General features: G+C 44.8%; 3 protein-coding genes across 4 annotated transcripts; 1 reads left to right on the forward strand and 2 right to left on the reverse strand.

The window, feature by feature from the left end:
- Positions 1-17,734: 17,734 nt before the first annotated feature.
- On the reverse strand, positions 17,735-20,584 carry LOC120896365 (angiogenic factor with G patch and FHA domains 1). Of its 2 annotated transcripts, none has more exons than XM_040300417.1 (6): positions 20,299-20,584; positions 20,001-20,234; positions 19,802-19,933; positions 18,887-19,292; positions 18,261-18,767; positions 17,735-18,184 (listed from the first exon to the last, which is right to left on the reverse strand). In XM_040300417.1, exons 1-6 carry the CDS (start codon positions 20,455-20,457, stop codon positions 17,778-17,780), a joined length of 1,845 nt encoding a protein of 614 aa, XP_040156351.1. In that variant the 5' UTR covers positions 20,458-20,584; the 3' UTR covers positions 17,735-17,777. The 2 variants fall into 2 exon arrangements, with proteins under 2 accessions (XP_040156351.1, XP_040156352.1); XM_040300418.1 differs by lacking the exon at positions 18,887-19,292 and adding an exon at positions 19,387-19,486.
- A 431-nt stretch (positions 20,585-21,015) lies between these two features.
- LOC120908649 (nuclear pore membrane glycoprotein 210) lies at positions 21,016-39,788 on the forward strand. Its single transcript, XM_040319871.1, has 8 exons — positions 21,016-21,433; positions 21,692-22,814; positions 24,061-26,215; positions 26,292-28,225; positions 28,307-28,445; positions 29,466-29,516; positions 29,800-29,958; positions 38,868-39,788. The coding sequence occupies exons 1-8, from the start codon at positions 21,258-21,260 to the stop codon at positions 38,975-38,977; spliced, it is 5,847 nt and encodes a 1,948-aa protein (XP_040175805.1). The 5' UTR covers positions 21,016-21,257; the 3' UTR covers positions 38,978-39,788.
- LOC120908650 (ras-like GTP-binding protein RhoL) lies at positions 39,769-42,618 on the reverse strand. Its single transcript, XM_040319872.1, has 4 exons — positions 42,081-42,618; positions 41,782-41,896; positions 40,292-40,406; positions 39,769-40,187 (listed from the first exon to the last, which is right to left on the reverse strand). Exons 1-4 carry the CDS (start codon positions 42,191-42,193, stop codon positions 39,958-39,960), a joined length of 573 nt encoding a protein of 190 aa, XP_040175806.1. The 5' UTR covers positions 42,194-42,618; the 3' UTR covers positions 39,769-39,957.
- Positions 42,619-71,456: the final 28,838 nt, after the last annotated feature.

The following is a 71,456-nucleotide window of genomic DNA, read 5'->3' on the forward strand; positions in this document are numbered from 1 at the left end:
CCATATTGTACACATAACTTTGCAGAATACTCATGAAATAAATTAAAGCAACCGTTGTATCTAGGCAACTGTAACAATCGTTCTTCTTCGATCGAGTTTGCGAAGGTGGCTGCTTGATAATATTATACAAATGATATTTCATACAGGTAAACCTACAGTTGTCTTGTGTCTTCTTAACCACCCTGTGGGATGCCCCGTTTTTCGCTCCATTGCATACTCCGCATCCTTGCATTATTTTCAAGTGCAAGTGCTGCAGCTTGCAACCGAAAACACTGCACACTGGACCGTTTTTTGTCTTCTTCCTTCAGCCCGTTCCGTTCCCCCATTTCGAACATCGGTGTCCAAATGTTTTGAAAATGGTCGAAAAAATGCCAGCACCGAGAGCGTGCAAGCACCCTCCCCGTACCAGCCCGGGCCTAATTACACGTTCCCGAAAGGAAAGTGTTTCGGTGCGGCCGGTGTGTGCCCGGTTGACGTTTTCGCACAAAAATAAGAACCTTTCAGTACCTTTGGCTACCTTCAGAGTGTCTATATGTGTGTGTGTGTGTGCGCGTTTGTTTTTTTTGTAGTGGCAAGATGTTTCCTCCCCCCCCTCCCCCTTTCCCCTCGCTCCCCTTAGCCAATGCCATGCATGACAGACCCATCCTAAGAAGCTTCTGCCGAAATGGATAATTACGCAAATGCGTGTGTACATGTGCATTGCGCACTTGGGATCTTGAGAAACAAGGAGAGGTGGGGGGGGGGAGTACTAGCGATTACGGAAAAGGGTTTGCTGATGGGTGAAAGAGGTTGAAACTTTTCTTCCGGGGTAACTTGTTTCTCTCTCGCTCAATTCCCTTCCGTTTCGTTCACCGTCGCTGGTGCTGTGTTTCGAAGTGCAGGGTCAAAATGTATGTGCCCTCTATCCTGTCTGCCCCCTTGCCCTGCATCCCCATGCACACCCACCTTCCGCAGCTCAGTGCACCGGGCACGCAATCTGTTGGGTAAAAGTGGATCGGGGGCTGTTGTTGTTTTTGTGCGCAGCCCGTTCGCCTGCACCTATCCATTACTGGCCAAGATGCCCGCCGTCGTGAGCACGCGGATAAGAGAGGATGCCCAAAATTGCATTCGGCAGGGGCAAACGCAACAAACGTTGCCTAACGTGATCCACCGAGACGGGATGCAATACCCTCTCTCCTCCTCCTCATTCTGCTTCCTTGCCGACCTGCTTTTTCGCCACACAGTTTGCGATGCAATTGCGCAAAAAGGTAATTTGAATTTTTAATACAATTACCCTGTCCACCACAGCCCTCCCGATTGCATCCTGTTGCTGCTACGACAGTGCCCACAGCCGCTTTCCCCACGCTCCCCGCCCGTGAACGGAAAAAAAAGTTACGCTAAAGCCGGAGCGCCGGACGGCCACGTCAGCTACGGTCCAGTGCCTGCCAGCCAGCTCAACAAACTTAACCCGTGTTCGCGTTGAGCTGCCCCCGGTTCTCGTTCGTTCTGGTGAACCAGCGTTAACCGACGAAAAAAAAGCAGGACAACGATCGACGGCGACGGCGGCGGCGACGAGATAATATCCGAAAAATTTGCCTGCAGCTGACAGTTTGCTGTGGTCGCACCGTGGCCATGGACCGAGGTCGTTTCCGCTGCCGCACGCTTTTGCAGGCGACGATCGCCATCCGCCGTGCCCGGGATGCGCTGGCAAGGGCGGACGTGTGTGTGTGTGTGTGTGAGTGAACATTGCTGCAGGGGCTTCTGCAAGTACGGCAACGGCACTGACTGTCTGCGAACTGTAAACTGTAGCAGACACACGGGGTTCGGGGAGAAGGCATGTAAGATGCCGACGCGCCGGGACATGGGGCGACATGGGCCATACACGGGTATCTTATGTCCGATGGAACGGTGCAGATAAAGTCTTGCCATGGTGGTGGACCGTGCCGTTCCCCGCATACCGCCGCGTCCCCTGCAACGGCTCAACAGATGGTTGCACATTTTTGTGATAATAATTTTACGATGCACTTGGACTTTCAAGGTCTTCGCCAGGCGGGGTTCGCCGTTTGGTGCGTTGTTTTACGATTTAGCTTGGTAATAAGTTTGGCTTTAATGGGGAGAACAAAAAAAAAACTATCTTTTGCTGCTTTATAACACACTTTCAAACATTCGACCTTTTAGGTTGAAATAGTTTTTTTTTGCGCACAAACAATATAATATTTAATTATTGCATAATTTTGCGTCTGTTGCGTCTTAATGCATTAATAATGTCACTCGCGTGAGCCAGTCTTATTGGTGGCGCACTAAGCGCTTAATCGAATGTATCACACGGGGTAACTAACAGCGTATCTGGTTCGATTATCTCCGAGTCGGATTAGCGGATTAATATGTAGCGGCAGAACAGGTTTTCCAACGTCTGCGTGGATTAAATTGCACGAGTCTTGTTGAAACACATAGGACCCAACGATGAGGTCCTAAAAAAGGCTCGATTTGTAGCACCACTTATAGATTGTGGATTCCGCAAGATTTAGGAGTTTACAAATGAAAATTACAAATTAGAAAAATGAGCTAACTCCATCTGAATCTTGATTGGATACAATCTCTAATGATTCATGAATCTCAAAAGATTCATTTATTTCGAAAGATTCACTAATCTCAAGATGTATAGAGCACCAAAGATACATAGAGCTTGAGCTACTTATGTTGTCTTCTTATTGGCATAAAAACCTACGTGGTCATGGCAGCCTATACAGGCCTATCGAGCCTTCTTCACAAATACCACGCAGGCGGATAGTTTATTTTCCTACGGGGAGACAACCCATGTGAGGCTTGAACTCATGAGTCGTGCGAGTTATCCACTGTACCATGGGATCGCGCAAATTCAATATTTTGAAAATCTTACATTTCAAAAGATCCTTGGAGATTTACGATTCTTAATGGATTCATATATCTTTGAACATTCATGAGTCCTTGAAAATGTATGTATCTCTAAAGATTCATAAATATTTGGAGAATCGATTTGAGATTTTAATCACTCATCGCAGAAGATTCATATGTATGTATCTCACCAAAAAGTTCATAAAACCCAACACTAGTTTTGATTCTAGGATGCTTTTTTCAGGATATTGTCATCCTTTTCTATCAATCTGTAACTTAACTACATGTAATGACTTGTTTTGAATGCTTGTTGTTATAACTGAATTTTGCTGCAATCTTTTGTTTTTTTTAGAACCATCTCTCCATAGCAAGAACATAACTATCCGGCTACGTCGTACAAATGAGTTCAAGAGATGTACCTAGGCTCACTAGATCACGCCAAAGAATAAGAAGAAAAAGAAGAAGATTGGCGTTGTGCTGGGCAAACTCTTAACATAAGAATCAAATGAATTCTTTCGGATCAAAATTCCGGTGTTTTTGTAATTGACAATTTTTGCCGAATTAGCAGCTGAAATTAATTTCAGCGAATATTATATCGCATTGTCACTAAGTGCAGTTGTTAGAAGCACACTGCTACCGCACTGAACAATGTCTACTTTTGCTTGTCATTTATCATTTACTTCTTTTTAAATATTACATTGCAAAACTGGTTGCACACCGGAAGCCTGCCTGACTTTATCCGAAATGCAGTTTGTGTCCAACACAAATGGTAAACGACGTTTGCTTTTCCAGTCGACAACAACGCTAGCCGATGTGTCTGGTCAGTGTATGTTTGTATTCTTTTCAGCCCCTTCCCGTGTTACCTTCAGCTTCCGTTGTGCTTAATTTTGTGACCACCGCAGCGATGCAAGTTAAGCTGAGATGTCATCGTGATTCCGGTGCCATTTGTAAGTCTCCGCAAGTGTGTGCGACTTTGCCCGAAACCGTCATGAGTCAACCTGCAAACCGATGAGTGTGGGGACCTGGTGCTTATTCGCTCGCAGTTTCATTGCTTGGGTGGTTTTATGACTGTTTTTTTCTTTCTTGCGTTTCCTTTTTTTGTTTGTTATTTTGTGTGACTTTTCCTTCGTTTGCATCGCCACCGGTGACCATGCCCTTTGCGTTCCATTTTTTTTAATGTAGCTCACTTTCGAATGGTGTGGTTTTTAAAAAGTTTCACTCATTTCTGTGTGTGTGTTTTTTGTTGTTGTTGTTGCTTTCTTTACCATTCATACATTAACGTCAACGCCGTCGGCTGTTCTTTTCTCGGTTTCATAAATGATCTTTTGCTTCACTTTGCAGTCGTCTTAATTTTTGTCCGCTGCAGTAGCAGCACACATTACAAGCAATTGCACACACACATACACACAGTCGTCACCGACGTCAGTTACGGACAGTTGGGCTCGTCTGTTATAATGTTTATTATTTTTCGGTGATATTTGATGGTCACCGTTTGGTTCGCCACGGGCAATAACTTGCGGTGCAATTGTGCACACAGTGCTGGCAAGGGTGGTGCAGTGCACACACCTTTGCAGCGCTTGTTCTTTTTTTTTTTGTATATGCTTTTCTTAACCCTCCCTTTCATTTGCCAAATTCTACCTTTTCGGTGGTGCAGACATCATGCAAGTACTTGCAAACTTGCTTCGGGGGTTGAGTCCGTGTTGTGCGTGCGGTTTTTTTTTTGTTTTGCGTATAGTTTTTGGTTTGCCCGTACTTTTGCTTGGTGCCTATTTTTATGAATATTGCATGACTGGCCTCATTCCAATGCACCAACCGATTTGGAGGGGGGACGCAAACGGTTAAGTGCAGTGCGGTGAACCGTGTCGCGATAGTGATCGCGAAGGGAAGGAAAAAAAGGCTTTCCCCAAAACTTTTTGGGAAGTATATTTGTGTCTGCCCCGTGAATGGGTTTTGCGTGAAATGATTGCAGCAGACGGAGGCAATTTGGCATATTGAAAATAACCTTCAAAATTGTATCCTTGAGACACTTTCGTTTTCGAAGCGTCCTTTGAGGGAAGGTTTATGTAATTTGCTTTGCTATTAGAGACGGAAGCAGTTTGCATTTAGTTCAAGAAGAAGAAAAAGGCGTAACTGTGGAAGGAACAACGTACTAGAGAAACATAAGTCTGAGTTTAGATGAAATAAATTATTAGTTTTGATTACCAGATCTAATTTATTCAAATATCCTTACTAATATAACCTTGTTTATGATGAATATTGTTTGCTACAGTTTGAATCATCAGTTTGAGTCAAACTTTCATTTTTTGTGACACGTTTTCAGCTATTTTAACGACCTGTTTTTGAATTTTTGCCTGCATATATAATAATAAAAGGCAAATTCATTGTTGTAAAGTGCTGGCGTCAACACTTACAACTTAACAACATGCCCGTCACGGGTTCAAGCCCCGAAATGGGCCATCCCTGTGCATAGGACTGACTATCCTGCTATGGGGGAAATCAATAAGACCCTGAAAACTAAGCCAAGGTGTACAAACAAGCCTTGACCGACCTCGGTTGAGATGTGCCACAAAATAAAATAAGAAGAAGAAGAAAAATGTGTTGATATGAAATGTAATTTAAAATTCTTGAATTCAGGTCTATTTTTATTACCTTGTTCGGATGATCTCGACTTGTAGCATTTGATATCATATATTTGTCAACTTCTGAGATTCAATCTGAGACCTGAGAGTATTGGCTCTTTATCGATATAGTTAAAAGGTCAAGAGCAAAACCAAAAAAGTAAACAGGCAATCCCTGAGATACACGGTACCTCTTATACGCGGATTCGAAGATACGAGGTTTTCTAAATTTGACAGTTCTTTGAGCAAATTGTACTGATTTGACACAGCCATTGTAAAATGCGAAATAATTTATTAATCCAATGTTAAAAATCATTTGAAAAGGTTTGAAACGGTTAAATTGAGTCAAAATTATATCAAATAATTAATTTGGTGGCTAAAACCGCTCCCTGCTTGCAAAATTACACAAATATTAGTGATATTTTGGTTGGAAATCACGAGATACGACTTACGCGGGAATTAGAGATATGTGGTATTTTGCGGCCGTTTTCAATCCCAATTAATCGTGTATCTCGGGGACCGCCAGTACAACAGATCAAAGTTTTTCAGATCGGTCGGCCCAATGTAACAGAAGTATACAATGACAAAAGGCTATGATCGCTACCAAATCAACTTTTTACATGATGTCATAGGATTGTTCGGAAGATATCAAATGAGGAAGAGACAGTATTTTTGAAATTAAGTCTCCAGTCCTGTCCTTAATTTAAAGTAAATGTAAAATTCTTTTAAATACGGCAAATAATGTTGCTAAATAACCTTTCTGCTGCTTTCTATAAATTGCCTACAAAGCTCACAACTTCCCTTCCAACATTGCAAAACCGAGTGATCGACACGTGAAACATTTCCTTTTGCTCTCATTGGACTGCATTTGCCATTTGCGCCTCTCGGGGAGGGGTAAAAGGCCATCGCAACGGTGTGTTAACCACCTCGCGTTCACTAGCCAAAGGGGATCCTCCTAAGCGCTCCGGCGCTCTGGTACAACGCCACACCACTACGCTCATAAATCTAGTTCTTCCAGCGGGCTCAAGGGATTTAAACGGTTCCACCTAAAACCTAACCCATCGGCCGTAACGATCAACCCAACACCGGAGCCATCATTACCGTAATCGTAACCGCTGCAGTTTGTGCAGCATGAAGAAGTGTACGAAACTACCACCATCACCATCATCATCAGCAGGTGGTTTCGTAGAACCAGCATCGGGGCCACTTTCGCGAGCTTTTGCGCCGCGCTAACTGTCTCGGTCTTATCTGCAGCGAACCATCCGCCGGCCGGGGGTTCGGGTCAGCGCAAACTGGCCCCCACACAGCTTATGTGCCTGCCGTAACACTTCAACGTTGCAGCTGACTAAGCGTGAGCAGCGGGAGGGATGTGTAACAGTATAAAACACCCAACACCTAGTTTACACCTAGTCACGGCCAGTGTGTGCTGGACAGTGGAAGACGGTGCAGGCTTAGGTGCAACTGAAGATGAGTTTTTATGATGCCAGAAAGAGTGTACAAAAGGAAAAACCACCACAGACCGACCGGTGTGCAGACTTAACCGGTGCTTGCGCTAATTTTAGTGCCGCGCAATGAATCTGCATTTGCATTTTCTTATCGGATAAGACCCAAACCAACCCGACTGTGTGTGTGTGTGTGTGTCTGTGCGCTCCGGTTCGGCTATCCGGTTTGCCCAGGGTTTTGTGTGCACGATGCCCTTGGCCATGAGACGCCACATTGCTTCGCCAAACTCGGCGCTGGTTCGTGCTGCCTGGACGAGAAAATGCCTTTCGCGGTATCAGCATGCGGCAACATGGCATGGAGGCAGACGCAGCAGCATATATTCACGAAACTCCTAATTGATGGGTCATGTATCGTACGCCACGACTTGTGCCTGTTGCGATTTGTGCCCGTTAAACAATGAGCACCACGACAACAAACAACCCAAACCGACCCCGACCCGTCCCGGTAACTCGGCTGGTTTGCTTACTCCCTCTCCAAAGCACCGAAGGGCTTTACCGTTCTGGAGCTGTATCCGCCAAACAGATGGGGCGCGTATATTTAGTAGCATCACTGGTTCAATGAACCCACGCCGTCTAGAACTTCTCCGAGATGACATTCGTGGAGGCGATGTGTTTTTTGTTTTGTTTTTGTCGTCGGTCGGCTCTCGGCGTAAGCTGCTGCCTTCTTGAAGTCAAGAAGGGCGAAAGCTCCCGGTGCAAGGTGGGACACGTGCCGGTTTGGGCTACCTTTTTACTTGTTGCGCTTGATTTGTTCTGGCCCTCGGGGCCCGCGCGACAGGACAACTTTGAAGAAATGTAATTTATTTTACTAGCACACACATGCACACACCGCATGAAAAGTTGCTTATGGAGCTATTTTTGGTACCATGCAGATCATATCATCCTGTCACAAACGTTTTTTTTTGCGCCGTGGAGCGTTTAGATGGACAGATGGGGCAAAGATGTTATAAATATCGTTTCAAAACTGTCAGTGCGATGCGAAGGCAAATTAGAATAAGACAAGCGATAAAAAGAAAAACGAAATAAATAAGCGAAAAAATGTCACTAGTTAAAAAAGGATGAGATGAGAGTAAAAAGAAAAACAAAAACAATGTAAAAGAACGTAAGAAGATAATAAAAGTGAATTAATTATTTTCTCATTTTGTTTTTGCTTTTTTTTGGTACTCCTATGATTTTGATGGTTTAGAAACCGTATCGCAAAATTTTGAGCGATTTTGTTTATTGTTTGTTTGTTTGTTTGTTTGATTGATTGTTTGTTTGTTTGTTTGTTTGTTTGTTTGTTTGTTTGTTTGTTTGTTTGTTTGTTTGTTTGTTTGTTTGTTTGTTTGTTTGTTTGTTTGTTTGATTGTTTTGTTGTTTCCTTACTTATCTCTCTTGTGACAATTTTTCATGTTATTTAATTGTTTCCGTTTTGCTATTATATTTTTCTATTTTATAATCAAATTTTTCTATTTTTCTTCTTTTTACATTTTTTCAGTTACAAAAGATAAAAAGATATTACATAGATTTTGCTTAATTTTTTTGTATAATAGTTTCAATTTGTTTTCCAGTGCAGTTAATATTTAATTTATTTATCAGTACTTATTTCAATAAAGCAAAAATTATAGTTAAACAAGCTCAAGTTTTGCACCTATGCATACAAATCTTACATTATCTTTGTCATCGTGTTTAGCTCTGGTCACACATTTGATGAAAAAACAAAAAAGAAACATCTCTCCTATTGCACCGTCTGGCTGATTTATGTTGAACAAGTGCCGTAATTGCGCCCAGTATTGAGACGACCACTTGTAGCGTGTGCCGTCTTGTAAGAAGGGAGGTTGAAGAAAGTTTCCGTGGAAAACCGTGGAGGAAGCACGAAACCGAGGGCAGCAGTTTTGGTTTTTGCACAGCACAACGGTGACCCTCGCCATTCGACGAGTGGTTTACCTTTACAGCAGGTATTTTAACAGATATTATATATCCCTCCAATGTCCCCGCCGTTCCCCTGGCGCGCCCCTTTTAAGTGCCGTCAGCAATGAGGGGAAGGGGGGGGGAGGATAATGTCAGCATCCTCTCCAAATTTACCACAGACAGTGTTGTCGGTGTGTGTATGTGTGTGAGTACCTACGTACGATTTTGGCAAGATAAGTCTGGGAGGATACGGGTAAGAACGGCGAAGAATCATCACTGCACTTTCAGCAATATCACGATCTTGAGATGTGTTTTTTTCGTTCTTTCCTTTGGTTGAAATCATTTTTTCAGTCTCTCTTTCTCTTTATCTCTCTATATCTCTCGCGCTCTCTCTCTCTCTCTCTTTCTCTCTCTCCTTTCCCACACGATTTGGGTGCACGTGCTTCAACCATCTGGTTCACCCTTGTCATCTTCAATGATGGCCACACGGTATGTTCATGATTAATTTGACGTAAAGCACGACCGCAGACTTACCATGTCGAAGGGAATAGGGAATAAGGTTGGGGAAAAATTATATGATATTATAATTAGTTTTCTATATAAATTTGGAATGGAATTTCAAAATAGAAGCGGGAAAGCTGATATTCTTTCCAAACTAAAGGAATTAAAGGAACTTACAAGGTTTCATTTAAAATAAAACAAAACAAAAAATACAATAGATATGCACATTAACCTTTCAATGCTTTCTAACCCCACTTTTCCCTATTTTTCTAAACGATCCAATCCTAATGGAAACTTATTAATGCCAAGAACTGTAAGTTAACCTGCAGTGGTTCCCTAAGTGCACCTCCCACAACCACACATACAGTTGTTTGATCGTGCAATATTGCAGATGATGGATTATCCCGTTCCACTACGCGCTGCCTTTCACGATGATGATGATGACGACGACGACGACAACGCGCTCATGACGCTGATGACGAGTCGGTCGTGACCCCTTGGAATTGAGCACGCTCAGACGGACAAACTCGACGGCAGCAACGCTGCGCCCGGTTCCCAGCCCCGCCTAAACCATGAGGTTGGCAGTACACGTCGTATAGCCTAAGGATTCAACAAGTCCCATCATTTAGGATGGCCGATTTGCTCGAGCAGGGATTTGCTCCCTCACTCAACGGCAGACAACACTTCATTACGTGTGGTAGCGCACAAAACAAAGCGACGCTGCTGTTTTGACTCCAGCCACCCCTGCTGCGCCAGATTGCACCCTGCCTTGCGAACGACAAGCCTCCAGGCCATCCTTTTCCACAGGGAGCTGGGTGTAAACGGCAACCTGAAACATCTATCTCTTTCCTATTAAATTTCTTTCCCTCAGCAGCGCAGTTTTCCCCACTGCAATGGGTGTAACATAGTTTAAAGTGGTGTAAAAAATGTACTAAACCGCACTTGCAAGAAGCACGAACAAATAAATCTTCCCGCTTCTCGTAGCAACCGCCGTGGCCGGATGCGAAACGGCCGATAAATCTTCCCATTCTTACCGACCCTTTGATCCTAATAAATATTTACATACGATTGGAGGTTTGCGCGCGACCGCCAGATTGCAGGGTCGCGGGATCGTTACTTCCCGGCTTGTGCTATCGAGAACCGATCGCAAACGAGCCGTTGTAGTGGCTTGAGCTTGAGCGAACGCATTTGAGAGGGTAAGAAAAGGGAAACGTTGAACGAGCAGATTGGGTACTATTACTATGATTACTATCACCCTTTGCTTATCGGTGACTTGCGCTATCTTGAGGTGAGTCTGATGAAGGTTTGAAGTGATAGGACGAGGTGAAATCCAATGTAACTGGTTCGTGCTTCGTCCAAGTGTTGATATAAATGAAACAAGTTTCTTTTTATTTTTTTTAATGAAAACTTTGTTTGAAAGGATCGTTACGAAATTAAATTAAAAAAAAAAAACAAAAGAAAAAAGAAGATAAAATCAATAAATCAAATAGATTTGGTCTAAAACAATAAACATTGGATGAATAAAAATCGCATGTTAAATTCAATTACTTCATCTGTGTGATTGGGTTATTTGTTAGAGCTTTTGGAGCAAAGTTTTAATACTTTTCCAGAAACTCCATTTATATATATCTTCTTGAGACATTTTACTTTTTTACATATTTTTTGTACAATTGTCTTTTTTCCGTTTTATTTTGTAGTAGTTTTTTCTAGAATTTTGGACTTGATTTGATTCTCTCCTTGTTATGATTTTTACCACGCTTCAACTTATTTGGTTTTCCAATGTTATTTTTAGTATTATCTTTTATCTGTTCTCTAATCTTTTGCCCATGGTAATGTGGTCTGTTTTTATCTTTTATATTATGTTTTTTATTTATTATTTTTCTATTTCAGTTATGTTATCTGTTTCGGTTGTACTACTTCGTGTTTTTTTTTGTTATTGAATTGTGTACACTCAATTTACGTAAAATATTATTTGGTGTCATCTCATTCCAAAACAAACTGAAACAGTAACATGCCTATCATTTTGTCTTTTTTGCCTCTTACACCCATTCCTCCCTTTAGATCTTTTCAATCGAACCCACAATCTTAAGAATCGAGCTACCAACAAACGGTGGCAGCGCGCTGGCGACTGATAAAGATTTATCTTCGGCAAGTGTGCCATTAGCTTTTATGCTTTCGATTAAAGGCGATCGGAGGTTGTGGCCCGACCCCATTGCCCGCCTAGATGCGCTTGTTACGCTGCTGCTGCACCAGAGAGCCATTCTACACACGATCCTCCATCCTCCCTCCTTTGAATAACGTCGCAATCGATAGAGCAGCAAGAAAAGGGTTTGAATAAATTCTCGAAATTTATTGATTCAACAAGCACCCGGACACAGCACCCGGTCGGCTACGGACGAGCAGACCGGGCAGGGAACCGAGGGCAAGTGAACGCAGCAATTGCATTCGAAATAGCAGGAGAATGCAGCGCAAAAAGCTGTACCACGGTAGTTCCGCGTCCCTCGGGCGCACGTCGTGATGAAAAAGGGCCGGGAATTGCTGAAAGGAAAACATTTTTAACCATAAATATTTATCGATAAGATTGTTCGGGGCCATTCCACCGGACGACGGTTCCCATTCATTTTGCCCTAGACAAAGCAGCCCTGGCGGGGCACGGGGCCGGCAGCCCTGGGCTTTCCGGTAGCCGGGCCGGTGTTGTAGGGTGGTTTCATCCCGTACCCGTAGCCGAGTTCCTGGTTCCTCCCGGATGCCCGGAGCGAAGGTGTAGTGGGGTTGTAAAGTTTAATTTTATTATTTACTGTAAGCCCATTACAACATACCATCGGATGGCACTGGAATTGTTCCGTGCCAGTGGACGGTATGTTGGAAAAAATGTGGTCATGTTTGCAGTGCTGGCCAAGTCTGTAAGGTTAATGTGTTTGCCATAGTGGAACTTTTTGCATTTCGAACCGAATGCAACGACAAAGGGACCAAGCGGTGGTAGTAGTATGTGGTAGTTATGTTGTGATTGGAAACATTCTTGCATTTATTAGTACTGCCAATCACTGGTTCGATTTATTCCCGCTGTTCCCGCTGGACAACATTCTCAAAAAATTTTTTTTTATTAAAAAAGCACAGTTTCACATATTTTTTCATAATATTAATGAAAACAAAAATAAATTGAAGCACAAATAATTCGTTCACTTGAGTTCTTAAATTAAGGAGTATTATTTAAAATGTAAAAAAAGAAAGAATTGGCAATATAAAGCTCTAACTTTATAGAATTGATTCTATCCTAAACCTAAGCAAATATTCACTCAAATAAATCTCCATGGGCAGCAAAAACAAAAATTACCCATGTTGCGTTTTTCATAGTTTAGGCACAGTGAATATAAGGCTTAAAAAGAAAAAAAGTATGGATAAGCTATTTGATGAAAAGTTTTCAATGATTAGTGAAACATGTGTTTTAATTTGGAAAAAAATAACAACTCAATAAGTGGGAAACAAGCGCATTAAATGATTTATCAATCGGGAAAATACGTGGGAAAGCCACAAAGAATCATAAAAAGCGACAAACAATACAAACAGTAAAACCAATAAAAAAAATTACAACTAACAAAGAGAGCTATTTAAAAAACTGTCTAAAAATTCCCACCAATAAAATAATTTTTATGTGATACGTTTACTCTCGAGACTTCAATATAATTCCATTTTTCCAACTGCGCACAAACGTAAAAAATCTTCGCACAAACGTCCATCTTTTTAAATGTGTGACCAGATCAATCGCACAAACGCCCATCTTTTTAAATGTGTGACCAGAAAAATGCTCTTTAGTCTCCTTTTCTCGTGCTCGTAGTACATTGATAAATGCATATTTTGCTATGGGTACGCAGATAAATCGTGTTGTAGTGTAATTCGTGTCCTTGGTGTACTGCTTAACGACAGGCGAATCTTTTCTGTCTAAACAAAGTCTAACGTCATTAGCAAAGCCAGCCGAATTCTCGGCCTAATAACTCGCTCAACAGTGGACGTCAATGATCCTCACTGCTTTAAAACTCTGTATGTTGCTCTGGTTCGTTCTCTATTAGAATATGCCAGCATAATATGGAATCCTACCAGTATAAGAGGCATTACTCGGCTTGAAAGAGTGCAGAAAACATAACGCATAACGCCCTTTTCTCCTTTGTCTCCATATGCAGTCCGTTGTCAACTTTTGGGAGAAGATTTTTAGAAAAGAGACAAAAGAGGCATATTGCTCTTGTTTCACTGCTGGTTTGATCCTTAGCACTATCGATGGTCGTGACCTTCTCTTTACCATTCATTTTTACGTTCCTTCTAGATTACTCTGTCCTCGTCCACTACCTGCCATCTCTACTCGTCGAAGCTTATACTGTCATAATGATCCCTTACTAACCTTACTAAAGACAATTTAATACTGATTCCGACCATATCGACCATATTCTCCCACTTTAACCACTTGCTAAATAGCGCAATTTTTTCTAGGAATTACTATTCACGAATTACATCTAGACAACGTTAGTTTCCAAGCATTACTCTTAACATTTGTAAACCCTTCATAACGTACAAATTAATTACAATAAATAAATAAATTAATGAATTAAAATATGTTACAAACATCCATTTATTACTGTAATATTCAGTATCTAAATGTGTTTTCATGCATTCAATTTGGCGGTTTACACAAATTATCATACTCCACACTAAAACTCAAAGCGAAGAGGTGAAACATATGATTTCACAATGCGAAAAAAAAAAGTCCCAGCTCCAACTTCCATTTGTCACGGGACGATAATAACAATAATAACAATATGCGCATCTTTGCTGCGTGTGCACTCGGTCACGCCAAACAGCTTATCATGCTCGTTATTGCCGGTTAATTTTAAAAACATGTTCCTCCCGAAACCGCATCCCATCAGTCAGTCATCCAGACGGGGACACGCACTCGCCCTTTGCGTTTGGGGCCAAAAGAGACGACGACGAGCCACGGCTTGTGTGCCACGTGGCTAAATTAATTGTCGTTCCCGAGTCGCGTCGTCTTCCAGCACTCCCAAAACTCCAATGGCCAACGGGTACAGGATACATTAAAGGGGAAGGAAGGCAAGAAAAGAAGCAGCTCGTGCAGAACGACTGTGGGACATTTTTGCTGGCGAACGAATTGAATTGATAGGATCAACAGCATGTGTGCGTGTGTGTGTCTGTTAGAAAATAAGAGGAAAGATGACACAAAACAAAAAACAGACCAGCAACAAACGGTCCCAGGATCACTTCAGCCTGCTTCAGAGAGGATAGCCTCCCAAAAAGACGAAACAGCAACAAAAGCCGACACACACACAAACACAGAGCGCCGTGTTGCGATGCGACGATGACTTGCCATCCATTAAATATCATTATTCAATTTATGCTCTCGGTTACAATCTTACGTCATTTATTTCCCGCCGTCAAGTTCAAGTTCACGCACAGGCAGCGTCTGCTGCTCGCCCATGGTCCGACCCCGACCTGGCCTTCCCCCTTCTTCGACGTGCAGCAGCAGACAGACCGTCCGACAGGTTCTGCCGGCAACGGCCAAAGTCTTAAAGTCGACGGGCAAAAAGCATCGGGCCGGAAAGGGGGCCGGGGGTGGAGAAAGAAGGACCGGCAAGCATCTGCAAAAAGCCGCAAAAAGGCGAGAGTGTTTGGAGGCGAAGGAAGTGTATGCAGCGAACAACAACAACAGCAGCAGCAGCAGGGGGAAACAAATGGAGGGTGAAACCAAAAGTAAAAAAAAAATGACGGCTGCTCTGCTTGCGGTTGAACATTAGGGGATCGCACAGGGATGGATGATGGGCGGTGGAGCTGGAGTTTGTGGTGGTGCATTTTGTCGTCGAAGGAAAGGACGAAAGAACAACGCGCCATGCTTGTGGGCTAGGGCATCCCTTTGGGCAGGATAATGCAGATCACGCTGGACACGACACGCGGTGGTGTTAAGTGTAAGTGAAAGGATGCGAAGCACCCTGCGCGGGCCCGGTAGGAAAGGACGCCAACAGGAAAGGAACACCACAGCAAGCAAGCCACGGTCAAACGAAAATGAAATGGGAGTCAAATATCGGTGGTGGTATGGGTTTGCTGAATTCTGCGTTTTTTTTTAAGTTTTTTTTTAGCAATGCAGTTTAATGCTCGTGTGGGTTTGTGTGTATGGCTGGACACTTTGAAACGACACTCGCTACTTCTCTCCTTCGGGGCCGTTGCTCAAGTGCAATTGAAGGTGGCAAGCCAAACATTTGGTTCAAACGTTTTTTTTATGAATTATTTTAGAACGAAATAAAATGAATGCAAAAATACGATCGTCTAATGTGCTTGAGATCTTTTATGACTAACACTTTTATAAAAAACTTGAAACACTCATACCGGATGTAAAACTGAAAAGAGCTAATCAATAAGGAAAAGGATAGTCGAACAAAACAAACGATATGTAAAGGTAAAAGAGCATTGAATAGAATGCTAGTTTTATCATAGAAATGAACACTTGTAACAAAACAAGATACAAATGAAAAGTACAAAAATCAAATAAAAAAAAACAATTTAATTAAAAAAAAATTAAAAAAAACGATCCAATGTTCAAAATAATATCTATAAAATTGCAAATAATCGTTTGTATCCGGCAGAGAATGAAAATAATGAAAAGATAAATGAAGCTGGAATTATTTAATGAAATTTAAATCTTACTGATTGTTTTGTAAAAAATAATGCAAAATAGCACTGTGTCTAATCATTATTGAGTGTTTTAAAAAATGTATGAACAATATATTTTTAACTAAGTATAATTCAAAATAACAATAATCAAAATAGGTTTTTAAATTTTAAAAGTTTTTTCTTAACTTTTATAAGAATTAGATGAATAAAAAATAAGCCATTACCACAAAATAAATCATACCTTTATGTTGATTTTCAGTTTTTAAAATAATTCATTAATTTGTGAGTTAATTATATTGCAGGAAACCGACTGCAACCTATTAATAACGGTGCAAATTTCGTTTAATTTAAAATTCAAGTGATTCAAATTAGCTGCCCGAAAAACCTTCATATTTTAGCGCACAATGTGATTAGTTTTTACGACAACTTGCGACTTGTTAAGACAAAACAACAGCAGCAAAAACGCTCAATTCTCCAAAACCAACTCGTCGCCCCAGCTTGGTGGCATCTTTGCCCCGCCCTGGCAGTGGCTTTGCCGCCGCTCTCTACAGGGCGAACAGGACGAAACTTTAACAGACAAAACATTCCTTCCATCAACCGCACCCACACCTTGCACGAGACACGACGAATCCGGCCGGCAAACCGCGTACCGAGGGTGAAGCACGCCTCGCTCAAGACACACGACCGTTAAAGCAAAACTCCCGAGAGCGAGAGAGAGAGAGATAGATGTAGCGAAACAGACATCCACAAAACCCAAAACCAAAAATTACACCACCACCCCGAAGGGCAACCGAAAGTGGCCAAAAGACGGACGGAACGGAAACAAAAAGTAAGCAACCGTCGCTCAACCACCACCCAACAGCTTTGTAACCGGTCATACGCCGGGGAGAAATGCCAAAAACTTGCCTCGCGAAACGAACCGGGGGAGAAAAAATGTAAAACGTCCATGACTGGATTTTAAGTTTTTGAAGACACAGCGACGTCGTCGTCGTCGTCGTCGCGGTTACCGTGGTCGTCGTCGCCGTCGTCGGGTCGTCCTTTTGCGGGTCTGGAGTTCAAGTTCAATTTCCATCATATTTCTGGCATGTTGTGTAGTTATTTAATAAACTTTTCCTCTGTCCGTTTCTCCAGCCTTTCTATCCGGCAACGTCTTTCGCCACGGATCGCTGTTTTCCCACGTTTTTTTGTGTGTTGTATGTGTGCTTCGTGAGAGACGGATCGTCTGGGTTGGCTTGAAAGGCTCGAGGAAGGCAACGTCAGCAGAGCAGGGCGGTATCGTTACGCGGTAATTCTGTTATCCTTTAGCGCTGGGCGAATGTGTTTTATTCGCCCGCCCAGCTCATTCACCAGTTAGGTGAAACGGGTCTCGTTGATGGCGGGGCAAAATCTCGGCCGAAAATCACCGTCATCACGGTGTTGGCACACGAGGCGACGTTACGGCATCGCGTACGGCTCTTGCCGAAAGCACGATGGATGCGGTGCGAAGGATAATTATAATCGATTGCTACCCGCCGTGCTATTAATAGGCAAACTTTAAGCTTAATGTCGATTAGGATGGATGGAAAGGAGCTCATTAGGGTGAATGTAAAGTTATTTTTAGCCCAAATATCGGTCATTTTCGGTTAAATAAATTTGAATCAAATGATGTATTGCTAATTTCTCAAAGAAAAACTCACCGTGTCATACAATTCTTCACACGCGTTTTACATCCATTAACACCGATTTATTCTCACATCAACCGTGCTCACTCGGTGTCCTCGCTGCTTGCCACCTCGAACACGGTGGACCGTTCGAAGCGTTCCTGAGTTTTGCGCCAAATGCTGTGCCGCCGGGGATCGATCGGTTTCGCGTTGTGCGGACCACCACCGATCGCCATCTGACCGTGGCTGCCCAGCCCGGACGTGCCCACGTTCGTGGTCAGTGCGATCGGTTCGGTCAGACCGGTATCGTTCTTGCCGAGCGGTTTGCCCTCATTCCAGCCGAGCTTGGACAGCATCTGGAAGCCCTTGTTGCTGCTGCTGATCGATTGATCGAGCGAGGCGACCTGCGTTTTTTCGTGCTCGTTCGAGCTTCCCTTCACCTTGCGCCGGACGGCGGCCCGGTCCTTGTACTCGACACTGTTGCCACCCGGTTCACCGGAACCGACGTACTCTGGAGGTGAGAAAAGATGACAATGAAATCAATGAAAATTTGCTCAAATATAAGACAACCACTGCACAACACTCACTCTCATTCTCCAGCCCGAAACGCTTCTGTATCAGCTTTAGCCCTTCTTTGTGCGAGACGGGTTTGGTGATCTTTGAAACCGTTTCCGGCACAACGACCGGCTCCACGCTTACCAGCAGTCCCGGCTCGCACTTGCCGCACGTCGAGTTGCCTTCGTGCACGTGGCACAGCAGCTTTGTTTGATTGAGCTGCAGAATGCTACCGTGCGAGAGGTTTTGCGGTTCGCTCTGCGCCTGCTGCTCGTCCCGCTTTACCCGCACACCGTTGTACAGGGTGCCGTTGCGCGAACCAAGATCCACAAACTGGTACGTGGCCTTGCGGTCGTTGTACATAAACTGTAGATGCTTTTTGGAAACGTTTATGTCCGGTATGATCACGTCATGGTTGCCCTCCCGGCCCAACGTTCCACCCTTGCAGGTGACGATGAAGAGCGAACCGATTTTAAGCTCTTTCACGTTCGTCTCCTGCACTATCATGCGCAGGGACGGCGGGTACCGTTTCGCTACATCTGGAGAGGGAAGAAAAGTGTGAATGATATAAGTGTGAGTTCCATTTCATTCGAAAAAGGAAATAGATTGTAAAAAAAACGTAGCATTCGGCCCCTGTTACTGCTTTTCTTGTATGTACCTTTGTAGCCCGTTTGAAACTGTTCGGTCTGCGAGTCGGCACTATCCTCCGGGCTCGATTTTACCTCTATCACCGAACCGACCGACTTGGAATCGCCGCTTTCGCTACTCTCCAGCTCGCCCTCCTCCTTGACCACCACCTCCCCATCCGAGGAGGACGCGCGATGGCGCCGTTTCGATTTCCGTTTCTTTTTCGAGCGCTTCGAGCGCACCGCCTCGCTACTGTCGCTCGAGTCCGACTCCGAGCTGGAGTGCGATCGACGGCGCTGGTGCTTCCGATGGGACCGTGATTTCTTCTGCTTTCGATTACGCTTTCGGCTCCGTCGCCTACTACTACTACGCTCGCTGTCATCACTATCGCCCGGTCGAGCTTTCTTTTCACGTGCCGCATCGGAGCGTTTCGATTTCTGTGCGGTTCAGTGGTTGTGGAATGGAATATAGAAAAAGAGAGAGAGAGAAAAACGGGGGCCGCTGTTAACAACGCCGCACTCGATCACCTACCTAGCGCGTTTTCACGCATGCGGTCGATCTCCAGCGAGGAAAATCGGGCTACAAAACTGTCGTCTAATGAGAGAGAAGGTGAAGTAGTAGTGGTAGGAACCTACAAGAAAGCCAGGTTCAGAATGTTGAGTTAGGTTAGGGGTGGGTTACAGGGTTTACCAACCAGGGGTTGTTATAGTTGTCGGCCTCTTCCTTGACTCTTTCCTATTGGAGGTGAACTTCATGTTATAAATTGGAAACTAATGCGTTTTTAACAGGCTTCTTGGGAATTCCAATTGGATTTATCCAACAAGTGTGCTATAGAGTCCAATTCCCAATAGATAAAGTTCTTATCACGTATGAAAGAGTCAATAAAAGGTCCCACGGCTATGAGAACTCCTGGAAAACCCTGCCAGCGCACTGAGAGGTGTTGTACCTTTTGTTTGGCATTCGGTTCGGCTTCTACCATTGTTTCGGGAATGACTTGCGAGTAGAAATCGTACTCCTTCGTTTCTTCGTTATACTTCAGGTAGCAGCCGCGGTGGCCATCGTAATGTAAGCCGTAAATCTGTAACGAGAGTGGCTTTTGTGTTATAAACAGCACTTCACATCAACCGGGTAGTACCGTTGCGTACCGAATTGTAGTAATAACCCGTCGCCGGATCGTAATACATGCCGGACGTGGGCTCGTAGATGTATCTATTCTGAATGTCCACATCCTGAGCTGTCTTCTTGATGTCGTCCACAAATGCTTTTATATCGAGCGGTTCCTCGGGAACATCCTCTTCCTGGGCAGGACATTCGCCTTCCTCTGCCGGTTGCTCCTTCTCCTTTGTACCATTCTGTCGTAGGAACTTGCGTTGCAATCGCTGTGACCGAAACAATTATTAGTTTTGGTGAAATTGCATGTAAAACCTGAATAGAATAAATTACCAGTGCGTGAATCTTCTTTTTGAGCCTTTGTATGTGGGTACTTTGCCGTCGGATGTGGCGATGTAAGCCCTGCACGTACAGGGACAGCTGGTGGGCCGTCACATCGTACAGGTTAGTGATGCGAAACAGCTTAAGCTTGTGGTTCGGTTTTTTCGCCATCGGTAAGTGGTTTCATTTGCTTTTAGCTGAAATTTTGCGGTTTTTTTCTGGGATTTACACATCCACAACAAAAGGGCAAATGTTTATTTGGCGGCTACGTACCACTGACAGCTGACATGGAGTGGGGGGAACCGTTGACAGACGATGAAACAAAATCGATGAAAATGGGGCCGACCCGGCAAGCAGTGAGAAATCGATGAAAGCCAAAGCTGATGTGATTTTCGACTTGGAGAGCTCACAGCCACTGTTGAGAATTTTTGCACTAAAATTGGCAAAACATTAGTTTAATGTGACAATTAGTTTAATTTTCTGAGGAAATTCTATATTTGATTTGAAAATTAGATTTTTTAACGACTTTTTTCTTGATTGTTGCTTGTTTAATATAAAAATATTTATTTTGCTTATGCATTGACAACATAAACTAAAACTCTCCAGAGTGTTTTTTTTGTTTTCAAAATGAAAAATTAAATTTAAATCTTACAACTGTCAACTATACCGATGACAGCCACCCGTTATGTCAACTTTGTTCAACGGGTAGCTCGCTCGATGACAGCTCACATCGCTGAAGCGCGGGCACCGGCATTTGGTCGTTGTTTACAACGAATTCCCGTAGCAAAAAGGAGCAGATGCGAAAAGCAAGAAGAAGCTTCCATTTTCTTACCAACCGCAGAGTCACGCTGCTTTCGCGTGTGTGTAGTTTCGTGTGGAAAAGTTACTAAAACCGGTGCCAACAAGAACGTTCGCGATTTGGGGCACCCGCTTTTTCCGGCCGCGTGTGTAGTGCTGAGCGTAGCGTAAAAATGAAACCACCATCCTGGCTGGGGCTGACGCTCGCCCTGGTGCTGGTGCTTTTGACGGTCACCACGCGCTCGGCATCCGGCACCAAGCTGAACTATCCGCGTGTTTTACTGCCGATTTTCGATCACATTTCCGTCAACTTCACGCTTGAGGTGGTCGAGAAGGGTTGCTTCAAGTGGTAAGTGGCGCGTCATCGTAATTCCTAACCTTGAAAGTGATACCTTCCCCCGCCAAGGGTAACCGGTTGGCTGTGGCGGTGGACAGCGGATCGGCAGTGACCTCACGGCGGGGTAAACAAACCAAAGTACCCTCGTGTGGGGAAGAGTACGCCGTCTGGCTATGATGTCAGCGGAGGTGAAATTAGCATATTACCGCACCAGCGACTCATTCTCCTCTTCTTCTTCGCTCCCTCTTTCGTGGTGGCATCTATTTTTAGGACTTCGTCACGGCTTGATCTAATCCAAATCACACCCTCCTACGATGACGTCGATGAGGATTGCTCGTACCGCGTGGTGGTGACGGTGATCAACAAGGAAAAGCGTCGCAACACTGCCATCGTGCTGGCGGAAGATCTAGTTACCGGGGAGGTGCTGCGCTGCGATGTCATACTGGACGTGATCGATCAGCTGGGCGTGCTGACGACGACCCGCGAACTCTACCTAGAGGAGGCACCGGAAACGTTCGAGCTTTGGGCGCAGGATGCGCAGGGCAACGCGTTTACCACGCTCGAGGGCATTGAGTTTCACTGGCAGATTGCTTCCCACCGGTCGCACGAATCGCGCCACGGCGGGGCAGGTGACAGCAGCTGGAGCCAGGTGTTACGGTTTCTTACCTTTTCCGAGAGCAAGTTCCACGTGGTGCCGCGTGCAATCGAACGACTGGAGGCGGCCGGTGTGCAAGGGTACATGGTGCTGCTGGAGGGCATCAATACTGGTTCGGCACGGGTTACCGCCCGACTGCCGCATGGCGAGTACTCGCACGTCCCGCCGGTGGACGTGAACATCATGGTGCTGGCCAACCTGATCCTCAACCCGAGCGATGTGTACATCCTGCCGGGCGATACGATCGAGTTCAAGGTGTTGCAGTTGAAGCAGGGCAAGCTGCACGAAATAGCCCTCAACAGTCAGTACTATCTGGAGATTGAGGACGAAACGTACGCCAGCATGAGCGGTAATGCGGCCAAGGGGCTGAAGGTGGGCCGTACCTTTGTGCTGCTGCGCGATCGTAACGTGCCGCACGATGCGCTGGCCGGGAATGATGAGGCAAACTCGAAAGCGACACTGCCGAAGGCATCGCTCACCGTGGTGGAGCCGATGAAGCTGACCATTAACCTGCTGCCGCACTACAACTGGGTGACGGTTGAGGGTGAAAGTCACGAGATTGCACTGAACCTGTTCACGCACGATGATCACCAGATAACGCTGGGGGCTAAGTACAAGATCCAGTCGACGTTCGACGAGTCGCTGTTCTATCCGATCCGAGTTACTGCCAACGGGAGCAGCATCTTTGGCGAAACGATCGCAACGGGTAGCAGTCCAGTGGCGGGCAAGTTTGAAAAGGTGAGTTACAACCTGGGTTTGTTTAGAATATAAAGGTAGTTTGGTTGGGATAAAGCCATTTTGGGAATTTCAGTAGTCTCTAGAATGTTCTATCAAAGGTTGCTTGGACTACATTGGAATTAACAAAATTGAGGAATTAACTATGTACATTAGTGATGGGTAAAGTTAAAAAAATCCGGAGTTGACTCCGATCCGAATTCGTAAACCGACTCCGGAATGTAGAATCGCCCATCATTATCCGGAGTCGTTTGCAATCGTCTGGAGTCGTCCGAAGTCAATTGGGGTTGTCCGGAGTTGTCCGCAATCGGAGTCCTCCAGAGTCGTCTGGAGTCATCTGGAGCCATCCGGGGTCGTCCGGATTCATCCAGAGTTGTTCGAAGTCATCAGGATTCCGCCGGAGTTGTCCAGAGTCGTCCGTAGTTGAAGTCATCCGGAGTTGTCCGAAGTCATCTAGAGGCATCAGGAGTTATCTGTATTCGTCCGGAGTCATCCGGAGTCGTCCGAAGTCATCAGGAGTCCTCCGAGGTTGTCCAGAGTCGTACGGAGTCATCCGGAGTCGTTCGAAGTCACCAGGAGTCCGCCGGGGTTGTCCAGAGTCGTACGTAGTCGGAGTCATCCGGAGATGTCCGAAGTCACCCGGAGAGTCTGCCGGGGTTATCCGTAGTCATCAGGAGTCCGCCGGAGTTGTTCAGAATTGTCCGTAGTCGGAGTCATCCGGAGTCGTCCGAAGACATCCGGAGTTGTCCCAAGTCATCCGGAATCGTCCGGAGTCGTTCGCAGTGATTCGGAGTCGGCCGGAGTAGGTCGGAGTCGGGTTGAGACGGGTGTTGTAATGTTTTTGTGGTCAGGCATTTGATCTCCGACTCCAACTTCTGCTGACTCCAGTTTACTCAAACCGCTATTCTTAGAAAGAATTCGGACTCCAGACCCCGGACGACTCCGTGCGAGAACCTACACTTTGAGCTGGAGTTTAGGAATCCAATCTTCATGACGGAGGCACAATCGGCTCAAGACAACTGCGACTACGGGCGGAACTAGTGGTTCAGATTTTTTGGATCGGAATTGTGGGTTTGCTCCAAAGAGCACACCACTAATATACATAAATTTCATACAAAATCCTCAGCAACCATTTATCCTCTGCAGTCAATTTCCATAGAAACTTCCAACCATCATGGCGACCAAAATCAATGCCATAAGCCATAACTTAACACTAACATTCGGTCTTCTCTTTTCACATTCTCCACAGCTTTCGGCAAAGGCGGAACTATTCGTGTACAAGCGGTTGGCGATCAACCCACCGGAAGTGATTCTCCCCTTCGATCCAAACCTGCGCCGCCAGAAGCTCCAATTCACTGCAACCGGTGGCGATGGTTCGTACAGCTGGTCGTCGCAGGACTCGAACGTTGTGGCCATTTCTCAAACCGGACTGGCCGAGGCAAGACTCGATCAGATCAAAGGCGTCACCGATTTGGTGAGCGATACGGAGCTCGCCAAAGTAACGCAGGTAAAGGTGGCCATGTCCAGGAACGTGCGCATCTACGTCACAGCGCAGGTAATGTTCCTGCCCCCGATAAAGCTCGAAGTCGTGCGGTACAACTTCGAAACGGTGCTGAAAGATTACGTCCGCCTGCACGTCGGCCTGTGGGCACGCTACAACGGAACGCTGAAACCGTTCACCTCGTGCGAGAACCTACACTTTGAGCTGGAGTTTAGCAATCCAATCTTCATGACGGAGGCACAATCGTCGAGCGAAGATGAGGAACCGCTGGCGGACGGTGCCTGTCGGATACTGTACCTCCGCTCGACGATGGTGGGACAGACGAGTCTGAAGATAACGTACCGGTACTTTGACAAGCTGCTTAGCGACCACGTGAGCTTGAACGTGTTCGAACCGCTGTCGATTGAGAATCCGATCGAGAACGAGGTCGTGCTGCCGATTGGCGCTTCGCGCAACCTTTTCTACTACAACGGGCCGGAGCGGCTGTTCAACTCGGAGGCGGAACTGCAGCGCCAGGTGCTGTACGACGAGAAGGCGCTGGAAGTGACGGAGGTTGGCAGTGGGTTCTCGAAGGACAAGCACATCCTGCGCGCGCTGTGCAGGAAGCTGGGTGATTATGAGCTTAAGCTGGAGGTGTTTAATACGCTCAACGCGCCGAATGTGGTCCCGTACGTGACGCAGTACGTGACGAAGGTGTACTGTGTGAAGCCGCGCTTTGTGAATCTAATCACCACGGACAAGGTGAAGACGGGCTGTCCGCTCGAGCGCCGCAACTCCATGATGCACGTCAAGACGGCGGACAATGCGGAGCAGATGATGATCGATATCGAGGTGCTGGATGTGCAGAACCGTAAGCTGGCGAACATTTCTTCCTTGCTGTTGGAGTGGAAGTTTGCGTCGGTTGATACACAGTCCGCTTCCGGGGCGACGGTTGGAGCTGGGGAAACGGCGCTAGCGCTGAGCTACGACCACAAGACGGAGGTGGAACGGTTGGAGGGCGTGGAGATTCCTGGACGCGATTATCTTGTGCTGAATTTGCCGCGCGATCTCGAGGCAAGCTTGAAGGTGAAAACCATCGTCACGGATTACCGCGCGGAAGTGCTGAAACGGTACGCAATCAAGCCCGAAAGTCCTCCGTTTGGGGTGCAGAAGAAGGCAGGAGCGCCGCTCGTGAAGCCCACCATCGAGAACGAGCTTAACTTTGTGTCAGTGAACCGTACGCTGCTGCCGTACGATCGACTGACGCTGTTCCTCACGCCCGATGCGGTCGAGCGCATCAAGGTGGCACAAGGCAGCGGATTTTACGACATTAAAGCGTCCGAGGCGGGCATCGTGTCGGCCCAGTTCGATGGCACCACGCGCCAGATCGTGATCAGCCCGCGCAAGATCGGCGAGGTGAAGCTGGAAATAACGGACCAGTGTCTCGCGACGGAGGCGAGCTTCCTGCACGTGTCGGTGGTGACGGTCGGGCGCGTGACGCTGCTGACGCCGGATCGGGTCGAAAAGACGAAAAAGATTGAAGCGATCGCACGGCTGTACGATAGTAACGATCGTTTGCTCGAGCTCAAGCGTGACCGGCTTGAAATGTACGAGCTGCGGACGGAGGTGTACAATCCGGCGGTGCTGAATCTGGCCCTGGGCAGCCAGTCGCAGCTGGGCGTAGGCGAGGTGCGCTACATCGTGACGGGCATGGAGCTGGGCGAGACCAAGTTTAGCGTTAGCGCGGGAAGTGGCAAGGAAATGGTTACGAGCGCACCGGCCCCGGTGCAGGTGTTCCCGCCGCTGATGCTGCTGCCACGCAATGCGACCATCCTGGTGGGAAGTACGCTGCAAATCTACTCCAAGGGAGGACCATCGCCGGACACGAACATAGTTTACAGCGTGCAGAACATGGATGTGATTGGTAAGATTTGAAATACCAACCGTAATAGCAATCTCTTCCTGAAATCTAATTGGAATTCCGATCAATTTATTTGCAGACGTTGAATCCAACATCGCCAGCGGGCTTAAGGTCGGCCGCTCGAAGGTTACGGGCCGCTGCGTGGGCGTCAATCCCACCACCGGTGCGCAATTCGTTTTCTCCGAGGACACCATCACGATACAGGTCATTCCACTGGACGCGATCGAGCTGCGCACGCCACTGAAACGCATCCAGGCCGGCGCGACGATGCCCGCGTACGTGTGGGCCGTACCGAACATCTCGCCGCTCGTGCTCGGCACCGTGCCGGGCGTGCAGATCCGCTGGTCAACCGACCACGCGGACATTCTCGATGTGCGCGGCGTGTTCCAGGACGTGGGCGTCGAGTATCTGGACCGCGATGCGATTGCAATGCGCGTGAAGGCGCTCGCCCCGGGTCGGACCACGCTGCACGTAACGCTCGTAACGCCGGGCGGACTGAAGCTAACCGCCAAAACGGACGTGACCGTGTTCCGCACACTGGAGCTGGTCGCACCGAAAGCGATCCGGTACGATTCGATACTACTGCCGCCGCGCGGCTCAATACAGCTGAAGGCAAACCTGGACGATGCGGTGTACCAGCTGGACGGTGAGGACGGTACTGCCAGCGGTGTGCTGCAGGTATCGCGCGACGGACTGGTAAGGACGGGTGACACACCGGGCCGGGTGCAGGTCGTTGCCTCGTCCCAGGACCAATCGCTGACGATCCCGCTCGAGGTGAAGCAGGTGCACTACATCATGGCCTCGCTGCAGCCGGGCATGGCGAAGCTGAAGCGCATCGAAAGCAGCATCCCGCAGGGGTTAAGCCTCTCGCTGAAGGTGTCGCTGCACGACAGCCTGGGCAACGAGTTTTCGCACGGGCTGGAGGACGTGTCCGTGCTGAAGCACAAGCTGTCGAAGCGGGGCAATGTGTTGATCAGCACCGGCAGCAACTACAGCGTGGCGGTTGAGCTGATTCGCGAAACTTCCGACATGATGGTGGTTGCGTTGCGCGACCAGACGGGTGTCCGATTCGGGGAGGATTTCCTCAAGCTGGTAGTGGGCGATGAGACGAGCGGATTGGCCTTCCCCGGCAGGGGTGTGTTTGCCGTTGGCGATGTGGTGTGCTTCAGCTCGCCGTTGCTCAGCTCGGATGCGCGCTGGAGCAGCTCCGATGAAGCGTTGGTGAAGATCGACGCGAAGACGGGCGTCGCTCAGGTGCTTGCCAGCTCGGCCGGTACCGGTGGGACGGGTTCCGACGGGACGGTAACGATTCGTCACGGCGATCGCCGGCACGGTGGGATTTCGTTCAGCGTGGACGTGCTGGAAGCGGATCGGATTGAGTTTTTCAAAAGCTACGACATCTTCAATGGGCAGTCGTACCGCGGGCATCTGGTGATCAAGAACCACCTGCAGCTGGACAAGCTGGTGAACGTGATTGCGATGAATGTGTCCACCTGTCGGGAGCAGGTGGAGCGTTCGTACGCGGGCCTGTTCGCGTGCAAGCTCGTCGTGCGCCAGGGAATGCCGGAGCTGTTGAAGCACTTCAAGGTGGCACCGGGGTACGATGCTACGATCGGGGCGTACAGTTGCAACATTGAGCTGCTGACCACGCTGGACGATGTGGCGAATCTGATCAAGGCGAACGAGTACACGCTGGAGCTGGAGGTGCGGCTGCTAGCGTCCGGCCTAACCGACACGTCCACGCTCAAGATGGTGCCGGCGGTACGGATCGAACCGGAAGCGATCGCGGTGGAGCAGATCAACAAGCAAAGCCTGATGATTGCTGGGCTCGATCGGGTGCTGCAAAAGGTGGAGGTAACCTCGACCGATCCGGCCGTACTTGCGATCCGGCCGCAGCAGAAGCAGCCCGGCCTGCTCGAGTATCGGATGGAGCTGCTGGACAACTACAAGGAGGAGTGGGCTGATAGTTTGGCAGTGCTGGTTAACTCACCGCTAACGCAGCAGAGTGTGAGGGTAAGTGTCGGCGGTGTTTGATGGAGAGGGCAAAAAGAGCTTCTAATTAATGGCTTTCGTTTTTTTTTCGTTTTCGTTTAGGTCCCAATCAATTCACCGATGGCACCGAGAAAGTGTGGCACCCAACCGTTCACCAGTGCGCCCGATTTGTTGGTAAACTATGTGAGCAACTTCGGGCTGCTAATTTCCGCTGTGACGGTGCTCGCTGCGACAGTCTGGGGTAAGGTGTTGGGCGTGTAGGCAACCGCCTGCCGTCTTCTTTGGACAGTTAAATTATGTATCATATGCTAAGTCATCTAATAAGACCGTGGATGAACGGTTCAGGGCTGGTGGAGAAACGGTGGTTGTTCACCTTCCCATTCGACTAGTGATGGGAAAAATGAAGTTTTTGTCGGAATCGATTCCGGCTAGCTCCAAAGTTTTCTGGAATCGATTTCGGATAGAAGGTTCGCAATCAGTTTCCGGAATCGATTTCGGAATCGGCTCCGGAATTGGAATCGTATCCGGAATTGGTTCCGTAATCAGAATCGGTTCCGGAATCAAAATTGTCTCCGGAATCGAAATCGGCTTCGAAACGTAGTCGGTTTTGGTATCTCCATAAGAATAGTCGTTCCAATGGTCCAATGATTGCTGCAAATTTACTTAATAATTTAATTTCGCTACTGAAATTTCGTATCTCAATTCAAGAACTAATTCTTAACCCGGAGCTAATTCCATTTCTGGAGTCAATCCTAATTCCCTTACCAGAGCAAATTGTAATTCTCAGGTCGATACCGATTCCAGAGTCAATTCTGATTCTGGAGAAGATTCCGATCCCGGAATCGATTCCGGAGCTGATACCGATCCTATAATCGATTTCGGAGCCAATTCCAATCTTGAAATCGATTCCAGAATCGACTTCGGAATCGGCTCCGGAGTCGTCTACGGAATCGGCTCAAGAATCGTCTACGGAATCGGCTCTGGAATCGTCTACGGCATCGGCTCCGGAGTCGTCTACGGAATCGGCTTCGGAATCGGCTCCGAAATAGACTCCGGAATCAGAATCGGTTCCAGCATCGGAATCGTTTCCAGAATTGATTCCAAACATGAAATCGGAGTCGGGTAGGTCCGATACCGAGCTCCCACCACTACACCCCGTCCCAACAAACGAACGGCGACACCATTAATTACTTCGAAACGGGGAGGGGAACCAGCGGCTAATTTCTTAACCAAACCCTTCCCCATTTTCTTTCTTTTACAGTCGTTGTGTTCTGCTTCCCCCAACGGCAGAAGCCGGCCGCGAACGGAAATGGTACGTGTTGCAAAAACAAATCATTCGCGCTTCCTCTGGACTTCCGGAGGTCGCTGCCGCCGGGACGGGGGTACCGGAAGCGAAACAAAAACGAACCGAAAGCTGCTGCTCGAAAGCTTCCGCCGCCTTCGTTTTGTTCGGCGCGACCGTATATATTCTCTTTCTTCTTCTTTGGAAGCGTTTTCCAATTTTACACAACCGTTAACCTAACCGTTGGCTTTTTTTTCTACTTCTTTTCCCCAACCCTTCTCGCTCGCTCGGGCGGATTCTTTTTCGTCTACAGTGCACTCGCCATTTAAAAATGAGCACAATTTATCATCGTACGATAATAGGATAAGCGGCAGTCCATTTGCTAGTCCATTAGAGAAGCGCGGCAGTAATCTACAGTCATCGTCACCGTTCGCCGGCGGTAGCCCCGGCCAGAGCTTCGGCAGTTCGCAAGGTAAGCCACCATTCCTCGTGTTTCAAGGTGTGCTTGCTGGTGGTGGCGGTGGTGGTCGCTTTACCAACGTCTTTTCATCCCCATTTTATGCTGCTTCCTCTCCTTGCTGGGGAGCTTTATACCTGCATGAACGCCCTTTTTTATATTTTTATCATTTGAAGGGAATATTTTACTGTTTTTTTTTTGCATTGCTGTGTATGGATAATATTAGGTTTAAGAACCCTGTGTAGATTTATTGCTGTTTTGCCTGAGCTTTTCTTTGCATTTGCATCAACCAAAAACCCACTTCTACAACAACTTCAACACCTTTCCAACCACCCTTTTTTACGTAAAAGATGTCTGAGGATGCATTTAATCCGATTACCTTTTCTTTTTTTTTTTGTTTGGAGATCGGAGGGCCGCCGGGGTGGGGGAATAAATTAGTCAAAGCATGGATCGTTAGTGGGTGTGTTATGGGGCATGTCTTAGCAGCAAAAAAAGCCAATTACACCAAATCTGGCCAAAAATATTCACGATTTTGGCGCAAATCCTTTCACTATCCCATCCATTCCATTAGGTGTGGGGTGCTAATTGTTATTTCGTCCTTTGAGCTTTTTTCTTTTAAAACTCCTTCCTCTCCTCCCATGTTGTGTGGGCCGCTCCGTGCGATGAAGAATTATGTTTTGTTCTGTTGTTTTTAAACCTCTTTTGTTGTTGGTGCAGGATTTTTTTGCTTTTCAGTTAGGTTTGTTTGTTTTGCTCGAGCTCTGTTGTTGGGGGGTGTTCATTAAATTATATTCACGATAAGGTTCGCGCACGCTCTCTCACTCTCTCTTTCTCTCTCGTCGTGCCGGTTTGTCTTGTACATGCCCCGAAGGGTGTGTTGAAAATTGAATACAGAAAATTATTGCACCGGCAACAAAACAAAAGGGCAAAACAACAAGCCGGCCCCTGCCCACAGGTAATCAGAGGGAATGGTCTTCAACGGTCCATTTTTTCACCCGGATTCGCCCGCGGATCAGCAGGGGCGGAAGTGGGTGTGTGTGCGTTGTAATACCGGACGAACAAAAGGGGGCGGAAACGAGAAAATATGTCCGGCCCGAAAACGAGCATTTAAGGAAGTGGGCCAACCCATATTTCGTACACTATTCACCACCATTCCCGTTTCGTTGCACCAGACGCTCGCGCTCGCTCGGTACGGATTTTGGGGGCGGTTTTTTTTGGGTCATAATTTGTTCCCATCTCCCTGCACTCCAGTGCTATGCACTTTCTCGTCCTTTTTTCACGGGGCGTCAGCGCACGATCGCGAAATTATTCCCGCCGACAGGGGCGATAAGAGGAACCCCATTCTAGAGAGTGCTAAAAGGAAGCTTTCAAAAACGAGCTTTCGACCACCTTTTTTTTTTCTTCTCTCTGTTCAGTATTACGGACATGGATGGTGGATGTCCCCGGGAGGGTGGATGATGGGGCATGAAAAATGAATGCCATATTTTCCGTTCACTCCAACTCCTATCTCCCTTTCCAGGCAGGTTCATTGTGGCTGGTACTTTACGGGGTTTGTGTGGGGTTGTAAAATAAAACGAAGCATAAATTAAAATGTTTCCCCCCAGTCCTTTCACACACACACACACTGTCGCGCTTGATCGTGATGGTGTGGTAATAATTGTGGTCAGCTCAGCTCAGTACAGTCGGCGGTTTGCTCTGCGGAGGCGTTAACATACGGGGAACCGATGTCGCTCCCCACTGCCAACCAGACTAAACCGTTGTTATTCTTTTTTTTATTAATCCTTTTACAGCTCTTCCACCCCCAGCTGGAATTTGATTTGCCGTACAATAGGGGGGGTGTCGGTAGCCTGGAATGTGAGTGCGCGCGCGAGTGTGTTTGATGCTGTCCTTACAGGCGCAGCAAATTACAACCGACCGAGTTGATTGCATGCTTGACAAATTCATAAACGAGCATTTATTTGATTACGGAAAGGGATGTTGTTTAACTACTCCTCCTGATGGGGGAGCGAGCTGGTGAGGCAGGTCAATTGGTCAGGATGTGGCATTTGATCGTTTGTTCGTTTTTTTGTGTGTTTCAGTGTCCCATTTAGCACCTAAAATTTAATAAGGGTGATGTGAAATTTAAATAAAGCGCCTGAGAGGCACAATTCCCTATCTCTCTTTCTCTCTCTCTCTCTCTTGCTGCTCTTTGTTTTATTGGACGTGTTGTTGCCCTTCCTGGAAGCTTTCTTATGCTTTGCAAATAGCAAGGGAGATAATATGTTTACTATCATGCACATCAATCAACAAGCGCAGGGGAAGAAAACATGCCAATGAGATGAGGTTGCGGGAAATTGGCCGAGAAAGTAAACACATCCTGTATCGCCTTAGGGGGGTGCACCGGGATGGTTAATATGATGAAAACACTTGTTTTTTAACTTCACTTTACTGTTGTTATTTTGCAAACAGCACTATGTGGCACAAACAGTCTGCTGCTGCGCTCCGTTGATGGTCGCCCGAGGCGTCCGGCGTTGGATGATCAAAGCTTTTCGGCAGCAGCGCACACGACACCGCGGCGGTGTGTTGTGTGTTGTTTAAGAACATGTTTTAAGGAACTTCCAGCATACACAAAAAAATAATTGAAGATTCATTTAATCACTGTTCTGTTATCGACCGTTAGAATGAGTACGCGTGAGTTGCTGTAGAACCACCAACAATGTCCATGCCCAGCCCAGTCGACTGTTTTCTGTTTCGTTATTTATGGGTGTATTTGTTTGCACTACACAGTGTGTGTGTTATGCTTGGCGCATAGCTATTGCGTGTGTGAAAATTGTTTCAATGCGTTTGCGACATCATCCATCCCACTTCCCGATGATGGCACGTGTTAGCGAAGGCTTCCGTTAGTTTTGTATGGGCAGTGATTTTTTGTCATTTATGTTTCGTTTACATTTGAATTTCAAATGCGCATATATGTAGCGTGTGTGTTGCGTACTGCCCCTGCGGCTAAGGGGAAGGATATGGGTACCCGTACGCGAGTGCGTGCGTGCGTGCGTGCCTGCGTGCGTTGCCTTTGGGTTTGGTTAGTTGTTATGGAGGGAAAGAGTGTGTGTGTGCATTTGTTTGTTATTTTTTGTCGTTTACTTTACCTTTTCTTGTGAAACGTAACAAGAATGGGAAGATGGGGCAAGACGGACATAATAGAAACAGATTTTTTGGGTGTTACATGAAGATTTTTAATCATACAATTCTTTTTGGTGCTATCCGGACGACATCTCCTAGAGTAGTTAGACAAGTAGATTATAGTTATAACAGTGTGCTGATGGTAGTGAAACATCTCTCTGAGCATCGTCCTCTCGGACTACTCTAACAACTTGGTTTGACCTTTATGATAGCTGCTTTAATATTTGTGATATTTCTATACAAACTGTAGAATGACTTCTCCAAATCCCAATGACTCTTCCAAAAGTAGATTCTAATTCTAGTTCGTCTTCTGCTCTCGATGTTTTCGTCGGAATCGATTCCAGCTAGCTCCGAAGTTTTCTGGAATCGATTCCGAATAATATTCCCGCAATCAGTTTCGGGAATCGATTCCAGAATCAGCTCCGGAATTGGATGCAGAATCGGCGATGGAATTGGTTCCAGAATCGGCGATGGAATTGGTTTCGGAATTTGCTTCGGAATCGATATCGGCTCCGTAATTGGCTCCGGCTTGGCTCCGGAATCAGAATCGGAAACGATTGCGAAACTGAGTCGGTTTTTGAATCTCCATAAGAATAGGCGATTGGGTTCAATGATGCTACGTATTGATAGCCGGAAAGAATCAACATTTATTTGTAAACGATCCATTCCTATGGAGATTTCTGGACTAATTCTGCAACTGAAACTTCTTATTTTTAAAGAACCCATTCTAATTCCGGAGCTAGTTCGATTTCTGGAGTCAATGCTGATTCCGTTACCGGAGTAAATTGCGATTTTCAAGTTGATTGTGATTCCGGAGCTGATTCAAATCACGGAATCGATTCCGGAACCAACTCCGGGATCGGCTCCGGTGTCAAATCCGGGATCGGCTCCGGTGTCAACTCCGGAATCGGCCCCCGAGTCAACTCTAGAATCGGCTCCCAAGTCAACTCCGGAACCGGTTCTGGAATCGGATCCTAAATCGACTCCGGAATCAAATCCGGAATCAAATCCGGAATCGATTTCAGCATCGAAATCGGCTCCGGAATTGATTCCGAGTACGAAATAGGAATCGGGTAGGTCCTAATCCGAGCTCCCACCACTATTACTTATTACTCCGGCTTTGACAGCCATGTCTACGTTACTGCAGACTGAAAACTGGGTCTTTGTCCTCAGAAAATACATCCTCATCAAATAATCTAGCCTGTTACAGCAATATGGGCTAGTAATCATCACATCATTTGGTTCCATTTCCGATATGTAATCTGACATGGTTCTCCATCCGGTCTGTTGGACCATAACAATTAGGACACACTTCTGTGCTGATCAATTTATTGACATTGATGCCCAAACAATTATGATAGCACAGGTGGTTAGTTTGAAACCCGTTCAACATCTAATGGAACTTATAAAGCTACCATTAATTTTGGGGACAGACCGATTTGATGCACGTGTCTACCAAATACCAGCCACATCTCAGCTTTTGCTGATGAAGGCTAACCTGTGTAGAGTTATTGATGTGATTCAAGGAACCTTCGTGGCGAGCTGCAATCACGTTGGAATGAGACTGGTAAAATACAAGATTGAACAATTTACCTTTTACTGCTTTTCGCACCGTCCATGTCCATATTTTACTTGCCATAATGTGGAAGGAATTTTAGCAAATAGTTTCTGAGCCTCTTTCGTTGTGACGTCAACGACTATGAATAGAAACGTTGCCATTTGGTCTATTTTTGGAAAACTTCGACCAGACAGTTGACAGTGGTATTGCAACAACTGTGTCCTTCGCTCATAATAGTAACCAACCGGCCCCTTCGTTCCCTACACACACTCTGCGCGAGCCCCACCCCAAACATCCTCTTTAAGCTCGGTACACAATTGGTGCCTCATGAATTGAGAAGCAAAGGTGGGAAAAGTCATGGCAGCAGCCCTGCCGGCAGCAGTACCAGGCCACCAGCACAGCACCAACCGGGCAGGCAAAAGTGACAAAGGCACAGGAAGTGTATTTTGTCCTTCCTGTTACGTGACACATCGTTGATATATTTAGCATTCAGAGACATTTCCTTGCATTTCATAAAAAAAAAGGGAAACGATTCCGCAACACCCTCTAACACAGAGTGTCGGTTGGTGGCGGTGCGGCGGCTTTTCTTGCTCTCGTAAAAGCCAAAGTAAAGTGCTTCGCGATGGGAAGGTGATTTCCTTTCCCCGTAGTTAAAAGTTGGCACTGGCCATGTATTTTTGTTGTTGCTGTGACCCTCTTTTCGTTTCGTGTCCCCTTCGTTCGATTCAGCGCCACCTTGCCTTTTGAGAAATCTACATATTTCATTTCGTTTGTTGACGTTTCGCTGATATGTGGTCGCGGAAATCGCGGAAGTTTTCGTTGCGCGTCTGTGAAGGAGGAGTACTCCCCCGTTTGGATTCAAGGAATGAGAGGGAAAGCTTGAATGCTTTGGCTTTTCATTGGAGCGGGAAGCGCCCTTATCGGAGGGCGGCCTAAAACGGAATGTCAGCAACAAAACGCGCTAGCAAGGTTGATTGTTGTGAAAGGTCCTTTCAAGTACATCGCATTCGGTGAACGGTTCGTTTCTCTGTGTGCGTACATTGTAGATGATTAAGTAGTCGATCGCGCGGTTGTGCGTTCCAAGTGTGCACCAAAGCTGTACAACTATAATGGGGGGGAAAAAGGGTGGCTGGCGTCAAGTTCTAGCATTGTGCCGTCGAATGCGCGTACGATTCGTTTCTAGGGGTCCTGGTCCCGATGTGTACTTCCGCAGTGTTCTACTGACATTCCCAGCGAGGCGGTGGGAGAGCTGCCAGGGCTGATTTACGGCACACGGCCCTTGCTGCTTTGCCGTAGTTTGCGGTAAAGTTTGATTGATTGGATTTTGATGACACACGGTTACACCTTCCGGGAAAGCGTGAAAGCGTTTTGCTATTGTGTTGTGCGGTTTGCTCACAGCAAACTCCCCCTTTACTACGGCCCTATTTGTATATACACACAGAGACACGTACCACTTTACACAACGCGCGCCCGTGTGATTGCGTGCGAAAACGGGAAACTGAGATTTATGCTAACAGGATATGGGTGTGTGTGTATGTGCCGTTTTATTCAATTGCTTTGTTGGGTCTCTGCCGGTCTTGCCCCTTGACGATGGGTGCAGTGGTGGTTCTTTTGGAACCTTGAAAACAAAAACAGGTTCCTTTTTTCCTCTCTCCCGTTAACGTTTAGAGTAGCAAGAGAGGGCTTCATTGAAATTTGATTTAACCGTACAGTTGACCTCGGTGTGAAGCACAAAGGAAAAGGTAATGAAAATTAATTGTTTTCTACTGTTTCGAGGAGAGCAAAAAAAAAAAATGCTTTAAGGAGAAAAAAATACACTCTTTTGTAACTGTGTTTAAAGGAAATTTAAGAAACACTTTTTGTTTGTGTGTGCTTGGTATTTTTAGAATCGTTTTACGATCGCGCAAAGATTTATGAGATTGGAAGGAACGTCCATTGGCGACCAATTGGCCGTTTTCATGTGAGCGGTACGGTCACATATTCGAATTTAAGTCACGTCGTGTGTTGTGCGAGCATCGTAAAATGTCTGCAGGGTGATTGGTGCCATAATTTCACTCCAAGTGCCATAATAAGTGCGCATTAGGCAGGCCTGGTAACGATGGACCAGGGTCCCAGTGTCCCAGAGAACGCACCGTATAGGCGACTAATGGTAAATGCGGTTGTCGTTCCTTACAGAGAAGCTTGCGAGTACAGTGGAACAAGATTTAAACAGCGCACACACACGCCCTGAATGCTTAAAGTCTACTGTGTTTCGCTGGCGCACGAGATTCAACTCGGGCATGCTGAGATTAGATGTTGTAGTAGTGTACTTCTTCTTCACATTCAACATTCATCTCCAGGCGCTTCAGAAAGCAACGCGCGAGCTCGGCTAAGGTGTGCTCACGTTAATCCAAGGCCACCTTAGGATTGTCTGGCTGTTCTGTGGATGTGTTTTCCGCTTGCCTAAGCCACGACAGTCTCGCGGGGCGTATGGTGGCTCTATGCTTCGCCATGTAAGGTGAGCTTTGTCGATGTACAAACACACATACGTATCGAGCGTGTGCCGTGTGCGTGCCGAAGCATTCGGCAAGCATCAAACACCGGCTGGGCTACGAGACGGGTGAAGCTGTGCAGCAGAAAATATTTACTCGCTTCAATTTATTTTCTAAACCAAACAACAAACATACAAACACACTCACGTGGCTTCCATGCGCCGCGCGCGTTGGTGGAGATTCATCTTTTCGAGCTACAGAACTTATCGGCCGGCTCTTACACACGGCGCTTTGCTCTGAGGTAGTGTGGGTGGGAGAAGAGCGTATGTGAGGGAGGACAGTATCCTTAAAATCCAAGAGAGCTCAATTCTTTAGTGGAACTGTTGTGTGTGGGGGGGGGGGGGGGGTGGCGGAGAAAATCAGTACACCGCGGTTGTGTTTGTCAAACACTTTGGTTTCCCTGCCAGGCCAGTCTCGTTACGGCAAGGGGGAGTTTGTACGATATCCTTGCATATGTGTGGGTGCTCAAATTTCAAGTAATTGATTTTTTGACGAAAAAGTCTAACCCCCCGCGCACAGCGATGCTGTTCCTCTTGGGGCCGGCTATTGGATTTACAAAATGGTGGAAAGGCTTCGCAAGAGCAAGTACCAGCAGAATTGAAGCATGCTGAAGCGGATATTACATCAGAATGCAATTCAGAATCATTGAGAATCCCCAGCCTCTATGCCCTTAAACACAGACTGATCGTTATAGTTAAGCAAAGATCAGTACGATCGTGCAGCTTTGCTCGTTGCTTTGGAATTTTCGTTGATACTTGACTTGATAAAAGCCCTTAGAGCTCATCCTTAAATTACGTAATGCTCTTAGATGTGTAGTGTAGTAGTAAGACTTCGGAATCGGACCTACCCGTGATCGGAATAGGCTCCGGAATCAGAATCGATTCCAGAATCGGAATTGACCTGGGAAGCCCATCGGGACTCAAACACCTTTTATTATGGATATGCCAAACCCAAGCCGATTCTGATTCCGGAGCCGATTTCGATTCCTGAACCAATTCCGATTCCGGAGCCGATTCCAATTCCGGAACCGATTCCAATTCCGGAATCGATTCCGATCCCTGAGCCGATTCCAGAACCAATTCCAAACCAATTTCGGAATCGAATTCGGAAAATGTTTCCGGACCTACTATCCGGAGTCGATTCCAGAAAATTTCGGAGCTAGCTGGAATCGATTCCGACGAAAACTTCATTTTTAATAACCAGTGTAGATTTGAGAGTCGAGGGGGTTATGAAACTGTAAATTATTTAGAGGACATAATTCCTCTGTTATGTATATGTGTTACAGTAGACGTAGAGTTGATGTAAATTTTCAGTGACGTAATTTATGGACGCATGATTTTACACCTGAGAGATTCACCTAACATAAACCTGCACGATGTAATTTCACACAAATTAGCTCGGACTAGTCTAATTAGAGCCTAATTGTTTGATTTATTTTATAAGTGTATCTTGTAATTGATTCATTAACCCGCTATTTGCTTGCCATCTGTAACCTTGTATATACTATACGTCATAATGTATCGCTTTATGTTTTGGATTTGCTTACAACGCTTGTGTCAAATAATTTTAGGTAGTTCATTAAGCACGCATTGCTGAGAATCCATCGAACGCATTTCATTTAGAACAATTGTAATACGAAACGTAATGAACTTTTTTTGTTTGTTAATCCTCTGTAGGCAATCTAAGTCACGATTTCAATACCAGCGGTACCTCGCACGGCTCACCGATCTACGGTGATGCGACCATAATATCGCCCCAGAAGCGAGTCAACCGACGTTACCTGTAAATAGAATGTAGGATGCAGAATGAAGGGCAGAGGAGACGAGCGGAATGTTCCAACAAAACCAACTTTCGGGTATATGAGTACGCGCCCCCCGAGGGTGGTGGTAGTAAGGAAGCGCGGGGCATTTACCCGCGATGCGCAGACCAAACTGACTTTTCCAACAGCTGAAGTTAGTTACTGTTAATAAGCTTTCTTTTTATGCTGTGGTTTAAATGTTTTAGGAAGGCGTTTTTTTTATCTTTTAATTAATTCCCGAAGTTTGCTTTTGTGTTTTTTTGCCATTTGAACTATAATTTCGTCTTTGATTTGGAAATTGAACTTTCATTTACTTATTTACTTTCTGAAACTTTTCAATGCCATTACATGCTGTTAAATCAGGATCCGTTTTACCTCACGAATATTAGTACATGATTCAGTTCTATTCAGAAGTCGTTTGATACTGTTAACTTTATTAGTGTTACAACCATTTTGGTTGGATGCATTTCTTTCTGCGGAATCCTTATCCCGCTTTCTATTATCCGGTGGTTGCTGTGCTGTGAATTAGAGCAGCTCGATCATTTGTGTGTGTGTGTGTGTGCGCGTGTGACTTAAGTTAAGTTTTGAGTTTGAATTCAATTCCCTTAGAATACTGTTCCGTCAGAGAGGAAGAAAACTAGACGAATGAATTAGGCGCAGGTGTCGATTACATTACAACGGACTGAACATATACCGAACACGGCTCTATGTGTACATACTACGGACTCTTGTTTAGGTTAGGGAAAGAGAGAAAAAAAAAGAAAGAAACTAATAATAAATTCATTGAAACAACTCGAAATGTGTCTCAGAACTTTATCGCGTACGCGGCCTTTTACAATCGTGCCCGTTCCGTTACCGGGCACCCCGGTAATGAAGGGTTTTGTGAGAGAACTAGCAATAGATAAATAGAGCAATAGCGCGGCCCTGCTTGGTTTTTGGATTGTGGCGTTTGTGGCACAAGCATCGCTTTAAAAACATCGTAGAGCGTCCTTGCAGCAGGCCCAACTATCTTCCGGCTCCGGTTCCGGTACACCCATCAGGCAGGCGCGCACGCCTTCCTCTATCGCCAGCTCCACGTTGCGGTAATCCTTCGCCGAGCACTCCACGAACGAGTTGGCGTTTATTGCGCGCTTCAACCGGTCGCCCTCCCCCGTCGACACTTCGTTGTTTTTCCCTTTGCGGTTGTCCAGCTTGGTGCCTTTTGCGAATGGGAATGGAAGTAAGCAGAAATCAGCATATTTCTGTGCGTTTTTGGGGGGGGGGGGGGGGGGGGGGTAATGAGTGTCAGTGGTTGCATCTTACCGAGGAGTACGATCGGGACGGGCGGGTTAGTTTTGATCTCCGGGATCCATTTTGTGGACGCATTCTCGAACGACACCCTGTTGTCGATGCTGTAGCACAGGAGGAAACAATCTGCCTGCGGGGGATATATAGTTTATTTACAGAGAGGATACATTTTATTGCTCACGCGCCATAATGTCGTTTGAGACATGCTGAAAGAAACACTGCAATAAAACAATCATACAGAGCTTTTTTCTATGTAAAAAAAAAGAAAGCAAATGTTAAACACCTTGAAAACGGTGTTTCTCAAATCGTCGAAAATTTGGTGCTACCATGTGTGGTAGTGCATCATCGTGCTACACTGGTGTAGCACACAGCACACAGATCAAAGGGACGGTAGAGCGCGTTATGAGAACACTCAAACTGGGAAATTGCCGTGAACTGTGCAAGCAGCAGGCGGGTGGCGGTGCATTGCACCTGAAGCGATGTTTAAACACATGAGTGAGCACCGGGCACTTGTCGAGCACAAGTGTTATTTTTGTGTTATTTGCGTAAAAGTTATTTTTCACCGCTATTGTTGCGTTTCGTGAATTGGTATGCCGGATGAAATGACGGCGGACGGGGGAGGCAGGATGGTAGCGACTATGCGGCAACAGCAACCAGAGATATCAGTGCAACTTTGGCTTTGTAATATGAGATTCTCGGTATTGCAATCGTCTAAGTTCGTTTGCCTGCAGAACAAAATGCTCTTTAGTACAGAGCACTAGTGAAAACTGTTCTAAAGTAAAAGTGGATTATGTTTACTTAAGCTGTCTCTGTTGCATCTCGCATACTAAAATAACAACCACAAATGTTAGATGATTGCGTGACAACAAAGGCTGGTTTGATAAATAGTGAGTATTGATTCAAGTGTGTAATAATAATTAAAAATGAAAACTAATTATAAAAATCCTGAAATTTGTATTTTGTTTTCCATATTGACACATCTGGTCAAGGTTGTTATGTTGGTAATATTGTAAAATGAATCCCAAAAAATGTTAAATGTCTATTTTTTATATTTGCTCTGTATCAACATATACCACGATAGCTTTGAACATCTTTGAATCCTCATTTAATCTCTCGTAGGATAGACACTTGTCATTGCTAGGGTCTGTAATCGTAACGTAATCGATAATGCCTCAGTTTCCCAGCACATGGACATTTGATATCTATTGGATTGAATTTCGGAACTCTTCTTTTGCTCTTATCATTTCAGATTGGTGTACTATAATCGCACATATGATAATCTAATATGATTTTGGGCTAATATGATTTTAAAAACACAAATATAACTCCACCGAAGAGCTGCCACGGTGCACATTGCTCGGATTGATTTGAAATGTCTCCAATGATTCCGAGTCCGAAAACGGATCCCAATCATCTCTCTCGCATTCAAACGCACTGCCCAAAGTTGGCCAATTTTGCTGTTGATTGCGCCCGACAATCTTGTAAAATGCCCCAAACCAACTCACCCGTTTGTAAAACTGCTGCCTGATTTTGTCGTACTCCTCCTGGCCGGCCGTATCGTGCAGCTGTATGGTGTACTTCTGCCCATCGAGTATCATTTCAATTGATTCCTTATCGTATCTGTTCTTTTTGTTTGTTGTTGTTCGCGATTGTCACGTTACGAGGAGGGAGGGAGAGAGAGAGAGAGAGAGAGAGAGAGAGAGAGAGAGAGAGCGAGAAAGGCAAATGCGCAATCGAACGATGCGGTTAAAACCGACGGGTAAAGGGGGAAGGAAGGGGCAAAGGGGTTTGTTGCCATACTTACATCGTCGGTTCGTAGAAGTTTTTGAATGACTTATCCGTGTAGGCGTGCAGCAGGCAGGTCTTACCGACCGCACCATCCCCGACGACGACGATGTTGAATATCCGTGTGGTCATCGTTCCGTCGTAGGCCCACTAACACGTGGCTTCGTCTTGCTATCTTCGCTTTCCTGCTCACAAATTACCAACCACGTCAGGGGGTAAGATCTCACTTCACGTAAATTCACAGCGCTTATTTATTTGCTAAAACTACACACGGTGTGGCTGCTCCCAACGCCAACCGTGTACCTATCGCGCTCAGCTAAGCGGTCTTTCCGGTCGATCGGACTCCGGAAAGCTCCGAGGGAAGTTGGGTGGGAATGGTCACACTATTGCTACCTGTTAGTAGCTGGTTTGCAAAGTGCAACTAGCAAACTAGCACCAGCAGCACCGACGACGACGCAACATTGAAACTCGCACTCGGCTTTAGACGGTAATGTACGGAAATTTGCCCATCTTTCCGTTATCGACGGCTGCTAAACACTGACCCAAACGGTACCGACCGGCTCACTTCCTGCCCGGGGCCTTCACGCTTATCTTTGCATGCTCATGATGTATGGGAAGTGGAGGAATTTGGAGGCGTGGGGTACTGCACGGTGCGGGTGAAGGTATCTTCACGAACTCACCAACATTCATACGCGGCTCGTTGCAGCTAACGGTGACTAATGTGGAACTCTGCGTGTGGAAAAGGGCCAGCAATGGAGGGGCGGGCCATGTGGGTGGGTGGCAACCCTTTACCTGGGATCTAATCGAGTGGTTCCGTGATAAGCGGGCGAAGGAAACAGTGACAACAAACAACATCGCACCTTCCTGTGTCTCACTCGCAAGGCACGCCGGTCCATAAATATCGTTATGCATCGAGGGGAGAAAGGGGTGAAATTGCAGCACGGCCGGTGAGTGACCGACCCAACCGGGAGTGTATTTGTGCACACGCCGGTCCGGGAGGGCTACGCTTGATGTCGGTGTTGGTTACATTTTGTGATAAGCGATAAGAAACGGTGTGCCGGTGATGGAGGGAAGTATCGACAAAGTTATGCACAGTGCTGTGCGCGTGTTTTGCCGATTGAAGAGTGGGAACTCAATCCGATATTGTTTATTTTATTGAGTTTTTATTGGGGAATTGTAACAGGTCTAAGAATTATGTGAATTATTATTGTATCTTAAACGATAATTAGGACATGTTGGCGTTAGTCTCAAATGCATTTTATTTCCCTTTGAATGGAACTTTTTTTTTGGTACTTTCAAACTGTTATTAACTATTGGATTTTGTATTTTTGTGCGATTGTTGATTACGAGATTAAATTAATATTTCTTCACATCTCTTAGAAAAGTCTGTTACATAGTAACTGGATGGCAGCAATCATTTTGTCTGCTTGTATTTTGTTAATTATTTTTTGTATGCTTTGCAATGATTTAGGTCACAGGTTTTGTTTACACATACAATACTACGTAATGTCATAATACTACGTAATGCTACGTATACTGACGTAAATACAAACTTTTAGCCATATAAGCTTTGATGTATTTTTAATTAGCATTTTAAACCACTTAACTGTTTACCATGAATTAAATGATTTTTTTAAACAATTAGTCCTTAAACTTAAATTTCATATGTTGGAGGACCCTAACAAACTTTAGTCCCACACTGTATTACCTTCGCACCCTGCTACATTTGCGAAAGCGTGTAAGTTGCTCCTTTAACCCACCAATGAGCGCCATTCAAACGGGCAATGAGTTGCGTGCATTTGATCAAACGGCTCAAGTATGGAGCAATTCGAACGCAAGTCTCCTCGTTGAGCTTAGTATGTTACTCGGTGTTCGCCCATCGAGGTGAATTTAACCGGCCTCAAGCTGCAGAACGTCGTTCTGTGTGGTCACCGTTTCACACGCGGATCAACTCGTTCGATGGCCCTTATTAAGGGTTATCGATGGCGAGCTGTTGAACGTAAAGTTTGGCAGTGTGTTCGTGTGAATTTCACCGGAGGCTTAAATTGAAGTAGATGTCTATCCATTTGAACCGTGCAATGCGTAGGTATCCATTGCAATCGCCGGGCATGCTAAATCGTGCCTTGAGGTCAGACATTGAGCGACGAGCTTAGCGATAAAAGGTATGACATGAAGCGATTTGAACGAGTCTATAGGCAGAGATTTCAGATGAAATTAGTCTAATAGCCTGTTCGAATTAAATTTAATTTTACTTGAAATATGAATAAATCAAGAGACATAATGCATTTTCCATGCTGTTCTGTTAAAATTGATAACGACCTTCTTTCGCTATAATAAACAAAATTCAACAAACCTTGCATATTGACAACCATCTCAAAAAATCACCTCATATCATGCAATTATTATGAAACATCCACCAATCAGGAATTAATATACCGTTGCTCCACTTATCCTTGTTTTCCATGAATCTTTGAATCTGAGAGAGTTTCAAATTTCAATGTGACCCGATAAACAGCGTTCCACTTAGGTTTATTAATTAGCTGTCAGTCAATATTGATTATTAGTTCCTGCTTATATAAAGCATTACAAAAAAGCCCTAATTATTTTCTATATAAAAAACATCATTTACTTTTCAACTTCCTATTATCCTAGCTGATGTGAGGTAAATAGTTCTTTGAAGCTGCATTAATTTGGATTAATTTGTACTACTGAGTAAATTGGCTCAACAATTACAGATCCAGTCGATATCTCCGTAGAGTATTTCCAGCGTATAATTGGTGCGAATTACTCGCTAATCTATCGCGCGGATAAGCTACTGGATGATTAATTAGACGCAGGAAGTCAATTAGCAGTGATCCTAAGAAATTAAGATTTACGTATTAAATGCGTTATGTTATTACATTATTTAGCAATATCAATGCTCGATAAACAGTGTGCCATTTGTCCGAATATACCACAACGAACAGGACCACCAATGCTTTCCACAGATGTCATATTCAAAGAATTGACAAATCCAAAATAATCCAAAATGTTAAAATAATGATTAATTATTGTGAAACTGTTTTTTTATAGTCCTTACTTTGTTGTAGGCTATTAGCAAGAACTTGCATATTGCTGTGTCTGAATCATTTTGCAATCAATTTTTCGATTAATTGGCGAAGAAACAGTCGTGGTAACGCGAACCTGTTCAAAGTTTTGTGAAAATTAATAAGAACATTGAAAACATTGTTTGCTATATATATTTATTCATCCTATGATCAATCGAACTTGATCTAGTTCAAGTTTAATGAAACACAATTAATCACAAAATGAATTATCACGCATGGAAGTCTGAGAAACAGGCGGTTAAGCTCTTCGTTTGGTTCCGTTTTTATACCCTTTGCTTTCGAAATGTAACAACAAATTATTTATTGGAGGTCGAAATGAATATGAATTTATTAAACATTTCAAACTTACAGCAATTCCAATTTACACTATTTTCAAATTTGCTATTTAGTTTAAAAAACCCTCAGAACTCCTCCTAGAATGGAGACGCCTGGTCGTTTAAACAAACCTTACCAAACAGCAGGTGTACACCATGGGAAGCGGATACTGAATGCCGACTGACCACTGTTTAATTCGATCCAATCATTCGCTATCGGGATGAACCAATTTGCTATTCTTTCAATAACGGAGCCGCTGCAACCGATCGTACTCACGCACACTCGGGATAATTCCCTTTTGGCTCACCGTGAACTCCGTGATCCCGAAACATTAACCGGGTATACAGTGACCCCGCCGGGGTTATCTACGAATCTTGCCATACAATTAGATGACATGCGGTGTGTGTTTGGTTATAATGTACGTGTGTGTGTGTGTGTGTGTGTGTGCCTGCGTTTCGATGGAACTGGCTGGTTGTTGGTCAGGATTAGCATTAACGATAGAGCGATAGCGGAGAGCGCACAGCATAGCAGGATGCAAAGTAGGCTCGAGATGGTTTGTGCGAAGAATTACGGCAAGGTGCAATGGTAATGAGTGTGCCTTATCGCGTTCGCCAGACCCCAGATGCTGGCCCGTGCAATCGGGTGGGAAAAACGGGGATGAAGCAAGATGGCTGGGATCGGTGGGTTAAAAGGGTTTTCCTGTGCACGGTGCTGCAGTGTTGCTAGGGAAAGCAGCTCGTCGAGCTCGGGATGCGGCTCAGCAGCTAATCGCATTAGAATGGCCATCCATTACGCTGACCCCTCGGGTTGATGCGTTGCGTTGTTTCGTTTCGGCCGGTTTCGGTTGCATGCAGGGTTTTTGGGAAAGCATTCACCCACACTTACACACACACACACACTCTTGGATGGACAGGGACGGTTTTACATGTGCCCGCTGTGTGAACCAACCAACCGGTGCCGAGCGATGAGAGGCGTGTTCGCGTTTGATGAGTGCAAATGATGGGGTACCTTAAAGGATTGCGTCCATCCATTCTGCGGGTATATTGCGGGCGATTGATGCCACGTTGCCCGATGCCCGGATGCGCGCGGTGCTGTTCAACTGCCATTACGATCGGTGCCGGAAATGGGCTTAAGGATATGTCGCATCCCTTTAGCGCTGCTGTGCCACGGCGTCCTGTTGCGTTTGCTGTCATAGGGCAGTGGAACGGCTGTGCAATACTGCATCGCGGAAAAGAGTGAGCGTGATGAGATTTACCCTGGGCCAGGGTTGAGATTTTTCGGCTCGGTTTGTGATGTCGTCGATGTCGCGCTCATCAATGCCATGGTGGCAGCAGACTAGAAGTCGAGCTCCTGCTGCTGCGTTGGAGTGGATGGATTGAAAAGCTCGCAAATAACAATCAAGCTCAAGCGGGCGAAACATTGAGTGATGGGGCCGTCCGGGACCATCCTCGATCGGGTAGCGAGTAAATATCACTTCCTGGGTAGGTTTTTGCGAGAACCGTACGCGGGTTTCGCGTATACGCAGCATCCTTGCGGTTGAAAAGTTGAAAGAAGACCGTTCGGGTGCACTGCCGAGCTTAGCAGTGGATGAGCGAAGCGTAATATGCTTCAGTGCGGTGCATTTTTGAACTATCGTTTGTTCAGTGCGATTCTATTGCTGTGGACGTTTGGACGCTTGATTAGTGTATGAAAAATACAATACAAAAATAAAAATACAAAATAAAAACGACGCACTTCAAGCGCTTCACCGAGTGGTTTGGCAATGGTTTCGCCAAATTGCAGGGATAAAGGTTTTGTTTTTGCGTTTTGGCCCGACAAACCTCAAGATCAAACTTGCGCTGGATTTTGGGTAATTTGGTCGAAAGTGTACGGTAAACCCTTGAGAGACTGGAGTTGTAAGTCGTGTGGTGTGAGTAACGTAATAAAAACATTTCATGTAAATTGTTTAATAAATGTTATTAGGCTACTTTCTCAACATCAAAATTTAATGTTTGTAAAAACATTTACATAATTTCGTTATTGTGTCGTTATTTTAATACAAAGTGTAGCTTGCGGCTCTTTTCTGCCTAGTTGGCTTCGCATTTCTCTCCTGGGATCCTTGGAAGACTAACCACATGGCTTTTTGAGGCTCGTTTGTCCGTTACGCATAGCATAGTACGCTTACAGCAGAACAGTCAGTCGTATGAGGCCTCGATCGTTATAATATTTGTGTATATTATTGGTAATTACAAACCATCCAATTGACAACTTTCGATTAGTGTTGGCTGTATCTGATTCTGATTCAAGGATTGGAATGAATATTTGAACTGCTTCATTGAATTTGAATCTCTGTTGAAAAGATTCATGAACCTCAAAAGACTCATATAGCTTGAGCTTCTTATTATTCTTCTTCTTGGCGTAATGACCTACGTGGTCATGCACAGTCTAAACAGGCTTTCGATACTTCTTAGCAAGTACCACGCAGCTAGAAAGTATGTTCTTGCCACGGGGAGACTTGAACCCACTCCTGAGGCTTAAATCTTTAAACATTCATGAATTTTTAGTTATTCATAAATCTTTAGTAATTTATAGTTCCTTGGAGATTTCATTCGAAATTCGAATCACTTATCGCTTATGGAAAGATTCATGAACACACAACAGAATTCTCGGTATGCTTTCGGAAATTTTACATAAATTTTCATGAAATACCGTAATGGACCAACATTTGCGAGGCATCTTTTGATACTTCAAAACCAGGATATGTAGACCCATAATTGACACCTACACTGTACTCTGTCTCATAATGCTAAGTTGTACAAATCCAAAGTTACAGGATTTTCCAAAAATTGTTGGTTGTCCTATATTTTTTAGTCCGTTCCCACGATTTTTTGGCCGTTTTACAGTTTTTTTTTGGTTCAATTGTAGTAATGTCCAACGGGACGATACCAATCAATTGTGGGAATGAATCAAAGATCTATGGGAAACGAAGAAATAAACGTAAGACGAGCTCAAAGAGTTATGGGAATCAACCAGTAAATCGTGGGAAGTTATGTATAATTTGCTTGTGCAATGCAGCGGAGTTCCAAAAATCCTTTCAACACAAATTTATATTTTTCATTGTTTTGGATGATGAAAATATAAATAAATGGATGGATGAATGGAGGTTTTTCACGTAGAGTTATTGGTTTGATTACTACATTTATAGAATGCTCGATAGCTTCTTTCATGAGTGTTTTGTTCTTGAACTATCATTTGAAATGATTTTTTTGTTGCCCGAAAAGCAATTGTAAACTTTATTTGTACAGCAGTATAAATACGATAATTGTGTTGCACAATGTTTGCTCACCACCATCACCTCCAAGGGTTGACAGGGCAATGATCGCTCCTCAAACGAGCCCCTGTGTGTGTGTGTGGCATGTCAATTCATGGCGCGTACCGGTGGGGAAACAGTTTGATTAAAAGCAAACACAAAGCCATACGAGAAAGCGAGCAAAATGACAGCAGGAATGGAAGCAGAGCAGAAAGAAGAGAAGGCTCAGTTCGCAGGGCAGACTTACAGGTGCGGCAGACATGTGGAAAACCTCCGGCGCAAACGTGTACATTCCGGGCAAAGTTTGGCCCGGGGAACCGCGAAAACCACACTCCTACACCCGAACGCCACCGTCGTCGAATGCTTTCCACTGGTCCCGTCCGGTCGGAGCCTTTGGTTGGTGAATTTTTGGTGCACCGGTATATCCGATTCCGGTTTTGCGTTTCGGTTGCTGTGGCGGTGTGGGCTCCACCGATCGTGCTGAAGCCTGGGGAAACCCTTTACGGTGGGAAAATGAAAGGCCGCATCTCCTCCAACCCCGAAGGTGGTGGTGTTTTGTTAGCTTGTGGCCAAAGCGCCAGCAGCAAAACTCCCACCAACTATAGTAGTAGTCGGCGACCGCACACTCCCAACGCACGGTGGTGCTGACGCCGTGCGTTGGGTGACATGAATTAACGTGCTAACAAATGGTTGACCGCACGGTAGACGCTGCAAAATGGGGCGCAAACATCGAGCGCGCATTCTATCGCACCCGCAAGCTATTTCGTGCTGCACTGCTTCCGGTCCGTTTCCTGTGATCGATCGAATCGATACCATGGCTAATTGGGCAGCGGTGTAAATAGAGGCACAGCAAAACCGAATACGACACAAAAAAACACACCCGGTCGTATCGGTCAGTTTAGTGAATGGTGAAAACGATTGTTTGTGTAGAAAAAAAACACCAATAAATTCCAACCATTTGTCGCATTTTAAATGGTTCTCGGTTTATGTTACGCAATTGATAATAAATATTTGCTAATTTGCTCTATAAAATAGCGCAAACCGGCTCGCTTTGTGGTGTGGAGTGGCACAAAACAAAACGGCTCTATAGAAAAGGCAACAAAGGAGGGTCCGTACAAGCCACAGTCAACGATTTGTGGCACTCCGCCCGACCTGCATGCAGCTACAGTGGTGTGTAAGCTTGATTAATCCCTATTTATTAGTATTAGCGATTTGTGATCTGGTTCGGTCGGGGAAGGGGCAATGAATGCTATGCCGCGGCACATTTACACCTTTGGCGTAAACTGTGGTTTTAGTTAGTGTGCACCTTTTTTTCAGTGTGCCGTGAATAATTGATTATCTGACCCCGGTGCTCAATGTCAGATAATAATATTGCAAATGGGAAATGCGGCAAATAATGGGAAAGCGTTGGCGGTGTAGGCAGATCGTTCCGTTTGATTAACGGTTGAAATTATTTTGTACACTCAGATTTATATTGTAAATTGTAAAAGAGTGTTTGTTTGGAGGAGGTTTGTGATGGCAGTACTTTACCTAACATTTTAGGAGTATTTCTGAAGAAAACTTTATGGGAAACGAGCGCAACATTGGGTAGAGATTTATTTGTTCTCTGTAAAACTATCCTGATTGTATCGATATTATTGTGTTATGGCCTACTTCTGAGGAAATTGTAATTGCCACCCGAAAATGGTAATTATTTTATGCCAAGTGTTCTTCATTATTCCATGGTTTCAATTTTATGACCTAATTTTACAAAAAAGTATAAAGCATGCACATAGTTTCATAGGATAATTAATGAACAATCGATCATTAGTTCCTCATTAGTTGAAGCGCTTCTCGGGAGTAAATCTAATTCGAAAATAATAGTAAATATGTTTGGTTTTAAGAATTTATCGTTGAGATGCATTCATATGAATCCTCAGCGATGAGTGATACGAATATAGAATCGAATCTCCAAAGATTCATGAATCGCAAAATATTCGTAAATGTCAGAAAAAGCATGAATCTTTAAATATTTATGCTTTTTGTGATATTGGATTTGTGCGATCCCATGGTACAGTGGTTTACTATCACGATTTGCATATGGTTTTCATAAGCTCTTGCCAATGTGAACAGCAATATAGGATTTTCCAACTCTCTTTAGAATGTGCACATCATTATTCACTACTTTCAAGATGTTTTTCAACAGCTGTCAAAAGTTGTATTAGCATCACAATAAAATTTAAATTCTTACACATGATTTTCAACCCATTACAAAGAACTGTCAAACTCATTCCAGCTTAAGACGTGTTGAAAATCATGTGGAAGATCTGAAATATTATTGTGATGCAAATACAACATTTGACAGATATTGAAACATATATCGCAATCAAGGCAGAGGCGAATGAAGCCATTAGGCTCAAACTCTTTGTTAAGGGTTTTCCAAGTCACTTCCGAAAGTAAACATTGATGTTTCATTTTCATCATAATATTTGTTAATTTCTTCAGCATGATTTTCAACACTAGACCTGTAAACGGGTGATGAGATCAGACTTCAAATCCCGGTGAAAAAGCGATGGAAGCAGTAGTGAGTGTTGAAAATCATGCAGAAGAAATTCAAAATTATTGTTGGAGCAACTGCTGGAGTCGAGCAGTTTGAAGCGGAGCGGAACAAATCCGTTCATTTTGAACTTTTGTTTACGCTGACATCACTAGCGGTTTAGTTTTAATAAATAGATGACGAAAAGGCTTTTTCGTCCTCTTCTTCTCTGGCAAATTGTCGTTACAAGATTGGTAATTATTGGTAGCTTAGAAAACATATAGAAACGCGCAAGACTTTATCCGAAATTCTTCTCCGAGTTAACAATTATTATAGTCGAAGTGAAATATTAGATCGATGTGGAGCAACATTTTGGACGCGGCGAATAACAATGTTTACATTAGAAGCTAACTTGTAAAAATCTGTAAAAGAAATGAATAAAGCTCGCAAGCAATGAAGAATGTTTTTGACATTTGAAATTGATTCGGAAAACCTTGTGACAACATCTCGAGATTCATGTATCTTTGGAGATTCAAGAATTTTTCCAACTGAAATTCAGATCGATTGAATCTGATGAATTTGAATCAGGTACACGCTACATTACTGTTTAGGCCAAAACTGGGTCCATAATGAGGAAACTTTGATGTAACAAATGAAGCAGAGGAAACGGGGTTTTTGTCGCTAATATTTACAAGTTCTTGAAAGCTCGCTTGACTTTAATCCGAGTTCCAGGTTTAATTGAAATGTTTGATTTTATTCCATGCTTGATCATGGCATTGCCATAACAGGATTGTAGAATTCACACTATAGTATCAATTTTGTTATACTAGTTTGATACAGGAAGAATTGGATGTACCGTTCATGTATGGTAAAGTATTTGTCTAACACCTTAAGCTCAAACAATGATAATCATTTTGAAAATGAACAATCATGCTCTAGGTGTATTACATGTCTCTTAACGTTAGTTGTTACATACTTCTTTAATTATGGCTCTATGCAAATACTTTTCTAGCGCAAGACAAACACTCCACTATACACCATACTATATTACCCCATAAAATCCGTTGTGCTAAACATGCAAACAGAATTATCCACGATTATACCTGCTCATTGAATAAAGTGCCGATAGAAATATTTAAATCAACTCGCTCGCCAGCAAGTGCAATTCAATTTGTGTTTCCTGCACCAACGACCTGTGTGCCTGGGTGTCCATTTAATGCTTCAACACGGAACCGGTAAAACGGCCCGCACCGGTACGTCAACAATACGCCCGCTGCACTGCAATGGTCCTTCCGGTACCGATTGCCTACTCCACCGTTCACTGGTTCGATTGGATGTGTGTCGGTGTACCACACACGGCCGTATATGGTTGCGGTTAGAGCGCAAGCCTAATTGATAATTTTTTTCCGCTCTGAGTTCGCTCCCTCACGTCCGATCAATTACACCTTTCACCGCCGCGCCTTTTCGAGACGTTGCAGCTGACTCCGGGCACTGGGCGCCGGGCGGTAAGTGCACTGCATAATGTGTGCCATCGTCATCGAGCTCCGGCCTTTGGGTGCTCCAGCAGGCACCAGGAGCTCCATTTGCATCGTTTGTGTTACGTGTGCCGAATGAAGCGGATGATGGCCGCCACGAGCATGATTATGATAGTGTTTCTGTCATATTTTTCGCCGCTGCCCCGCTTAGTGTGCCCCCCGTCAATGCGGGTCGGCCAGTTCGGGGGGTATGTGTGCGCCCGTGTGTTTTTGTACCGCCGGAGTCCGGTTGCACAAGTGGGGCACTTGTGGGTTTTAGCAATCTCGCACCGGAATATGATGCCAATCCTCGGCTGGCTTATGTCACCGGGATTTCGGGCAATCGGTCACTACGCGGACGAGGCTTGCTGGTGAGACCCAGGTTGCCTACCAGTGTGGTTGAGCGGTACATCCAGGCTTGCGTCCAGGGTTGGGTTTTAAATATCATTAACATTATCAACGTAATTACGGTTGGCAAACTGTTTTACGCTCTAGTTGCCACTGGGTGAGCGCTGGGAGTGCGATAGTGTCCCCGGGTCCGGTCATCTGACCGGAGGTCCCAGTGCGCCCAGGGCCCGTTCGGATGGAGAAATTATTCGAATATGAAATTGATCGAAACGATGGCCACGGAAGCGCTCAGGTGAGCGAATATGCTGATGAGCTAATGGCAGCAGCAGCGGCACTAAAACAACAGCCCGTGATGATGCCTAACGGACTGAGGTCAGTATGCTAAACTCACTGTTTCAGCATGAAACGTTAGATTTCGAGCGTGCTGGTATCAGATTTTAAGCAAATCAGAAGAGTACAAAATTGCACGTCACAGCTGGAAGTCGGGGAGGGTAATAGATAAAAAACGTGAGTTTTGTCAACGTGATGTGCTGAATGAGCACATGTACCTGTTTTGTGAATCAGAGCGCACAAGAAAATGAACGAACCGATTCTTGTAACATGAAATAGTCGGCTAATTTGGTTTAGAATTGTGGCAAATTTTGTACAAAAATAGAAGCAAAAATAATACAAAAATAGCAGGATAGTCAGTACTACGCATGAGGGCACGATATATTCGGAGCTTGAACCCGTGACGGGCATGTTGTTAAGTCGTACGAGTTGACGACTGTAACACGAGTCAACATGACGGTCCCATTATATTCCATTCCATTCTAAGAAGAATGTCTCCCTAATACGATCTGGCTGCCTCAAAACGAAGGTCCCTTGAAGATTCAGCTAAGAGAGATTTCACTATAATTCATTTGGTTACGCTCATATTGTGCAATGTTTTATGTTTAAAGTAAATGTTTCATAAGTTTTAGTGCTAAGTAATTGCACTCACTTGAACCAACAAGAAAAATGATATCGCAAGTGTATTAAAGTTGACCAAAATTCTGATACACCGACATTAAACGATATTTAATAATTCACTCCGTAGGACTTACACGAGCCAAGCTGATTTTGGCTAGCGCTTGCAGTTTAAAGTGCAAATTAATTTTCATAATTATCTCCCACGCACTTGTAAACGCACCACCCCCAACCACACAGCCTAGTGCCACTGTTTGCACCGTGGGTTGGAAGACCAACAGTTGTACCATTATCTGCTGTGCTACCATCCCGACACAGGTGTATATCAGTGTGTCTGCTGTTGTTGTTGCTGCCGCTGCTGACACAGCAACATCTCTTTCAACCCAACTCCCTCAGTCGGCCCAACCCAACCCGACCAGGGGGGGGGCAAGTTCAAAATGGGCTTTTAATACGCGTGCAAAACTCGGTCGCTCGCTGTACTGCCGTCGACCTCCGGTCGTTATTATCTGCGCGGGTCAATCTCGTCCCCTTCCCAGGGGCACGTGTGTGGGAGAGCAACCTCTTCAACTGTGTGGTGCTAGCCTGTGGAAAGCTGACCTCGGAAAAGCCGGTGGGAAAAACTTCCGCCGCTCTTGGCACCACGGCGATATCGAGTTTCGCACTATCCGCCGGGAAGCGGCTATGGTACACGCAATCAATTCATTATATTTCAAAATCCATGTACACTTGATGCTCGTCGGATGTCGGAACGTTTAAGGAAAGTTTGTTTCGGGGCCGGAGCGGGACGAACATCCCCTCCGTTTCCTCTACAGACTTCCCCAAGGGGCTTGCGTGCGTACCATCACCGTCATCGGGTGTGTGCTGTTTGAAAAATAATCAATTTTAAACTGTCATCGTGATTAATGCAGATAATAACGGTAATTAATAGGATAATTCAGGAATCCCAATGCTTTCGTTTCCATTTCCGTCTTTGTGCGTGTGTGTGTGTGTGTGTGCTCAAACGGGATTCCGATTGCGGTTCGGCTGCGTTATTGTTTTACAGTTGTTGTTGCTGTTGTTGTTGTGCTTGGAAAAGCGACGCTCCATTCCATGAACAGCTCACACCCCACCTCGTCTGCTGCTCGGTCGGCTGCAAACGTTTCAACGATGTGCACGCACCGGTGCGGGTGTTCTCACTTTAACGAGGATGTTATGTGCTCTTAAGTGACCGCTTGAAAATCCATCGGACCGCGCTCGGTGGGAGTTTTATTTTCATTTAACACGCTTACCGTACCATCCCTACCCGCATGTGTGCGCACACCCCGTTTGGAGGACATTTTCCTGCATCATTCGTATGATACGTGCGTTTGATTAATGGATGGTCATCGAAGGGAAGCAATAAATTGGCGATGTGAAAATTAAGTACCTGTTTTTGTATTTAATCTCGCCCGACCAGTGAGTGGTTAAGTTGAAAGGGGGGAGTTTTTGTTGTTGTTGTTGTTGTTGTTGTTGTTGTTGCTTGGAAGCCTTCAACCCACGAACCGTTAAGCCGATACAACAGAAGTGCATCTTGCGATGCGGAAAGGATGCGCATGTTAATGATATTTTGTTGTTCGGGCAAGTGGAAGATGACGTGAACTGTGAAAATGTGTAACGAGGTGAATTGGTGGTGGCAAATGAAACTGTTTGTTAAGTAACAGGTAGAGCAAAGCATTGAAAACCAACTGATGCATTCCAATGTATATTCAATTCAATTTCACCTCATGAGTGGTATTCATTAGTTCTTCTATTTGAACCTACATTCAACATACCATTTCTGAGTATCATTAGCAGTGTGTGTAGCACTTTTACACGAGAAGATGGTTTTACGAGAATAGATGTACCTCTAGCGGATGGTTTACAACACATCTGCACTTCTGCTTGTTATTTTCGCTTTAAATTCGGTGTTATGAAGCTGCAAGTCTTTTTTTTTAACATTTATTAAGACTAACGTTGGCATTTTTTTTAACATTTATTAAGACTAACGTTGGCATAAAAATTGACCAAATTTGTCGACTTTTCATGGGTTGGTCTTCATCTACATTAACGAAAAGTTAATAACACTTTCAATATTAACATCCCATGAGTCTGCAGACAAAATTTGACACCTCCATCAGTCAAACTCTAACTGTTATGTTCAAAAAAGGCAACTACGTTCAGAAACGAGCGTGATCAAAGAACGGCACCTCTTAGTGTCTTAACACTTTAAGCGCCGCGTCATATGATTTCGTATGACGGCTTTGCTCACCACTCAGCTTTGTATCTGACGCTCAGTGATTCTCTTGAGAACGAATGAGGTAGGAAAGAGAGAACGAGAACGACATGTGCTACGCCGCTTATCGCAATGAAACAAAAGAGTGATAACAATGGCCCGAGAAACTGTCGCTCTCATCGCTCTCTTGCCATGCGCTACGTGCTCACTCAAAAACTGTGACGTCAGGCTGGCGGTCAAAGTGTTAAACGGACTTCGGGTGGGAGTTTGTTGACATCGTATGCGTGTGTTCCGGCATCTGTAATATCTTGGCGCTATTAGACATCAATCACAGTATCGAAAGAAAGCCCAGTTCCGAGTTTCTGACGTCTGCTGAAAAAGATGATCGAGGGAAATGACATTATTTTAGCTGCGTTCGCACGGCCGGGAGGTTGCTGCAATCGGCCAAACAGTGAAATAGTATCTGGGAAACATAAACAATGTTTGGAAAACATCAACAATGTTTAATTAGGAATTATAAATCGCGTCCACTGGCTTTAAAGCGGCAAACAGTGTCGCTCAAACTCAATTCGATCGTTTCAAGCGAATTTCGGCCGAATTTTGCAAAATTTTCAAAAGCACTGCTCCAACAATTTTGATTGCGAAAAATGAGGAGCAATCATTGAAAAAACGAGGCAAATCTGAAAAACATGTCTACACGCATGTCTTGGTCCGCCATGCCAAAAATTTCGGATAACTGACGAAAGGCACCTCGGAAAATCGCACATGTTTTTTGTCTGCAGCCAGTCGAACAAAGTTCATTTTTTTAATGCAACTTTTAGTACAAAACATGCGAGTGTAGCAGGCAAGTGTCATGAAACAAAATTCATTTTTAATTCAGATTTTATTTGATAGATTATTATACTGTGTAAAACGCAAACTAGAACCCCATTATTATCTTAGTTTGTACCTTTTTTCTTCTAAAATCTCTCATGATCGTCTGGCTGTTCTATCCATGTCCGTGCAACACAATGCTCCAATTATTCCCCACCTACACCATGTAGCAACCCATGACGGTGTAAACCGGAACACGGAACATTGTAAACGTATCCGTTGTAATGTCTGTGCAGAACGGTAATTGAAAACATTTTGCTTCTGGTGTCGGTACAAAAAAACAAATGGCTTGTTTCGAACGTATGAAGAAGTTCGTGGCAGTCTCATCGACACGCGCCCGATCCTAAGGGACGAGCATCAAATGTGCAAGTTTGCCATCCCCGTCGGCACCACCGGTTGGTTTACAAGTGAAAGTGTTCATTTACACATTATAGCACAGGAGCAGGATGAAGAGGAGCAAAACAAACGGTTGTGCCACGTGATTCGTTAGGTATCGGTGATTTTGTGTGGAGGTGGAGAGCAAAACAGATTCCTTTCCCCATTCCGGGGTCGCTGTTTTAATTTAACGAAGCACAAACTATCGCTGTAGTTCCGCACACGTGGCACCAATTTTGAGGGAACCGTTGGTTGGAGCTGGTGCCGCACAGCCGTGAGCTTAATCCGTGCGGTGCTGCTGCTGGACGACAAAGTTTCTCGTTGGCGAAGATGGAAATACGAGCGACTGGACGGTGAGGTGTGGCTTTGTGTGTCGCCAGTCGCTGGGTCGCCGGGAGAAGTTGGAAGTAAGAAGACGTTTTCTGACGAACACGAAAATTGAGAGACAACATCCTGTCGCCTGTTGGTTGGTTTAAAAGCTACGTTAAAGTAATGAAATTACCTTAATTCTTAATTTAATGATTTGGTTTTATAAGGTTTGCCTTTATTTGTGTTTCGTTGCTTATTTAAGCCTTCGAGTTGAACATGAGTCAGTAGTAAAGCATGGACATGATAGTTTTCATTTCAAGTAATCTTTATTGTTGCACTATGATGCACTATGCTGCTCGCGTCTATCGAATCTCTTATCGGATCATATTTACAGCGTAATGCGCTGCTGCTGTGCATCCGGATTGTATTCTATTGTGCCGTTGCAAATCCCTGCCGGAAGCCAACCATAATGTCGACCGCCATTTTCGCCAGAGCAGGATTTTGTAAGAACAGATAGGATCAGCTAAGCCTGCCTGCTTTCGCTAGCTTCAGCCGTGTGCAGCAGTGCACTCAAGCTCAGGTTTTAGCACTGACTCGTCTTACCGTGGCAAAACCTTACAGAAACGACAATCGACGGAGCATAGGAGTCGTCGGACAAGTGGAGCACGGATGGCCGAAAGCGTTCCACGTAACGAGATGGAAGTTGAAAGAACGTAGAAAGCGATGGCAGCGTGTGGCTGGTGTTGCTTCCGGCACGGATGCGGTTCCCATTGTAACGCTGGACTAGCGTCGCCAAAACTATCATCCAGGAGGGGAGACTCGTTTCATGGTCGGGTTGTTTGACAAGCATCACTTTCGGGTGCCGTTTTCGGGACAATGTTTTGCAGCTGTGCAGCTGTAAATGCAAACAGCGATGCATAAGAATTGAAATTCGGACTTGCCTGCTTGGTGGTGAGATGGTGTGCCAGAAGCTCACTGGATTGAAGATGTATGCATGAGCCAAGGAGCTGCTGGGTGAAACGATGCTGACGAGTGTGCAACGTGTGACGCGAGAGAGCTGTGAAGAGCAAAGTTGTTTTTGGCAAATCGCTCGTAACCTGCACTTTGCACCTGTGCCTTTTGATTTTGCTGACAGTAAGAGTGGACTTGGAATTGAATGCATGTTATCATGTTGCAGTTAACGATGATGTGAGTACTATTTTATTTATTTTTTCACGCTGTCAGTTGGATGTAGAAGCAAATAATCAAACACTTCATTTACTTGCCTGGACTTTATTGATAAATTGTGTTCGAACAGTTGTTTTATGCTACAATTAGTGTTTTGTTTTTATTAAGCACAACTATTTTTAAACCCAGTAGGTTTAATAAAAAAAGGAAATGAAGGAACAAAATTAAGCAGCAACTTCATACAATACGTGCATCACATAGGGCCGAGAAATTAATTGGAAAGCAAAGGATTATCAAGGAAAAGAAAGGAAACATAAAGTTCACTCTAGGAAAATTCAAAGCGATATGAAAAGCTATTAAAAGCCTTAAAAGCCTGTATGCATCGGAGCAGATGTTTCTTCGTGTCATGTTAAAACTATTTATACTGTTTTTAGAGCATTCTTTTTACCGCCATTATGTATTGACGCGCATACAGATGACAAATTTATTTGAGAGAAAGCTTGTACTAGAAAAGCATGGATTTTTGGGTGCAGCAATGTGCTTGCACGAATATAGCATGATCAAGTCTTTCGTTTTGTTCGACGCAGTGAACGTTAGAATCATTTCAGTGTATGAAATTTTCTCATGTGTTTAATAACCATCATGGTCCGATGGAGCTCTTTTATTGTATGCATATGATTTCATTTAAAATTTCCAAGAAACCAACATACATCATAAGGGCATCATTTACCGCCTTACCAACGCCTATGGGACTTTTGTTTCCTGGAAAAGCTACAATTAAGAGCAAAAATAGTTCCCAAAGCAACAAAAGCGCTTCGTATCTGTATTAAAACCACTCCTGCCTAGTCTAGTAATTAATTGATCCTATCGTTAGCGCTTTGAGTGTGTCTTTTTTGTACGAACCTCGGTGTCGCTGATGCGCTTGTGAAAAGCCACTTCCGCGAAGCGAGAGCGTTTGCAGCACACAAGTAGCTTGTATTTCATTCCATTTCCGAACCACGTCCACCTCATTACATCGTCATAATGTAATGAGTTTTACCACACATAAAAAACCCCTCCTGCATTGCATGGTGGTTCGTGCGCTTGCGATTGCTGCCGCACACGCGTGTGCCGTGCTGAAGTAATTTTAAAACATCAACCAAGCACACTCACGTTCTGTTGTTTCCGATTCGTAAAGATTATTAAATTTCCAAAGGTTCTGTAAATGGCCAATTTTTTCGCCTGTTGATTATTACGATGATTGCTTAATTTCCCGCAACCACAGCACCTCTGCAATCGCTGCAATCGCTCCTGTGCTCGGTCGGCACGGCAAGGAATCAAAAGCTCACACGTGCACCCATCGTGTCTGGGGGAGGGAAGTGCGGGCAGGATGGTCGTTTGTTCTGCCGTTACTACTCGTACATAATTATGCAGTAATTATTTACTTTTGTCGTCGTCCACATACAAGCTTTTGTGGCTTTCGAAATAGCATCCGCCTGTGAGGTGTGCACATGCATCTGTTCGCTGGCGTTGCACTGAGATGCAGTTGCAACTGTTCATGAACAGACGACAAGCTTCAAGGGTTGTGGTTGTTTTTTTTTCTTTCTTTTTTAATGAAACGATTGCTCCCGGTTATCGTAACATTTTCGTTTCGAGTGTTTAAGTCGTTTCACTGGTCGGGCACTAATTAGAATGTACTGCAATGGAATCGTGAATGAAGGCGGGCTACTCTTGGGTCCAGGACGATAACTCGCTCTTTCTAACTAGCTTCTCGTTGCCGTGGGACAAGTGGCCATCAATGGTGCACAGCACCGGCCTCCTGGCTAGGTGCTCCCAACGGAGGGAGGCGGGCATGCTTTATTTAAAGCCACTGTTCCGTACAGCTGCTGAATTATGGCGGGCACGCTGGTTGGGCTAATGCGTACATTAAGACTGAAGACCGTGTCATCAGTTTGGTGAGATTGGTTTTCGGAATGATGTTGCTCTTCCAAAAAGTGTTGCCGAAGAGAGAGAGAGAGAGCGAGAGCGAGAGTTCTAGCTAGATTATTGTGGTGCATGTGCTGGCATCGCTTTGTGAGCGATTTGTGGATGAGAGGCGGGAAAAAAACACGTACATAAACAACAGAAGGTTTCGCATTCTGATGGGGAAAACTTGTTGATTAATGTGATTTTTATGTGGCACTTTATTTCAAAGTTTTACCACAATGCTGCCTTTTGTTAACTTCTACAATGTGTTGGGTTTTGTGCATTGATTGTAATTAAAAATTATTAATCGTCATTGAAAACGGACCTGACTTTCGGGGGCATCCTTTCCAAATGAGTCATTAGAGAGCTTTTGGTTTTTACTTGTACTTTGCACATTCTCAAAGATATCGTTTTCTTTCAAGAAATGCGTCCAAATGCACTTGACAGATAGCTCTCTCACACTCCTTAATTCATCTCCAGGGGCTGGGAGATTGAAACATTCCCACACGAAAATGACAATCATCAACTACCTTGCCGGTGCCATAAATTAACCTCTCCAAGGGGTTGTTGATGTGCCATACAACTACAAGCAAGTCCTCCCGCACGATGAACAAACAAAAGACCAATCTCGCTTACCTCTTGACTCCCCCTCGATGTCATGTTCTTCTCAAGTGTGTGTGTGTAAATTATTGGCGGAAATTAACAAGCAAATCAACACAAAATTAACTCTCCACTCGCGTCGTGTTTGCGAAACCAATGCATATCGCCTTGATTTACCGTACTACTGTGTGTGTGTGTGTGTGTGTGTGTGTGTGTGTGTGTGTGTGTGTGTGTGTGTGTGTGTGTGTGTGTGTGTCGCAGCCATTTATTGTACCGAACTGGAACGATTTCGTTCGAAAAGCAAATAACGGCGGCTCCTGTCATAATTCGATCCGCTCAGTGCTGTCGGTCATTAGTCAATCAGGCCGTTGTTCGGTGTCAAAATATTGCATTATCCAAACGCATCAAGTTCCTCTTCCCTTTTCTCCCTTTCGGTTAGGGAACATCCCCCGCACCATCTTGCTAGTCGCTAGCCAAATCTGGAGGCAACCCGCCGGCACAGGCACGCTTCAACCGCTCAGTAAACTGTTGCCAATCCGTTTTAAAATAAAGCACCGAAGGGCTGGGATCAGCGTTTCCAATGCAAGCGCGGCTGCGGCTCGTTTATCTTGAGCAACACGGGACGAACAGAGCAACAGTGTTATGCGTATTTACGACAGGCGTATTTACTGGCGCACACCGACACGCCCGTTTGCGTTTCGTGCGGGATGAACTGATGGACCCGAGATTGATGTATGATGACAGTAAAAATGAAAAGAGCTGTAACGATGGCTGAATATATAACACACCTGCGTTCGCCACCCTTCCATTCCAACACATGCAGTAAATTCTGCCCGTGTGCATGTTGTGTTCGGTCGGGTTTCGGGCGTGCCGTGGAGGGACGTTAGTGCTAGGTTCGTACGTGGGCGATGAGCCTGTCAGCAGCAAGTCACATGTATTCGCAAGAGGGTTCCCTGTCGTAACGGGGGTGGTTGGGGTGACGGTTTTAACGAGTGGATTGTACATTTTTATAGGAAATAAGGTTAATGTTGCAGCCACTTTGTTTTCAATACGTCCAATGAATTTAGGAACAGTATTTTAGTGTATTGATGTAAATACTAGAATAAACATGAAAGTTTAGAATGTGAAAGCTTTGATGAGTTAGTAAATGAGTATGTGAGTGAGCAAATAGTCATATAAATGTCATGAAGAAGAAAACAAATTAATCACAAGTATGTAAAGCACAAAAAAAAACAATAAATGAAAGTAGACAAAGAGAAACAAAAGCTATTCAGAAAAGGATTCAATTGGTTGAGAAAAGAAGAGAAGACAAAAACATTGGAAAACCCGAAATAATGATGTACTGCGTTTCTGGTCAATACACTAAGGATTTTTGGAAGTCATATGAATGAAATAAGTATAAAAATATTTATTAACAAAATTAACACAAAACTATTAGCCCTTTCGATAAATAATGTTTTTAAATAGTTTTTAATTCTCATTCAGAATAGGGACCAATATTAGTGTGCAATGTGTTTATTCCTATACAGTAGTAACCCCTCGCTACCCTTGCCCAGTCCAATCCGTGTGTACCTGTTTCGATTAAATTCTCGAAAACAGACAGAATTTCATCCTTTCTCAATTGATTTCTCCCCGTTCTCTCTCTGCTTTGCTGCTCTGCATACAATCTGCATACGTGTTGTGGGCGAAAAGCGTTGACTCGTGATCCCACCACCCTCTGCACACAGCCTTCGACAGCGTGTTGCTTTTGAAGAATACACCCACATACCAGTTTTGAGCAGGATGGAAGGACGAACTTCGCCCGGTATCCGGATGGCTTTGGAATCGATAAGCAGCTTTCAATCAAGCCGATCAAGGCACGCTCGCCGACATTGCGAGACGATCCTGTACGGCTTCCACCGTCCAATTCCATGGAATTTTCCTTTCTTTTTTTCGCCTTCCTACTATTGCTGTCTACTACTGCTGCTAAACTCTATTCTAAAACCATCAACCCCATCCGAGCAAACTTTTCCGTGCTCAAACAGTTGCTTCAAAGCTAGCCGGCTGCAAGCGGTGGCACCCAAAACCGCCAACCGTTTGGGAGAGGATGTGTGTTGTTTGTGCGATAGAGCTTTGGATTTTGGGCAAATCCAAGGGTTCACTCGTCCCCGCACACACCCACACCAGCATCAGGTCGTTTCTTTCGATGAAATTTTTCGGCGAAAGTGTTTGAAAGCATGCACGCATATATCGATGGACGGATTTTCGTAACACGGTTAGCAAATCGTTCCTGGGTCGTACTTCAGGTAGCGTTTGAATGTTTGATTGCATTTTCTTGGTTGCAGGGCGAGCACAGAGATCGTCCAATCGTATGGTATGGGCTACGGTACGGAACCACCGAAAGTTAACGTGAAGTACACGTGTGTGCAGCTGTGGTTACATGTTTATTGCATGCGACTCGTGAGTACTAATTTGCTGGTGGTCGTCAGAGCAAGTGCCGTGGTAATGTTGTTAGATGGATAAATCGAACAAAGGGATGTAGTTTCTGCACCTTTTTTTGTTTAAGGTTTATACACTCATCGATAATAGATATTGACATTATATATTAACGTTGGACAATTTCTGGAACGTTGGAGAATCAGTTTATTTTTGTAATTTTTCATGATTTATTATCCTTTCAACAAATAAAAAATCATACCAATTTTCATGTGTTTTATTTGTCCAACTATCAAACTTTCTTACCATCAAACCATATATCTGTCGATAAAACTTGATTTCTTTACCTTAAATTAATAATAAAATTATTAATTATTTTATACTATATTTATCTCATTATCTGTCCTGTTCGTATTCTACTGTACTGTTTTGCTTATATTAAACGGCTACATTACAATCAATTACATGGCATATTCAGCAGAAACCGAAAAACACAACCAACATTTTTGTTTACCTTCATCCAGCCATAAATTCATGTCAATTACTAAACAAAGAGTGTTTTTCTGCCTGTGAAATACACGTGTACTTTACGCAATCATTATGGGCATATAAATGACAAAGTATGATCGCATCACACACTAAATCACGTTAGCAAATATCATACATCTAATCGAGCAGAATTATCATGTCACGGTGCAGTTCATTAGGCAATGTATGTTGCTACATCCCTGTATCAATCACACATGTACCTATCAATGCAAATGGTAATGCAATTTGGTCCTGTGATAGGCTTATTAGTTCTTTGTGCGTTATTGGGCGCTTTTTTGTTGGATCAGTGGAGCTACAATTTAATGATTGAAAGATTAAACAAATATTGTAGATACATTTGAAGTCTGAATGTGTATATAGAAGCTAGTATTGCAAGGTCGAATCATAATTCAAGCGTACAGTACACAGTTTATCATTCCATAATAAGCAATAAATGGATGAACGGACCATGGGAGGAGCTTTGCCTTTAAATAAGGCGCATCATTTCATCGCAACACATTGCCGGCCCAATCGCACTCACCGACAGAGCGTCCCCGACCGGATGCGTTCGCCTATGCCCCTTTTGGTGTTATTTATTAAACTTTTCAAACCATCCATCAAGCGAAAACCATTCATTAGGCCCAGGGCGCATGATAGCGGCCAGGCTGGTGAATCCCATTTTAACTGCAAGCTGACGGCGCTTGGTCGGTCCAGATTGCCGACGTTCCTGATCGTTTCCCATAATGTCTTGGGCACGTGCTGCCCGTTTCGAGTTGATCCCTTTTTTTGTGTGTGCGTGTGTGTGTGTGTTTGTACGATTACCCTCATCATGGTCCGGTGTGTCCTTTTTTTGCGTTTTGCGTTCGTCCTGTGTGTGTGTGTTTTTTTTTTATTTCATCCTTCTCTGTCGCTGTTTCCCTTCAATGAGCTTGACTGTGGTGCCCGGTGTGGAGTCCCGGGCGGTCATTAGACTGCGATAAAGCGGAGACTTTCATCCCCTACACTTGCAAGTGCTGCTCTGCTGGCTGCGCTGCATACAAATGACTAATTTTGATGAACCGCGACAATCGTAGTACGTGCGGTGAAGCGGGATTTGCTTCTTGCGGGTAACAAAAAAAGGGATAAGCAATGTGAGGGAGAAGCGCAAAAAAAAGATAATGACAGCAGGACATCAAGACTCGGGATGGGGCTTGGAAAAAGGTCACTCACACACTCGCGCACGCAGCAGATGGTTGAAGGTGCGGGGTGTGGGAAAACGTAGGTTTCCCCGCGTATACTGCAGAGGGAGAAAAGAAATCTTCTCCTCTCCCATCCTTACCTGCTGCCAGCAGGTTTGGTAAAAAATGGGAAATATTTATCATTCTACGATAGCGCGCCGGACTTGCGCCACCGGTTCATGTACATGGCAGTCCATTAGTAGGCTACTTCAGGGCCCTGGCCAGGAAATCCCCGAACGACCCAACCAGACGTCGATAGATAGCCGGGGATGGGTTGCTGGACACGATCATGATCACTTTTCTGTTCCGCTTTCTCTATGATATTTTTTTTTTTTTGGTGTTTGTGTTCATTTTTGGGTTTTTTCCTTCGGTGACGGATTATTGCATCGTAATAACGGCTCGCTTGAATCGTTGGAAGATAAAAACGATTCCCATTTGTTGAACATTGCCAAATCATTGGTCTGTAACCAGTCAGTTGTGTGACATTTACACCTTATTTCTCAAACCAAGACGGTGGAAAATTCGTTTTCGGGCGAGTAATTGATGGGAACGTTTAAGTACACGAATGTTTTATATTTTTCAAATTTTGAAAGAAAAATTCACAAAAATTAAGATAAATAAGTTAAAATTGAATTAAATGGACTTGGTTTTGGACAGTAGTCCGTTTATAGTTTTTTTTTAAGAATTGGCTCGATTTTTATTCCATTTACTTATTTATTAAAAAAAAAATTAAACTTTCACATGATAGTTGAATCCATAAATATTTACGTTTTAAGATATGATAATACAAAAACTCTGCGGCCGAATTGATTGTGAAGTTAGATTATGAAACATACCTGAAAGTGATTGTTTAACCAACGATTTAATTGTTTTTCTTCATTAGCTTCGTGATAGCCAATGGATGTGAACCGTTCCGTTTGCATATTGGAGAAAAAAACACTTTAACTGTACGTGTACCAGCATTTTCCTGCGACAGTGGCTCATTTAGCGTATCACATTCCCTATAGAGCAGCGCAATGCTGGTCATATCAATTCTAATGGTAATAGATATTGCCTCTAATTAAGCGAAATAGTTCAATATTATGCTGCCGTGGCCGGGTTGTTCGGTTCCAGCTGTGCCCAGATGTTGCCCGACCGTTGCTGACCAGGCTGCTGGAGGAAAATGGGTGGTTTTTTGTTGTTGTTGTTGTTGTTGAAGGAATTTTCGCCCCAATGCATGCATAGCGAAAACGTATCGCTCACCGGCACCAACGCTCTAACGGTGCTGTTTCGCCTGCGGTACGATTGGCGCCATGTTGCGGTGCAATGATTACCTCAATATTTGCGCAATTGATATGATAGAGGGTAAATATTGATCATAACGTGACTGGCGGGGGCAAACAACAATGGTTTGAGCAAATAATGAATGCTACTTTTTTGTTGTTTTGTTTCGCTCAATGTTTGGATTGTTACTGTTTTGCTCTGTATGCAGCATTCGGCTCGGCAGTAACAGGTTTCAATGCGAAATGTAAAGATCAAATTTGAACCGAGCTCGAAACTTTCTCATTTGTTCATCAAAATTACTTTTTTTTAATCAAAATGCAAACATGGGAAGCGAAAAACCGTACTTCTATAGCTTCCTTATACTCATTGACTGCAAAGCTTAGTGCAACGATGGCAATTTCATTCTAATGAACCCTATGCACTTTCACTTTTTCCACTGCACGTAGCCAACATTTATCGCAAGCCACCGGAACTGCTTTTATCTATGGTAAATGTGTCAATTTCATGATTATCGATTACCTTAGTTAAGCGCAGCACCGGTGAACTTGCTCTTCCATTGTGCAAGGGAAATCTAACATCCACGGTAAGCTCCTAGTCTTTTGCTGCTTTACGTCTTGTACGAGTCGGAAAGTGCATTCAGTTGGCCGTCTGTAGCATCCGCCGCTGCTAAAGTGTATCAGCCGAGCACAATGGTACCTCCGGTAAAATGGGGAATCTTTGCACTGGCAAATCGTACGTAAATACCGGACCGGGCCCCTGTCTCTTCTCGGACCGTCGCGGTCTATCGCAAGATCCGAACGTCAGATGTGACATCCGTACCGTATCGTTTCCGGTTCGGTTCCGTTTTGTGGGCAATTGCATTCGAATTGTCACGATTCGTCGTCCGGTACTCTAACGGCAGCATGTCTGTCCTACCGCAAGGCCAGTGGTGTGGTGGTGTCGATGGTGGTAGCGGTATTCGCGTATGAGTCGATGCAGCTGATTACTAATGGCAATTCACACGCTGAATAGTACTAGTCAGTGTTTCCGGATGCAGGCAAGCATGGTACGTTTGCTGACTTCAGCACCGATGTAGCATTGGCCGAGTAATGTTGGGTGCTTTGGATCAGTGGAGAGTTTTGCAAGCAGCGAAGAAGTGTACAATTTTACTAAGGAATATGAATGAAAATGATTTGGAAAATATGATGCACATAAATACATAATCTAGTTGTTGCGATCAATACATTTTGGTAAAGGGATTTTTTTTTGCATTTAATAATATTAAGGGTCATCCATAAATTACGTAGCGCAAAAATGAGCCTTTTTCATTCTTTTCCCTCCAAGATAAAATGCAAGAACAAATCGCATTTTATCCACACCGTATCGGTTTGAGATGTTTCAATCTCTTCGATAAGATATGTTACCCAAGATTTTGAACTCTCCATGGGTAACATATCGTAACGCAAAAAGATTCTTCTTATTAGTGATATGTAAAGTTGGCAAAAATTTCGGAATCGACCCCACAAGGTAAACTTCAAGGTAAAGACAATGTAAACTAAAACTAAAACTAAAACTTCGATGATTTCGATTCCAGTCAACTTCGACTTCAGACAACTTCAACTAAGAATCACTCCGATTTCGGTCGACTCTTACTTGGGACAACTCCGACTACGGAAGAATCTAACTCCGGACGACTTCAATTCCAGATAACCCCGACTTCGTACGACTAGGACTTGAGACTATTACCATTTTGGCCTACCCCAACTCTAGACGGCTCCTACTCCGGACGACTCAGAGCGTTACTAGTGGTTGAACTATGAACATGCTTGAACTATCAACGGACAAGACGTGCGAGTGATCGACTGTATCACGGAACCGCCTCAAAGTTATATATTTTTTTCTTTATTTTCATAGACAATTTGAGCCAATTGGCCTCATTCGCCTCTTAAAGCTACAAATTGGACCTCAAATTTTCACTGCTATCTGTCCTGTGTGTTAACTTATCGCAAACAGCAAGTGCCACCGCGTAAAATATCAGTTTGAATTTCGCTTATCCAATGTTTTCAAGCTTTTAAAAAACGCACATGTTCATGCAAACCGTATGAACAAAAAGAAAAACAATTTAACGCCTCCCGTGCCGGCGTATGGTGTTCCGGAGCCGGGGCGTCGCCGAAGAACACCATTTAGCGTCAAAATGTGTTACCTCTTGCCTTTACTTGTGCGCATTTTGGTGACGGCGGGGGGCGACCATGTAGGCATTATTTATTGCTGATATGTGTTTGCTTTTAATCAAACTCGGCGAGTGGTTCTGTTTTCTTCCTCTCCCTCCCGTTTCACATGTTTGTCTGCCATGTGTGTGTGTGTTTCCTTTTTGTTTTTGCTCAATGCTGTTGCTTCGGCAGTACTCGTAACGGATACTACGAAACGCTCAAACAGTAGTAATATTATCCGTAACGCACCGCACGGCGCGGATCGTACAGGAGGACCTGGCTGCAAAATTGCACAGTAAATGTGGTGCAGCGTCCAGACGCGGTGGTTGGTTGGTGATGTTTCGTTGTTGAGCTTAAACAAACACACAACATGCACAACATGCCCGGCTCCTCCACACAAACACACACATACACACACGTGTATGTGTGCACATCGTTCGTTTGTCTGTATGCTTGAGAAACATGGCGCACACGGTAGGATACATAATCGAAAAGTTTGCCAGGAAAATATTTATCATTGTGCGCGGCTGGTGAGATCGAACCCATTGGCCATGTTGGCGCGCTCGTCTCGCTGGCAACGAACCACTCTAGCGGTGGAAAAAGAAATATGAAAATTGAAGCCACTGCCGGTCACTTTTCGCTGTGTGTTTGGGTGTGTGTGTGTGTCTGCCTTTTTCCTCTATTTGTTGCTCCAATTTTGCGAATTGATACTTTGCAGCTTTTTTTCACGCAAAACATTGTGGTTGAAAGATGATAGCGTGCCGTTGGGCAGGAATGGGGAAACAGGAACGGCGAGACGCTCGTAATAAAACCCAAACATGGGTTCCGTTCGATTCACGATGGCCGCTACACGAGAGAAATACAATGGGAGTAATAAGCGGCAAAGGGTTCGGGAAAAAGGGATCGAGCAAACCGCGGCGTAGCCTCTCGCCGAAACTATCGAATTTCAGCTGAGGTGGAAAGAGGTCAGCCAATACATGAAATGATACGATGATATACCATTGTCCAGGGACACCGTGATCTGTGACCTTTGCCGTCCTTGATACCAAAACACGCTGCTTTAACCTTTAACGGAGTAACATTAGAATGGTTTTATTTTGCCAATTGGAACCGCGCAGTATCATTATTGGCCAAATTTGAAATGAAGTCATGGGCCAATGAAGCAAAGCTTATGTTACTATGGATCATTTGGACCTGTTGAAGAATTCATTTCTTCCACAGGTTTTGTTACGGGTTATATTTTCGTTATTATAAAAGAGATCGCCTCATTTCTCGTGAGATATTGAAGGGCAATTGACGATGCGGTTTTGAACCAATCAAATGATTTTTTAATGCAAATTCAAAGATACAATTGCTTTTTTGTAAAGTTTTCGAACAACACAAATAGAAACAATCCGTCCAAGTTAAAGGTGCTCCAAACATAGTTAGCTGTATGATTTTAATCAAGTATGTGGATGGAGCAAAACTCTTGCCAGCAATCTTATCATTGTGCTGCTACCGTACAAGATGCATAATTTGCTCACTCCCCATGCTGCTTCATCCGTTCCTGCCGCACACTCGAACAGTATCGACTCAATTCGATTATCGCATTCGAACGGTCAAACCCATCCAATTAAACTGTAATCTAACAAGCTTTCGAACCCCGTCTCATGCAGACCAACCGACCGACCACGCCCAAACGGATGGATCGTCCCAAGCTTCAGCCCTAAATTATGTATGTTGCCTTGATGCGGCAAATGTGACCACTTTGTGGTGGTGTGGCCATTGCTACCAGCCAACGGTGGTAGAAGTTCGATCAAAATTCTTCCACCTAAAGTCAATGGCGATGTGATTTGAGGCTCAGTGAGAAGTTTCACCGAAACCCAACCGTTCACGCCCTTTGCGAATGAGCTGCTCCGGTACGACCGATCGAGCCAAATTTCGTACCGACTGGAGGGAAGTGGTCAGAAAGTTTTCTTTCGGCATTAACTTCCCAGAAGCAAAGCTACCGTTCTTGACCGTTTCGGTGGGGCAATCTTCTGCAACGACCGGAGAGCCTCAATACTCCTGACCGCTTTAGCTTGCTGCTCTAGGGGTTGTGCTGCTTCTTTCTATCTTATCTGAGGCGTAGCAAATCTATTTAACTAATTTGTAACATTTGCAAAAGTTCGTTCGTTTGTTTGTATTTCATTGCTGCTGGTTGCTGGGTGCCCAGATTGCGGCATGTACCACACACACTACCGGCTCGTTTTCATCGGACCTCATTCTCG

This window comes from Anopheles arabiensis, chromosome 2 (assembly GCF_016920715.1).
Source record: "Anopheles arabiensis isolate DONGOLA chromosome 2, AaraD3, whole genome shotgun sequence".
Classification (NCBI taxonomy): domain Eukaryota; kingdom Metazoa; phylum Arthropoda; class Insecta; order Diptera; family Culicidae; genus Anopheles; species Anopheles arabiensis.

Bases quoted from the DNA above. Each gene is read 5' to 3' on its own strand.
- LOC120896365 (XM_040300417.1), bottom strand. From the start codon at position 20,457: ATGGCGAAAAAACCGAACCACAAGCTTAAGCTGTTTCGCATCACTAAC. The intron at 19,934-20,000 runs GTACGCAACGGT...CTCTCGTTACAG, and splicing joins CGGGTTATTACTACAATTCG to ATTTACGGCTTACATTACGA. The intron at 19,293-19,801 runs GTACAACACCTC...TGAACCGCACAG, and splicing joins AACCGAATGCCAAACAAAAG to AAATCGAAACGCTCCGATGC.
- LOC120908649 (XM_040319871.1), top strand. From the start codon at position 21,258: ATGAAACCACCATCCTGGCTGGGGCTGACGCTCGCCCTGGTGCTGGTG. The intron at 22,815-24,060 runs GTGAGTTACAAC...CATTCTCCACAG, and splicing joins TGGCGGGCAAGTTTGAAAAG to CTTTCGGCAAAGGCGGAACT. The intron at 29,959-38,867 runs GTAAGCCACCAT...AATCCTCTGTAG, and splicing joins GAGCTTCGGCAGTTCGCAAG to GCAATCTAAGTCACGATTTC.
- LOC120908650 (XM_040319872.1), bottom strand. From the start codon at position 42,193: ATGACCACACGGATATTCAACATCGTCGTCGTCGGGGATGGTGCGGTC. The intron at 40,407-41,781 runs GTGAGTTGGTTT...TATCCCCCGCAG, and splicing joins GGCAGCAGTTTTACAAACGG to GCAGATTGTTTCCTCCTGTG. The intron at 40,188-40,291 runs GTAAGATGCAAC...CATTCGCAAAAG, and splicing joins CGTCCCGATCGTACTCCTCG to GCACCAAGCTGGACAACCGC.